General features: G+C 37.2%; 6 protein-coding genes and 2 long non-coding RNA genes across 14 annotated transcripts; 3 read left to right on the top strand and 5 right to left on the bottom strand.

Moving 5' to 3' along the window:
• Positions 1-20,191: 20,191 nt before the first annotated feature.
• On the bottom strand, positions 20,192-20,931 carry LOC131335576 (uncharacterized). The gene is made up of 3 exons (XR_009202558.1): positions 20,744-20,931; positions 20,516-20,659; positions 20,192-20,414 (listed from the first exon to the last, which is right to left on the bottom strand). It is a non-coding gene; the product is annotated as an uncharacterized LOC131335576 (long non-coding RNA).
• Positions 20,932-25,298: 4,367 nt separating this feature from the next.
• Positions 25,299-30,664, top strand: LOC131335574 (uncharacterized). 4 transcript variants are annotated; one of them, XM_058371002.1, is made up of 5 exons: positions 25,299-25,877; positions 26,924-27,009; positions 28,691-29,996; positions 30,087-30,257; positions 30,346-30,664. In XM_058371002.1, exons 3-5 carry the CDS (start codon positions 29,933-29,935, stop codon positions 30,501-30,503), a joined length of 393 nt encoding a protein of 130 aa, XP_058226985.1. In that variant the 5' UTR covers positions 25,299-25,877; positions 26,924-27,009; positions 28,691-29,932; the 3' UTR covers positions 30,504-30,664. The 4 variants fall into 4 exon arrangements, with proteins under 4 accessions (XP_058226985.1, XP_058226984.1, XP_058226986.1 ...); XM_058371001.1 differs by lacking the exon at positions 26,924-27,009; XM_058371003.1 differs by having other exon boundaries at positions 25,299-27,009.
• LOC131335575 (uncharacterized) lies at positions 30,154-31,070 on the bottom strand. The gene is made up of 2 exons (XR_009202557.1): positions 30,794-31,070; positions 30,154-30,552 (listed from the first exon to the last, which is right to left on the bottom strand). It is a non-coding gene; the product is annotated as an uncharacterized LOC131335575 (long non-coding RNA).
• Positions 31,071-31,315: 245 nt separating this feature from the next.
• On the bottom strand, positions 31,316-35,545 carry LOC131335573 (receptor-like protein kinase). Of its 2 annotated transcripts, XR_009202556.1 has the most exons (3): positions 32,033-35,545; positions 31,510-31,927; positions 31,316-31,466 (listed from the first exon to the last, which is right to left on the bottom strand). XR_009202556.1 is itself a non-coding variant. In XM_058370999.1 (2 exons), the coding sequence occupies exons 1-2, from the start codon at positions 34,938-34,940 to the stop codon at positions 31,578-31,580; spliced, it is 3,258 nt and encodes a 1,085-aa protein (XP_058226982.1). In that variant the 5' UTR covers positions 34,941-35,545; the 3' UTR covers positions 31,316-31,577. The 2 variants fall into 2 exon arrangements, 1 of the variants encoding a protein (XP_058226982.1); XM_058370999.1 differs by having other exon boundaries at positions 31,316-31,927.
• Positions 35,546-38,349: 2,804 nt separating this feature from the next.
• LOC131335572 (uncharacterized) lies at positions 38,350-45,296 on the bottom strand. The gene is made up of 8 exons (XM_058370998.1): positions 44,877-45,296; positions 44,708-44,783; positions 43,137-43,266; positions 42,733-42,865; positions 40,036-40,127; positions 39,859-39,928; positions 39,655-39,737; positions 38,350-38,811 (listed from the first exon to the last, which is right to left on the bottom strand). Exons 1-8 carry the CDS (start codon positions 45,198-45,200, stop codon positions 38,685-38,687), a joined length of 1,035 nt encoding a protein of 344 aa, XP_058226981.1. The 5' UTR covers positions 45,201-45,296; the 3' UTR covers positions 38,350-38,684.
• Positions 45,297-47,361: 2,065 nt separating this feature from the next.
• On the top strand, positions 47,362-49,643 carry LOC131335571 (uncharacterized). The gene is made up of 6 exons (XM_058370997.1): positions 47,362-47,593; positions 47,808-47,834; positions 47,946-48,008; positions 49,029-49,107; positions 49,203-49,248; positions 49,352-49,643. Exons 1-6 carry the CDS (start codon positions 47,552-47,554, stop codon positions 49,359-49,361), a joined length of 267 nt encoding a protein of 88 aa, XP_058226980.1. The 5' UTR covers positions 47,362-47,551; the 3' UTR covers positions 49,362-49,643.
• Positions 49,644-51,966: 2,323 nt separating this feature from the next.
• LOC131335570 ((R)-mandelonitrile lyase-like) lies at positions 51,967-55,771 on the bottom strand. The gene is made up of 5 exons (XM_058370996.1): positions 55,470-55,771; positions 55,019-55,372; positions 54,090-54,842; positions 52,372-52,783; positions 51,967-52,282 (listed from the first exon to the last, which is right to left on the bottom strand). Exons 1-5 carry the CDS (start codon positions 55,558-55,560, stop codon positions 52,246-52,248), a joined length of 1,647 nt encoding a protein of 548 aa, XP_058226979.1. The 5' UTR covers positions 55,561-55,771; the 3' UTR covers positions 51,967-52,245.
• Positions 55,772-64,362: 8,591 nt separating this feature from the next.
• Positions 64,363-69,802, top strand: LOC131335569 (DNA-dependent metalloprotease WSS1-like). 3 transcript variants are annotated; one of them, XM_058370993.1, is made up of 5 exons: positions 64,363-64,604; positions 65,380-65,549; positions 65,634-65,829; positions 67,547-67,984; positions 69,346-69,802. In XM_058370993.1, the coding sequence occupies exons 1-5, from the start codon at positions 64,449-64,451 to the stop codon at positions 69,535-69,537; spliced, it is 1,152 nt and encodes a 383-aa protein (XP_058226976.1). In that variant the 5' UTR covers positions 64,363-64,448; the 3' UTR covers positions 69,538-69,802. The 3 variants fall into 3 exon arrangements, with proteins under 3 accessions (XP_058226976.1, XP_058226977.1, XP_058226978.1); XM_058370994.1 differs by having other exon boundaries at positions 64,463-64,604; positions 65,344-65,549; XM_058370995.1 differs by having other exon boundaries at positions 64,464-64,604; positions 65,351-65,549.
• Positions 69,803-70,831: the final 1,029 nt, after the last annotated feature.

The following is a 70,831-nucleotide window of genomic DNA, read 5'->3' as shown; positions in this document are numbered from 1 at the left end:
GTATCGCTCTCATTTTGAATCGAATTAAGACCAATTATGCAATGATAAGTAAGGTTTTCACTCTATTAAAAGAAGATGGAAACGAACAATTAAATAGCAAGGTTTTATTTGTGTTGAAAGTTTTGGACACCCAAATTTGAATTCGAAAATATTTGAGCCCCCCTTTAGGCCAATGTCGATGATGAAGCAAATTTTCGTGGGCTTTGACGAAGTGTGGATACTCTACGAACATTGTGAAAACATTGAGCAAAGAAGAAATGCTTTAGTATTAGGAATTCGATTACCAAATGAAATATAGAATGTGTCTTAGCCTTACTGGCTTGGACGATTTTTTTAGTTGTCTGGTTTCTACCCAGTTTTCATGAACGATAAGCTAATTTTTTTATGGTTGGATTCCGCCATCTTTTAGTAATTCAAAAACAGTATTTATTGACATATAATGTGTCTTGATCCAATTTAAAATGAGAAACATACACGCGTTTTACCAAAATGAATCATATTTCGAACCATCGAGGGTAAAATGGGCACTTCTATTGATGTACAAATAGTTTTTTTATCCAAACTACTTGGGCTAGAAAGTAAATTGGATGAGCTTTCTAACGGTTCAAACCACGCGCAAATTGGAGTTCAGGAGTGTCTGAGGCAGGTCCACAAAGATTGACATATTATGCAGCACCAATGTGCCTACGGCGCAATCTTATGCGCCCAAGACGTATTTCAGTGCGCCTGGGGCGTATGCTGGACATTGCATGACATGTCCGACTTTGCGGACTTGCCCCAGATGCTACCGAACTCCAATTTGCCCGTGATTTGAACTGTTAGAAAGCTTGTCCAACCTACTTTCCTACCTAATTTGTTTTGATGGTACATATATTGTACATCAAAATACATGACCATTTTACTCTCAGTTGGTCGAAAAACAAATTATTTTTGTTAAACAATAGTATCGCTCTGCTTTTGAATCAAATTAAGACCAATTATATAATGATAAGTAAGGTTTTCGCTCTATTAAAAGATGATGAAAACGAACAACTAAATAGCAAAGTCTTATTTGTGTTGAAAGTTTTGGACACCCAAATTTGAATTTGAAAATATTTGAGCCCCGCTTTGGGCGAATGTCGACGATGAAGCAAATTTTTCTGCGCTTTGACGAAGTGTGGATACTCTATGAGCATTGTGAAACAATTAAGAAAAGAAGAAATGCCATAAAATTAGGAATTCGATTACCAAATGAAACATAGAATGTGTCTTAGCCTTACTGGCTTCGATGATTTTTTTAGTTGTCTGGTTTCTACCCAATTTTCATGAACGATAAGAAAAAAATTTTATGGTTGGATTCCGCCATCTTTTAGTACTTTAAAAACAGTATTTATTGACATATAATGGGTCTCGATCCAATTTAAAATGAGAAATATACATGCGTTTTACCAAAATGAATCATATTTCGACCCATCGAGGGTAAATTGGTCACTTCCTTTGATGTACAAATGGTTTTTATCCAAACTACTTGGGCTAGAAAGTAAACTAAACGAGCTTACTAAACGGTTCAAACAACAAGTAAATTGGAGTTCGGGAGATTCTGGAGCAAGTCAGCAAAGTTTGACAAGTTATGTAGCACCAATGTGCACAGGCGCAATCTTATGCGCCCCAGGCGCATTTCAGTGTGCCCCAGGCGCTTGCTGGACATTGCACAAAAAGTCCGACTTTGCGGACTTGCCCCGGATATTACCAAACTCCAATTTGCCCGTGGTTTGAACCGTTAGAAAGCTTGTCCAACCTACTTTCCTACCAAATTGGTTTCGATGGTACATAATTTGTACATCAAAATACATGACCATTTTACCCTCAGTTGGTCGAAAAACAAATATTTTTGTCAAACAATAGTATCGTTCTCATTTGGAATCGAATTAAGACCAATTATATAATGATAAGTAAGGTTTTCACTCTATTCAAAGATGATGGAAACGAACAATTAAATAGCAAAGTTTTATTTGTGTTGAAAGTTTTGGACACGCAAATTTGAATTTGAAAATATTTGAGTCACGCTTTGGGCGAATGTGGATGATGAAGCAAATTTTATGGCGCTTTCACGAAGTGTGGATACTCTACAAGCATTGTGAAAAAATTAAGCAAAGAAGAAATGCCTTAGAATTAGGAATTCGATTACCAAATGAAACATAGAATGTGTCTTAGCCTTACTGGCTCCGACGATTTTTTTAGTTGTCTGGTTTCTACCCAGTTTTCATGAACGATAAGCAAATTTTTTTATGGTTGGATTCCGCCTACTTTTTGTACTTTAAAAACTTTATTTGTTGACATATAATGGGTCTCGATCCAATTTAAAATGAGAAACACACACGCGTTTTACCAAAATGAATCATATTTCGACCCATCGAAGGCAAAATGGTCACTTCTTTTGATGTACAAATGGTTTTTTATCCAAACTACTTGGGCTAGAAAGTAAATTGGACGAGCTTTCTAACGGTTCAAACCACGCTCAAATTGGAGTTCAAGAGTGTCTGGGGCAAGTCCGGAAATTTTGAAAAGTTATGCAGCACCAATGCGCCTCAGGCGCAATCTTACGCACCCCAGGCTCATTTCAGTGCACCCCAGGCGCATGCTAGATATTGCACAACAAGTCCGACTTTGCGGACTTGCCCCGGGTACTATCGAACTCCAATTTGCCCGTGGTTTGAACCGTTAGAAAGCTTGTCCAACCTACTTTCCTGCCATATCAGTGTTGATGGTACATAATTTGTACATCAAAATACATGACCATTTTACCCTCAGTTGGTCGAAAAATAAATTATTTTTCTGAAACTATACTGTCACTCTCATTTTAAATCGTATTAAGACCAATTATATAATGATAAGTAAGGTTTTCACTCTAATAAAAAATGATGGAAACGAACAATTAAATTGCAAAGTTACATTTGTGTTGAAAGTTTTGGACATCCAAATGTGAATTTGAAAATATTTGAGCCCCGCTTTGTGCAAATGTCGATACTGAAGCAAATTTTCCTGCGCTTTGACGAAGTGTAGATACTCTATCAGCATTGTGAAACAATTAAGAAAAGAAGAAATGCCTTAGAATTAGGAATTCGATTACCAAATCAAATATAGAATGCGTCTTAGGTTTACTGGCTTCGACGATTTTTTTAGTTGTCTTGTTTCTACCCAGTTTTCAGGATCGATAAGAAAAAAAATTTATGGTTGGATTCCACCTAGTTTTAGTACATTAAAAACAGTAATTATTGATATATAATGGGTCTTGATCCAATTTAAAATGAGAATCATGCACACGTTTTACCAGAATGAATCATATTTCGACCCATCGAGGGTAAAATGGTCACTTCTTTTGATGTACAAATGGTTTTTTATCCAAACTACTTGGGCTAGAAAGTAAATTTGACGAGCTTTCTAACGGTTCAAACCACGCTCAAATTGGAGTTCGAGAGTGTCTGGGGCAAGTCCGGAAATTTTGAAAAGTTATGCAGCACCAATGCGCCTCAGGCGCAATCTTACGCGCCCCAGGCTCATTTCAGTGCACCCCAGGCGCATGCAGGACATTGCACAACAAGTCCGACTTTGCGGACTTGCCCTGGGTTCTATCAAACTCCAATTTGCCCGTGGTTTGAACCGTTAGAAAGCTTGTCCAACCTACTTTCCTGCCATATCAGTGTTGATGGTACATAATTTGTACATCAAAATACATGACCATTTTTCCCTCAGTTGGTCGAAAAATAAATTATTTTTCTGAAACTATACTAACACTCTCATTTTAAATCGTATTAAGACAAATTATATAATGATAAGTAAGTTTCACTCTATTAAAAGATGATGGAAACAAACAATTAAATTGCAAAGTTACATTTGTGTTGAAAGTTTTGGACACCCAAATGTGAATTTGAAAATATTTGAGCCCCGCTTTGGGCGAATGTCAATACTGAAGCAAATTTTCCTGCGCTTTGACGAAGTGTAGATACTCTATCAGCATTGTGAAACAATTAAGAAAAGAAGAAATGCCTTAGAATTAGGAATTCGATTACCAAATCAAACATAGAATGCGTCTTAGGCTTACTGGCTTCGACGATTTTTTAGTTGTCTAGTTTCTACCCAGTTTTCAGGATCGATAAGAAAAAAAAATTATGGTTGGATTCCGCCTAGTTTTAGTACATTAAAAACAGTAATTATTGACATATAATGGGTCTTGATCCAATTTAAAATGAGAATCATGCACGCGTTTTACCAGAATGAATCATATTTCGACCCATCGAGGGTAAAATGGTCACTTCTTCTGATGTACAAATGGTTTTTTATCCAAACTACTCTGGCTAGAAAGTAAATTTGACGAGCTTTCTAACGGTTCAAACCACGCTCAAATTGAAGTTCGAGAGTGTCTGGGCAAGTCCACAAAGTTTGACATGTTATGAAACACCAATGTGCCTCAGGCGCAATCTTATGCGCCCCAGGTACATGCTGGACATTGCACAACAAGTCCGACTTTGCGGACTTGTCCCGGATACTACCGAACTCCATTTTGCCCGTGGTTTGAACCATTAGAAATATTATCCAACCGAATTGTTTTCGATGGTACATAATTTGTGCATCAAAATACATGACCATTTTACCCTCGGTTGGTCAAAAAATAAATTATTTTTGTCAAACAATAGTATCGTTCTCATTTTGAATCGAATTAAGACCAATTATATAATTACAAGTAAGGTTTTCACTCTATTAAAAGATGATGGAAACGAACAATTAAATATCAAAGTTTTATTTGTGTTGAAAGTTTTGGGCACCCAAATTTAAATTTGAAAATATTTGAGCCCCGCTTTGGGAAATGTCGATGATGAAGCAAATTTTCCGGCGCTTTGACGAAGTGTTGATACTCTACGAGCATTAGGAAACAATTAAGCAAAGAAGAAATTCCTTAGAATTAAGAATTCGATTACCAAATGAAACATTGAATGTGTCTTAGCCTTACTGGCTTCGACGATTTTTTTAGTTGTTTGGTTTCTACCCACTTTTCATGAATGATAAGCTAATTTTTTTATGCTTGGATTCCGCCTACTTTCAGTACTTTAAAAACAGTATTTATTGACATATAATGGGTCTTGATCTAATTTAAAATGAGAATCATACACGCGTTTTACCAGAATGAAGCATATTTCGACCCATCGAGGTTAAAATGGTAACTTCTTTTTATGTAAAAATGGATTTTTATCCAAATTACTTGGCCTGGAAAGAAAATTGGACAAGCTTTCTAACGGTTCAAACCACGTGCAAATTGGAGTTCGAGATTGTTTGGGTCAAGTCTGCAAAATTTGACATTTTATGCAGCACCAATGCGCCTCAGGCGCAATCTCATACCCCAGGCGCATTTCAGTGCGCCCCAGGCGCATACCGGACATTGCACGACAAGTCCGACTTTGCGGACTTACCCCGGATTCTACCAAACTCCAATTTGCCCATGGTTTGCACCTTTAGAAAGCTTGTCCAACCCACTTTCCTTCCAAATTGGTTTCGATGGTACATAATTAGTACATCAAAATACATGACCATTTTACCCTAAGTTAGTCAAAAAACAAATTATTTTTGTCAAACAATAGTATTGCTATCATTTTGAATCGATTTAAGACCAATTATATAATGATAAGTAAGGTTTTCCCTCCATTCAAAGATGATGGAAATGAACAATTAAATAGCAAAGTCTTATTTGTGTTGAAAGTTTTGGACACACAAGTTTGAATTTGAAAATGTTTGAGCCCCGCTTTGGGCGAATGTCGATGATGAAGCAAATTTTCCTGCGCTTTGACGACGTGTGGATACTCTATGAGCATTTTGAAATAATTAAGCAAAGAAGAAATGCTTCAGAATTAGCAATTTGATTGCCAAATGAAACATAGAATGTGTCTTAGCCTTACTACGTTCGACGATTTTTTTAGTTGTTTTGTTTCTACCTTGTTTTCATGAATGATAAGAAAAAAAATTTATGGTTGGATTCCACCACCTTTTAGTACTTTAAAAATAGTATTTATTGACATATAATGGGTCTCTAACCAATTCGAAATGAGAAACATACACGCGTTTTACCAGAATGAATTATATTTCTACACATTGAGGGTAAAATGGTCACATCTTTTGATGTACAAATGACTTTTTATCCAAACTACATGGGCTAGAAAGTAAATTGGATAAGCTTTCTAACGGTTCAAACCACGCGCAAATTGGAGTTCTGGAGTGTCTGAAGCAAGTCCACAAAATTTGACATTTTATGCAGCACCAATGTGCCTCAGGCGCAATCTCATGCACCCCAGGCGCATGTCAGTGCGCCCCAAGCGCACGCTACACATTGCACGACAAGTCCGACTTTGTAGACTTGCCCCGGATACTACCGAACTCCAATTTGCCCGTGGTTTGAACCGTTAGAAAGCTTGTCCAACCTACTTTCCTACCAAATTGGTTTCGATGGTACATAATTTGTACATCAAATTCCATTACCATTTTACCCTCAGTTGGTCGAAAAACAAATTAAGTTTGTCAAACAATAGTATCATTCTCATTTTGAATCGATTTAAGACCAATTATACAATGACAAGTAAGGTTTTCACTCTATTAAAAGATGATGGAAACGAACAATTAAATAGCAATGTTTTGTTTGTGTTGAAAGTTTTGGACCCCTAAATTTGAATTTGAAAATATTTTAGCCCCGCTTTGGGCAAATGTCGATGACGAAGCAATTTTTCCTGAGCTTTGACGAAGTGTGGATACTCTATGAGCATTGTGAAAAAAATTAAGCAAAGAAGAAATGCCTTTGAATTAGGAATTCAATTACCAAATGAAACATTGAATGTGTCTTAGCCTTACTGGCTTCGACGATTTTTTTAGTTGTTTGGTTTCTACCCTGTTTTCATGAATGAGAAGAAAAAAAATTTATGGTTGGATTCCGCCGCCTTTTAGTACTTTAAAAACAGTATTTATTGACATATAATGGGTCTCGATCCAACTTAAAATGAGAAACATACACGCGTTTTACCAGAATGAATCATATTTCGACCCATCAAGGGGTAAAATGGTCACTTCCTTTGATGTACAAATGGTTTTTTATCCAAACTACGTGGGCTAGAAAGTAAATTGGACGAGCTTTCTAACGGTTCAAACCACGCGCAAATTGGAGTTCGGGAGTGTATGGGGCAAGCCCTCAAAATTTAACATTTTATGCAGCACCAATGCACCTTAGGCGCAATCTCATGCACCCCAGGCGCATTTCAGTGCGCCCAAGGCGCATGCTAGACAATGCACGACAAGTCCGACTTTGCAGCCTTGCCCCGGATAATACCAAACTCCAATTTGCCCTTGGTTTGAACCATTAGAAAGCTTGTCCAACCTACTTTCCTACAGAATTGGTTCCGTTGGTACATAATTTGTACATCAAAATACATACATTACCATTTTACCCTCAATTGGTCGAAAAACAAATTACTTTTGTCAAACAATTGTATCGTTCTCATTTTGAATCGAATTAAGACCAATTATATAATGACAAGTAAGGTTTTCACTCTATTAAAAGATGATGGAAACGAACAATTAAATAGCAAAGTTTTATTTGTGTTGAAAGTTTTGGACACCCAAATTTGAATTTGAAAATATTTGAGCCCAAATTTGGGCTATTGTCGATGACGAAGCAATTTTTCCTGAGGTTTGACGAAGTGTGGATACTCTATGAGCATTGTGAAAAAATTAAGCAAAGAAGAAATGCCTTAGAATTAGGAATTCGATTACCAAATGAAACATGGAATGTGTCTTAGCCTTACAAGCTTCGACGATTTTTTTAGTTGTTTGGTTTCTACCCTGTTTTCATGAATGATACGAAAAAAAATTTATGGTTGGAATGATAAACATACACGCGTTTTACCAAAATAAATCATATTTCGACCCATCAAGGGTAAAATGGTCACTTCCTTTGATGTACAAATGGTTTTTTATCCAAACTACTTGGGCTAGAAAGTAAATTGGATGAGCTTTCTAACGGTTCAAACCACGCACAAATTAAAGTTCTAGAGTGTCTGGGGCAAGTCCAAAAAATTTGACATTTTATGCAGCACCAATGTGCCTCAGGCGCAATCTCATGCAGCCCAGGCGCATTTCAGTGCACCCCAGGCGCACGCTGGACATTACACGACAAGTCCGACTTTGTAGACTTGCCCCAGATACTACCGAACTCCAATTTGCCCGTGGTTTGAACCGTTAGAAAGCTTGTCCAACCTACTTTCCTACCGAATTGGTTTCGATGGTACATAGTTTGTGTTAGGATTTATATTCACAAATATTTATTTATCACATGAATTATATAAGTACACATAAACATAAAAAAACTCAACAAGTAGATACAAGAGAATATACAAGTAATGAAAGTAGGAAAGATGTTGCCTGTGAGAATGAGAGTCGTGTAGTCACTGTCTTAAGGCTAATATTCCTCCCCTCGTGAAGGTTCCACCAGAGTGTACTAGCCCCAAGATTAAACCCAAGAGCTCACAAGCATTCCTCATCCGATGTTCACGACCACCGAGAGGTTTGAACGAGTCACGAACCGAGTTGCCCAACTCTATAGTAAATAGTTTATGAATATTCTGAAACTCTCTTTCATTTTTGTGTATACTCTCCATATGCTTTCTCTATTTTTCACAACCATCACACTTGTACGGAGTACCCATATATATAGATGTAATAGGTATTAATAGACATAATAACAATCATAAATTCCCTTAAATCTTGTAACCGATTTTGGTTTAATATAAACATAATTGTGTAACAAAAGAATAATGAGGATGATAATAGAGGAATTAATATTTAACATTTATTTTATTAAAAATATTTCAACAATCCCCCACTTTTTAATAAAAATAAATATTTTATAGTTTTACTTTTAAAATCATACGTATGACTTTGAAAATACATACTAGAAACAAAATTGGGCAACTATATACTGTGCAATAGGTGAAGGTGTCTTCCGGACTTGAACCTCACTTAGTGTTAATAGTTTACCTCTGAAGGATCATAGTGAACTATGTCTTGAACTACACCCTTTGAGTCAGAGTTCAACATATCACACACACAATACTGGTATTGGACTTTCATTCGCGGGTTAGTGCTATTAATGGCCATGCACTCGATCTTGATTCTCATGGGAATTTCTATAGGCTAGCCCAAGCCTCATAGTCGCGGCCTCACGACAACTCCCACTTAGGTGAATCCTCCGAGGGTACAGTGACGGAATGTACCTTGCGAGAAAATCCTCGCCTTGGATTCATTAAGGGTTAAAACCCATCCTCAACCTGTCACTTCTTCAGCAGTGTGCCTTAGGAATGAGCAGGAGAACAACACTATATGGTGTCTCCTAATTTTTCTTTAGTGATGGTATCAAGTCACAATATGGATTGTTTTTACCCATTGAATCTCTTTCATGGGATCTCCAGTCACAGAGATTGGGTTACCTCCCTAGGTGACTTCCTATAGGCTTTGCTCATTCCCCTCGACAATTTTTAGGATCTAGCCTTGTGCTAGTCCAGAGGCAATTACTCCTCTTGGGAGTCAATAATTCTCAATATGCCTCAAATTTCCTTTATTGTACTTTGCATGCATGCTTCAGCTTCTCAAGCCTTTTATCGGTGCAAATCTCAAACTTAGTCTTGCTAGCTTACAAAATGCACCTGTATAAATTTCAAACATAACTCGCCAACATAAAATTAGTATTATGAATTTTTCAATAAGAAATATCCAATCAAATATTTCCATAGAAATTAGAACTCCTACGTGCATTACCCATTTCCCTTAAAAGCAATAAAGCAAGGGCAAGTTAATATGACCATTCAAATTGCTTGTTAACCTATAAATAAAATTCACAGACAATCAATACTAATATGTCCCCACATAACACTAGCAGCGTATTTATAATTTTAATATCCACGTAGCATGCATATTAAAGAGAGTATTAATGTGCACCTTTAAAGAATTTGGCCAATACACAAGTATACAACACAATTTAAAGAGCTAGATATGACTCTTCTTGATATTATATAACTTGAAAGCATGTTCCCAAATCATAAAAAATGTATTATCCAAGAGAAACATATATTTTTTTTCCAAGCCTAGAAAAAATAAAGCATTTGAAACCTTTTAAGTGACGAAAACCCTTGAATTCTCTTAAACCTAAAATATTGGAAGCCTTTTCAAAGACGATCAACGATGAAAATACTTTCCTGTATTTTTCCCAAATAATAAGATAATTGAGAGATTTACACAGATTTACCAAGAATATAGAAACCATTTTTATTCATAAATAACCCCCACATTTCGATCCTTCTTTTTTTTTTCCCTTAACCATAGGCATTCAACTTAGCTTTTAGTAAAGTAAAACTTGATTACTAGTATTAACCAAGCATTATTTTCAACTTATTTAGAAAAAACAAAGTTTTACTTTTTTTTTTTTGAAAAGTTTAATATTCAATAAATTTACATGACAAGTTTGAAACTTACACAAAGTAAATATGCTTCAACATTCCCCCACAAATTTCAAAACTTCAATCAACCAATGCACAATAGAAAATACACCTTCTCATTATAGAGTCATATACTCGCAAATTACGTAGCGGGAACATTTACTATCATGGGTTACATCTCAATAATCCAATTTCAAGACATTGCAACCGAATAATAATCAACAGAAGAGCTACAAACAAGATTTAATCCTTGTGCAGTGTTTCTAATTCTTGTGGAAGTATTTTAAACTCACTTTTCCTTTACAAAGAACATTGTTTAGAAAATGATCATAGATGCTATGAGACCTAGCCAGAGCCTTTTGGAAAAACAAGTTTACAAATCTCTATCCAAACAAACACTTTACTCATGGCAACAAAAAAAAAAAAAAAAGGTCATGAAATATTAATTTCCAATCATTGTATTCTATCAATGGAAATCGTGAAAAATATTGTTTAGACGGAAGCATGACACTAAAAAGATAAAGTCCCAAAAAGTGCCACATAAATATCCAACACCCATATGCAAGATGGTTACGCTAACTTTAAACCGTGTAATTTATGTGATAATTTAGAATAAAACTTTTTGTCTTCTAACAAGGAATGCAGAATTAAGCGTCTTTTCTTTTTTTTTTCAAAACAGTTACTCCTACAATGACTCAATTGATAGATATTTGGAACATAAAGTACACAAAACTTTTTACTTACAACCACGATAACCCATGAGCCACAAAATAACCACGCTCTAGGTGATATCAAACGGTAATTCCACAGCTCCAACCTGTGAAATCAATCACAAAACACTTCCACCAACAAAAAGTAAGTCCAAATCTTGATCTAAGGAACCCCCTTTTTCCTTTTAACACAGAATACACAAACTATTTTTTTTTTCCTTTTCCCAAGAAATCCCAAACTAGTAATGTTTTCCAAATCTCGTAAAGAAGGGAGCACCAATAGAACAAAATTCCAAAGCACTGAACTCCAATTCGGGAAAATGCTAGCAGAGTGCAATGAGCAAATTCAACCATGCTATCATTACATATAAGTCTAAAATAATAGCGCTTTGCCTTCTCGAAGAGCTAAGGTTGGTAGTCAAAAGAAATATGTTATAAACCATTATTGATTAACATATCACATAAATACAATCACTTAGTATTAATCAAGCATTTTATGATCATCAATCTCAGGTCTGTACTGGCCACAATATGTGGCAAATATCACGCTCAAGCATTTATAACATATAAAGGAGGTTGTGTCGGTTACTCTTCTATTATTATATACGTCATTAATACATATCCTAATTATAACAAATTTTAGTGGACAAGAATTTTTTAAATCTGGACACCATCTTGTCTGTTTTCCAAAACTCAATCGTAAATACTGAAATCAACCGGAAAAAATGCACAACCACTAGACTATTTAACAACAATAGTCGGGGCTAAAATATATCTGTAAGCAACAACATTCTTCACACTGAATCCGATAAACACGAAACCAAATATGTCAACTATTTCCCTAGAATCAGATTACCTTTTAACATTTAGGAAAAACCTACTGTTTTCCCCAAAATCGAGCACTAATTGTCAAACTTTAACCTTGCTAATCAACAAACCACATGATAAAGTCAATAAATTCTTATTTGCCAAACCAAATAAATACAACTTATAAACATTCTTTCTCTGATCTGTGAGTTTCAAACTTTGAAAAGTCAAATGTATTCACAGCCCACATTTATTGAGTACTGCTATGCTATCAGTTACAAAATGGAAAACAACAGTTTTTTTTTTTTCCCTTTCAGTACCCAATTTATGTTAACACAATTAGTAAAGTTTATAAAACAAAACCTTATATGATATTCTAATCATTAGTAATTGGGTAGTATAGCATTCGGAAAATTTGAACAAAACGTAAATCTAATAGAGACTTCTATTCAGAATAGTGTACAAGAGGTCTATGGTACTTTGTAACCAAATGAAAGACTAAACTCTTGTTTTCTCGTAAACCACTTTCGGTCTCACAAACAGGTATGTAAATTCTCCCAGAAACTGTTTTATCAAAATTAGAAAACACCACCGTATTCACATGAAGAATTTTCCTTAAGATTGTGGGAAAACGGTGTGGAAAATTAGTAATAATGGAATTCACTATCAGTCAATGCAAACCAAATTTAATATCGGAGAACCTGTTTAATTTAATCAAAACTATTTTGAAACAAATATATGCTAAGGAAAATAAGTAAAAGCCTCATAACTTTCCTTTCTGTACCTAAAGGAGAAACAGAGTTCAACATTTGTGCACCCAATGGATTCTAGCATCAAAATACATGCTTTCTACAGTATCTCAAAAATTCTAACCAAACTGACAATTCATGAAGCTCGAATAATATATATTGAGATGCAGTAAAATTATGCAGTAGCAAGTCAAGTAACTCAACAATTTAGCATCGACTCCCAAATTTTCTTTTATCGAATACTCGAACAGAATTACTTCTGATTATGACATGTAAAGTTGCAAACTCATCATAATATGTGGAAATCATAATGCCAGATTCATCTATGAACAAAGCAAAAATAAATAAATAAAACCACATATTCTTTTCCATGGAGTAGTGGCACGGAAAAGATTTGATAAGCGCCAAATATCATGCATGGTTGATATAGAGAGAAATGATACAAATCCTCACATAGTAACAAACCAGGTTTACAACAGTACATGCCGACATAACACGTGTGCGTGTAGCAGGATACAAGATCCATGTACTAGTCACTAGCCATGCGCGCGTGTAAGAATAGAAACTGACTTTTTTCCTAGCAAGAATAAAAACATGACTTCACTGTTCCGATTTATTGAGAGATAATTATTAGCCTTAACTGTTAGGATTTATATTCACAAATATTTATTTATCACATGAATTATATAAGTACACATAAACATAAAAAAAAACTCAACAAGTAGATACAAGAGAATATACAAGTAATGAAAGTAGGAAAGATGTTGCCTGTGAGAATGAGAGTCGTGTAGTCACTGTCTTAAGGCTAATATTCCTCCCCTCGTGAAGGTTCCACCAGAGTGTACTAGCCCCAAGATTAAACCCAAGAGCTCACAAGCATTCCTCATCCGATGTTCAAGACCACCGAGAGATTTGAACGAGTCACGAACCGAGTTGCCCAACTCTATAGTAAATAGTTTATGAATATTCTGAAACTCTCTTTCATTTTTGTGTATACTCTCCATATGCTTTCTCTATTTTTCACAACCATCACACTTGTACGGAGTACCCATATATATAGATGTAATAGGTATTAATAGACATAATAACAATCATAAATTCCCTTAAATCTTGTAACCGATTTTGGTTTAATATAAACATAATTGTGTAACAAAAGAATAATGAGGATGATAATAGAGGAATTAATATTTAACATTTATTTTATTAAAAATATTCCAACAGTTTGTACATCAAAATACATGACCATTTTACCCTCACTTGGTCGAAAAACAAATTATTTTTGTCAACCAATAGTATCGTTCTCATTTTGAATCGAATTAAGACCAATTATATAATGACAAGTAAGGTTTCCACACTATTAAAAGATGATGGAAATGAGCAATTTAATAGAAAAGTTTTATTTGTGTTGAAAGTTTTGGACACCCAAATTTGAATTTGAAAATTTTGAGCCCTTTTTTGAGCGAATATCGATGATGAAGCAAATTTTTCTGTGCTTTGACGAAGAGTGGACACTCTATGAACATTGTGAAACAATTAAGCAAAGAAGAAATGCCTTAGAATTAGGAATTCGATTACCAAAAGAAACATAGAATGTGTCTTAGCCTTACTGCCTTCGACGATTTTTCCAGTTGTCTGGTTTCGACCCAGTTTTCATGAGTGATAAGCAAATTTTTTTACGGTTGGATTCCGTCATCTTTTAGTACTTTAAAAATAGTATTTATTGATATATATAATGGGTCTTTATCCAATTTAAAATGAGAAACAAACACGCGTTTTACCAGAATGAATCATATTTCGACCCATCAATGGTAAAATGGTCACTTCTTTTGTTGTACAAATGGTTTTTTATCCATACTACTTGGGCTAGAATGTAAAGTGGACGAGCTTTCTAAAAATTCAAACCACGCATAAATTGGAGTTCGGGAGTGTCTTGGCAAGTCCGCAAAGTTAAGTCCGCAAAGTTTGACATGTTATGCAGCACCAACACGCCTCAGGCGCAATCTTATGCGCCCCAGGCGCATCCTTTACATTGCACAATAAGTCCGACTTTGTGGATTTGGCCCGGATACTACCGAACTCCAATTTCCCCTGGGTTTGAACCATTAAAAAGCTTGTCAAACCTACTTCCCTACCGAATTGGTTTCGATGTTACGTAATTTGTACATCAAAATACGTGACCATTTTACCCTCAATTGGTCGAAAAACAAATTATTTATGTTAGTACTAGTATCGCTCTCATTTTTAATCGAATTAAGACCAATTATATAATGATAAGTATGGTTTCCACTCTATTAAAGGACAATGGAAACGAACTATTAAGTAGTAAAACGTTTTATTTTTCTTGAAAGTTTTACATACCCAAATTTGAATTTGAAAATATTTGAGCCCCGTTTTGGGCGAATGTCGATGATGAAGCAAATTTTCTTGTGCTTTGACGAAGTGTGCATACTCTATGAACATTGTGAAACAATTGAGCAAGGAAGAAATCCTTTAGAATTAGGAATTCAATTACGAAATGAAACATTGAATGTGTCTTAGCCTTACTGGCTTCTACGATTTTTTTAGTTGTCTAGTTTCTACCCACTTTTCATGAATGATAAGCTAATTTTTTTATGCTTGGATTCCGCCTACTTTCAATACTTTAAAAACAGTATTTATTGACATATAATGGGTCTTGATCCAATTTAAAATGAGAATCATACACGCGTTTTACCATAATGAAACATATTTCGACCCATCAAGGTTAAAATGGTAACTTCTTTTTTTATGTACAAATGGATTTTTATCCAAACTACTTGGCCTAGAAAGCAAATTGGACAAGCTTTCTAATGGTTCAAACCATGTGCAAATTGGAGTTCGAGATTGTATGGGTCAAGTCTGCAAAATTTGACATTTTATGCAGCACCAATGCGCCTCAGGCACAATCTTATGCGCCCCAGGCGCATCCTTTACATTGCACAATAAGTCCGACTTTGTGGATTTGCCCCGGATACTACCGAACTCCAATTTCCCCTGGGTTTGAACCATTAAAAAGCTTGTCAAACCTACTTCCCTACCGAATTGGTTTCGATGTTACGTAATTTGTACATCAAAATACGTGACCATTTTACCCTCAATTGGTCGAAAAACAAATTATTTATGTTAGTACTAGTATCGCTCTCATTTTTAATCGAATTAAGACCAATTATATAATGATAAGTATGGTTTCCACTCTATTAAAAGACAATGGAAACGAACTATTAAGTAGTAAAACGTTTTATTTTTCTTGAAAGTTTTATATACCCAAATTTGAATTTGAAAATATTTGAGCCCCGTTTTGGGCGAATGTCGATGAGGAAGCAAATTTTCCTGTGCTTTGACGAAGTGTGGATATTCTATGAACATTGTGAAACAATTGAGCAAGGAAGAAATCCCTTAGAATTAGGAATTCGATTACCAAATGAAACATAGAATGTTTCTAAGCCTTACTGGCTTCGACGATTTATTTAGTTGTCTGGTTTCTACTCACTTTTCATGAACGATAAGCAAATTTTTTTATGGTTGGATTTCGCCATCTTTTAGTAATTTAAAAACACTATTTATTGACATATAATGGGTCTTAATCTAATTTACAATGAGAAACATACACTCGTTTTCCCAGAATGAATCATATTTCGACCCATCGAGGGTAAAATGATCACTTCTTTTGATGTACAAATGGTTTTTTATCCAAACTACTTGGGCTAGAAATTAAATTGGACAAACTTTCTAACAGTTCAAACCACGCGCAAATTGGAGTTCAGGAATGTCTGGAGCAAGTTTACAAAGTTTGACATGTTATGCAACACCAATGCGCCTCAGGCGCAATCTTATTCGCCCCAGGCGCATCCTGAACATTGCACAACATGTTCTTTGCGGACTTGCCCCGGATACTATTGAACTCTAATTTGCCCGTGGTTTGAACCGTTAGAAAGCTTTCCAACCTACTTTCCTACCAAATCGGTTTCGATGATACATAATTTGTACATCAAAATACATGACCATTTTACCCTCAGTTGGTCAAAAAATAAATTATTTTAACTAAACCCTAGTATCGCTCTCATTTTGAATCAAATTAAGACCAATTATATAATGATAAATAAGGTTTTCACTATATTAAAAGATGATGGAAATAAACAATTATAATAATAAAGTTTTATTTGTGTTGAAAGTTTTAGACACCCAAATTTGAATTTGAAAATATTTGAGCCTCGCTTTGGGCGAATGTCGATGATGAAGCAAATTTTCCTGCGCTTTGACGAAGTGTGGATACTCTATGAACATTGTGAAACGATTAAGCAAAGAGAAATTACCTTAGAATTAGGAATTTGATTACCAAATGAAACATAGAATGTGTCTTAGCCTTACTAGCTTCGATGATTTTTTTTTTTTTGTCTGGTTTCTACCCAGTTTTCATGAATGATAAGCAAATTTTTTTATGGTTGGATTTCACCATCTTTTTGTACTTTAAAAACACTATTTATTGACGTATAATAGGCCTTGATCCAATTTAAAATGAGAAACATACACGCATTTTATCAAAATGAATCATATTTTGACCCATCGAGGGTAAAATGGTTACTTCTTTTGATGAACAAATGATTTTTTATGTAAATTACTTGGGCTAGAAAGTAAATTGGACGAGCTTTCTAACAGTTCAAACCACGCGCAAATTGGAGTTCGGGAGTGTCTGAGGCAAGTCCGCAAAATTTGACATGTTATGCAGCACTAATGCGCCTCAGGCATAATCTTATGAGTCCCGGGCGCATTTCAGTGCGCCCCAGGCGCATCTTGAACATTGCACAAGAAGTGCAACTTTGCAGACTTGCCTCGTATGCTACCAAACTCCAATTTGCTCGTGGTTTGAACCATTAGAAAGCTTGTGCAACTTACTTTCCTACCGAATTGGTTTCGATGCAAATTAATTTGTACTTCAAAATACATGACCATTTTACCCTCAATTGGTAGAGAAACAAATTATTTTAGTTAAACATAAGTATCGCTCTCATTTTGAATCAAATTACGACCAATTATATAATGATAAATAAAGTTTTCACTCTATTAAAAGATGATGGAAATGAACAATTAAAATAATAAAGTTTTATTTATGAAAAGTTGGTCAAAGGGAGACCAATTCAAAGATCATCGGAGCGATAAAGGCTAAAGTACATTTTTCGCGCCCATTTACACATTTTGAGTTCCATTCGATGCAGACATCCCTAGTTCTAGGGTACTCGTTCATTTTGTAAGAGTGTCCACAAGGTTCATATGGCTCTCCAAACTTCATTAAATAATCAGAAATCGTTCATCATTAGGATTTACCCTAGACGAGACTTGTGATGAGGGTGAGAGATAACGAGAGGGAGTCTAGCTCAGCGGGGTGCTCCTCTGAAGAATTTTTTTGAAATTTTATTGCGTATGATCCAATAATAGTTAAGTTTCTCTCAATTCGTGTGTGAGTGTTCGGTTTTGATCCTCAACGCACAACACAAGTCCACTCAATGAGCTTTAGTACAAGTTTGCTTTGATAAGTTGCTTTTCATTAAGAAAAAACAAACCAAAAAACATGGACCAAGACACAAACCAAACCAGAAAGAAGAAAGGAATTACATGGCTAAAAAGCAGAACAAAGGGGACTCAAGGGGTTGCAAAGACTTCCTGAAGCTAGAACCAACTCCGTCACATTCCAAGCTATACAGAGCTGCTTATTGAACTCATTATGGGCAGTCTTCTCCAAGAGGACATAGAGGATTTAATGTCAACATGGATTCTGCAGGTTAGGCTCTCTATATCCAGAGACTTTCCCTAGAAAATTACTTTGTTCCTCTCACACCATATGTGGTAGACGGTTGCTGAAAGAGAGAACTTGAGAAAGTATTTAGCCATGGTCAACCACCTTGCCAGGCTTTTCTTCAAAGGAATGATATTCTCCAGAATCATAAGAGAGCATCCCAAATCATTTCTCAATAATAGTTAATTTCAAACAGCTTTAGAAGTAGAACCCGCAGAATAGAAGTCTGTGATTTTCCAGTGAACCAGAGCATAGGTTACAATCTCCCTCAGCTGAGATTTCCCAAGCCATTAGTCTATCCCTACTATGTGTAATCTGCCTTGAATTGCCAGCCATGAATAAAGTACCATCTAGGAATGCGGTTCTTGTACCAGAGAAAGGAACCCCACAGCACAAGTACAAGTTGTAGCAACTACAAAAATATAAATTTCATCAGATGCTAGCACTTGATTATATCGTTAAAGTGTAATAACTTATAAGCGAAGAGAAGAAAAGAACGATATATTCATCGTTAGTTTCTTTTTACCTTCTAATATTACTGGATATCAATCGAGATTGATGAAGATACTGGTGAGGCTAGGAGTTATTATAATGATCTCATATATCAAGTTCATCATCAGGTTAGTTATGCAGTGCAATTGTTGTTTTTTAAATCCTGTTATTTTCAAACTAAAAAGCTACTGTTATTGTGACTTATAATTACCATAGGATTAGGGATATGCACGCACCACATTTTTACCACAATCTAGATGGGGTTGTTTGATGCATACAACTCAACTGGTCATGATTTGTGGCCATCTGATTGCGTAGATAGAGAATAATATGGCTGTTTACAGGCGTTTCATCACAAGACAAAGAACTTGTCGCTTGGATTTGTGATTTAAGAATTGTTGTTGCGGTAGCATTATCGTATTAATTTCAGTATATGTAGAAATTCTTGGAGAAACATATGTGTCTCTAAATCATTTCTCAGACTGACTGTTCTTTGACTGTCATCCTCTGAAATATGAGTCTATTCATGCGGAATTGAACTGACAAGGCAATTTGAATCTCTCTTTTTCTCTCTCTCTGAGGTGGAATTAGAAATACTATGATGCTACAGTAGGGGACATCTCAATCACAGCAGAAAGATCCTCGGATCCTCCTATGTGGATTTCACATTGATTTGTTGAATGGCCTATTCTTTTGAATATGATATGATAATGCAGATGCATGCAAAAAGATGAAGTGGGCTTACAAGTTGTCTTGTGCCTTTCCATCTCAGTTGTATAGGTGTGACATGTAGACAGCAGTATCAATGTGGATCACTGCGACTATTTTTCGTTTGAATGGGGTTTGGCGCCATCGGTTGTGGACACCTTCAGATGAGACATCAAAGCATCCCCCCAGGCCCCAGCATTAGACTTGACAAGTTGTGTACCATTTAGCTGTACCATATATACTGCATGTTTATGTGCAAAGCTCGGCCCACAATACATCTTCTGTTTTTTAGCTGATTAATAACTTCAAAATCAGTTGTTTTTTAGTGCTCATTTGGTTTTGCGGGCATATGCATGATGAATGTCAATTGAAACTTGCAAGGGTGCTTGTAAGATGTTCATCTACTGTGACTCGAGAAAGGAGCTAATTTTACCAATATGAATTGATGGTGTCTTGAGCAGTATTTGGAAACATATACGGGGAAAAAAATTCTCAAATACAGTCACACTCCAAAGCTTAAGGCAGTCAGTATCTACATTTTGACAGAAAGATTGCTTACCACAACCTTCTCTTGTCTCTCAAGGCCATCCTCAACGTCTATCCTTCTGTTTTAAGTTTTCGAAGCAGCTGGGTAACTCTGCAAACATCACAAGTAGATGGGCTATCCAAAAAACATGAATGTAAGAAATCAAAGAGCACCAACAACTTTAGAAGTCCAATGATGTTCCCGCAGCATACCTCCGATTCCTTCAGTTCCACTGCAGAAACAGTTTCTCTCCACCTTACAGTTGCTCTTGAAGGTACTGCGAAATGTTCAACTTCATCACTTGATTTTCCTTCTTTTGCCCTCATTTTGCTTAAAATAAGCTTTGTTGGAAGAGGCTGCAATTCAATGGGAAGATATAGTGCACTGATTTACTGAAGCAAAATTCAATAATGAGAATGAGTCATTGTCCAAGTTCATACCACGCAGTGCGCTTCTCATTCAAAGATACCTCACTCCACCTATGGGTATCGTAGCAAAAATACTTGTCAATGCGAACTGCTTAACACGTCCATGTAGAAGTCATTAATCACCAACTCCGAATCGAACAACACTCAATCAAGTGTGTGAACATGGTTTAGCTTACATGCGATACCTACAAAGAGGCCATTGTGTGCGCACCTGGATATGAGCAACAACTAAGACAGTGTGCGCCGATAGAAAAGTAATGTAGTCCCACGACGACAACCAAAATAAGGAAGGTTCTCTAGTTGTTATGAAATATGAACAATGAACTCCATTTCTTATTTAACTTAAGAATACGAAAAGAGATGTACGTCACTAATGCTTCAACAAGTAGAGACAATCTTGATGCGTGCGGCTAGCATTTTTGAACAAACTACACAGTTTTTAACTAGACAGTTAAAACCTTCTCAAATAACATGGCACTACTTGTGGTATAAAACCTTCTGAAATCACAATCGGGTTTCGTTCTGAAAGAGCCAACCACAGCCAAACATCCAACAGCTAATCGATATAGGGCAATAACACGTCCAAATTCACCTATACTTGAAACTTATTCAAACTCGAGATATTCCATTGAGGTACATCTAAAAAAAAGGATACTGGCACTTCCTCCGACCCATTTTATTTGCTTGTGATGTAAAGTGGTGTCATTTTGACCTAAAAAATAAGGTGCTTTCGACAATAATTTTCTGAATGCAGATCGGTGCAAAAAAATTAGAAAAAATTGTCTCGGGAAGCAACTTATTTTTGAGGTAAGAATGACACGATTTTCTGTAGAGAGCAAACAAAATGGGCATATGGAGTAGTTTTGGTGATAAAGACAGGCAATAACAAGAGTTGCCAAAAAAAAGCCAACCACGACAAGAAAATCGTCCTGAATGACATTAGGTAATATGAAATGATGAAATCACAAGCATAATTTCAATGAAGATTTAGTGAAATACAATTTGGATAAAACTTGAGCTTTTGCAAACCTGAAAATATAAGGCCATGATCAGTTTTCCAAAGAATTGACGGACGAAGCTATGGTACACAGGATATACCGTATGCCTAAATTATGACAATTTGTGATTTTCATTATGCCAATTTTTGGTTTTCTAAAGCATATTTATGATTCTAGTTACGCCTTGTACATTAAAATTTACCTATTGAACAGGTCATTAGCAGGTTACCCATAATTAAAAAATATTGTTATTATGTAACCATAATTATTCGTACCGAAATCCATAATACTTGTACCCTAACCAAATATATGCATACAATATCAAAAATTAAATAATGTTACCCACAAATGTTATAACAACACCATAAATTGGCATTATCTTACCACAATGAATCATACCAAATTTTTTTGACTCGGATGATATTCCGTGACAAAATCAAAATATGTCGTACCAAAATCAACAATTGTTATACCCAAGCCAAAAATATTTGTAAAATGCCACAAATTTTAGAAAATAACCACAATTATTATGACAACATCTAAAATTGTCATTTTCTTAACACAACGTGTCATATCAAAAGAAAACATATTTAAATACCACAAATTTTATAACAAACCATAATTGTTATGACAATACCATAAATTGACGTTTTCTTACCACAATGTGTCGTACCAAAGGAAATTAATTAAAATATTCCGTAATAACACATGTCTAAAAAACAACAAATTTAGTAATATAACCAAATTTGTTATGACAACACCATAAATTGACGTTTTCATATCCACAATGTGTCGTATAAAAAAATTCAATCAGAATGTTCAATTAACGGGAGTTATAATCAACAAAATATCATACCTCAAATTCAGTAATATAACCAAATTTGTTATAACAACACCATAAATTAACTTTTTCATACTTACAACGTATCGTATAAAAAAATTCAATTGAAATGCTCAGTTAACGATAGTTATTATTAGCAAAATACCATACCGCAAATTCAGTAATATAACCAAATTTGTTATGACAACACCATAAATTGGCATTTTCATACCCACAACGTGTCGTATAAAAAAAATTCAATCGGAATGTTCAGTAAACGATAGTTATAATTGACAAAATACAATACCACTAATTATTTTCAATTCCCGCCACATTATTTTTTCAAATTTTAAAATTTCCACCATATTGTCTTAATTTTCGATTCACTCTACACTAATTTTTCAAATTCTTATTTGTCCCTACACAATACCTCAATAATTTAAACTAAAAATGAAGTTTTCGCACAAAAATTTCATCCAAGAAATTCACCAAAAAGTAAGTACTATACCCAAATTTTAGAATACAACTACAATTTTCTCTCAAAATATTAGTCTAAATCAAATTCTTTTTCTACAAAATTTAATTCAAAAAATCAAAAGTCCTTTGTGGAAAAATGAGAGGTCACGAAAAAAATAATTATCCAACTGTCTCAAATGCATACACTTTCAATACTAAAATGGAGTACAAAAAAATAAGTGTGAATATCAAAAAATACAATGTGAAAATTACTCTCCTTTTTGTAATTGGTGAAATTAATTATATTAATACCCAATCTTATCAATATTTAGGGCGATGCACTTAACAATTGGCACTATATATTTAACACATGGATCGGTGTCAAACCTTCATCCTATGCGTACCAATCCAAATTTAATGGTGGTCCTTTGAACTAGGTCGTGGAAGTAAAATCTAAATAATTTTGTAAATTTATTGTCATTATACTTTCTTTCAAAAAAAATTATTATAGTCGATATTTTGATTTACACCAATGACATAGCTATAATATGATCTACAAGTGGAGGCCCATCACTAGGACAGAGGCATTTGAGGCCTCCGTCTTTTCAAATTTTTAGCCTGAAAATAACGCCCTTACATATAAGAAAATATTATATAATTAATAGCCTTTAGAATTACAAATTCTCAATTGTGTACCATAGCGATAAGGTGTTGGAGTTTGGACATTTATCTAAAAGAATCTGGGGTTCAAGTCTTAAACCCTTCGTTCCTTTTTTTTTTTAAAAGAATGTTATTATTTTTTAGAATAAATCACATAGTTAGTCTTTGAACTTTGATACTTCAACAAATCTCATCGTTCAATTTCAATACAACATTAAAATATAATAATGCACCATTTGAGCCCCACGTAAGATGTTTATTTTATTTTATTTTTTATTTTATCAAAATCGTCTATCTTTTACATAATATTAATTAGGTCATTCGTATCAAGAATGAAATTGATGGCTTATAGCTAGACACTTAATTGGATGAAAAATATCATTCTATTATTCAATTTGTGTGCCGATGATGGAGCTTCCTAAACTTGATTGAGACAAAAAATTACGTAGGTGACTTAATCAACAAACATAAAAAATTCAACGGATTTGATCGTCATTATTGTGTCACAGTCGCATGGCTACATTACATTCAACTACAATAGAGGACTAGGTTTCATACCAAATATAAATTGACTGTACAATCTAAATGTCGTTAGTGAGTGTATTTTTAAAATGATCGATCAGGACTGTTAGGATGTTAAGTTATACAATATTTAATTTGTGATATTTTAGACATGTATTTTGTTTGGGTATAATAATTATTGATTGTGCAACGATATATTTTGGTCTTGTATCTAGTATCTTTTGATCGATTTCTTTTGGTACGACACATTGTGGTAAGAAAGTGTCAATTTTTTGTATTGTCATAACAATTGTGGTTATGTTATATAATTTGTAGTATTTTACACATGAGGGAGAGGGAGAGAAAGTCAATGAAAAGAGAACAACCTGTTACCTGCTAAGCCATTTTTTTATTTTATTAATTGGTTTAATAAATGGGTGGTCCGGATTATTTACTTTGAAATCCAAGAGTTTAAAATCATGATGCGTACGGTACACCCCTTAATAAGGGGTGTGTACCATAGGACTACCCAGAATTGACACATGTTTGTGAATGATAAATGAAGTGTGTTGATATACAAGGGGAGAGAGAGGGGGGGAGGGAAATGGGTACCACGGTGAGAGAGAGAGATCGTGGGGAAATGGGTACGACGATGGTTGTTAGGTTGGCACTCATCAAAAACGGCGTTGTAACCGGGTTTCATTCAAAGCTCGCATCTTGAACACTGGAGGTTTGTCCAAAACGACGTCGTCCGTACTCATACTTCGCATTTGGAACATGAGAAGTACATTGAAAACGTGAAATTGTCAAATTGTGAACTTATTTGGGTTTATCTGGACTATCTAAATCGTTAATGTTGCAGATATTATCAAGATCATAAACTCTGTTAAAGATAATTTGAATCAAATACCAATTGACATATGATCGGAGACAATAAGTGTGTATTTGTTTTTCCGCAAATAAACAGTGCCGCACTGTATTAAACCCACTTTACGGAAAACGGCGTCGCTCGTTGACACCTCATATGTTGAGTCGGCGAGGTCCTTGGAAACGAGGACCTGCAACGTGACTTCGTCAAATTGTGATCTCATTTCGATTTTTCTTTATGATCAATACGGTTCATGTTTTAGAGCTTGCCAATGAGATAAACCTTGTTGAAGGTCATATTAATCGAACACTGATCAATACATAATCGAAGATGATTTATGTGAAATTGTTTCTATGAAACTAGATTTGGCCACACTGTATCAAATCCCTTTTTTCGAAAGAATAAATTCGAAGGGACGTCCCGGACGTAGTGGTTGTTCAGAAGAAAAGGACCTTCAGGATTTTCAATCAATTGTAACTCTTCACTTGAATTTCACCTTGATCTGTTGATGATTTTTATACGTCTAGACAAAAAAAAAAAATCTTGCTCCATTGCATGCCAAATCTGAAGTGGGTTTTTGTTCTACTATGTATCTATATTTTCATCAATAATATCCATTTAGGCAGCAGTAGCTCCAGTTTTTCTTCGGACCCAACTGCCCGGCAACGGTTGGATAGAGTTTGAGAGCTTCCTGGGCTAGCTTTCAATGTGAGTTTTGCACACTACTCTGGGTATGTCAGTATGTCACAGTCAATGAGGAATTTGGGAGGGCTTTGTTCAACTAGTTTGTTGAGGCTGTTGATGAACCTTCTTCTAAGCCTCTGGTTCTTTGGCTCAAAGGAGGTGAATCTTTCAATTGAAAATCTATCTTTTTGCTCTTGCTCTTTGACTTTAATTTGCTTTGTGGCTTTGGTTCTTGATACTCTTAAGTTGAATTAATTGGATGGTAGAATTATCCGTGGTCAATGATTCCTTATTCTGATTTTGGCTCAATGGAGGTGAATCTTTCAATTAGAAACATACCCTTTTGTTCTTGCTTTTTGACTTTAATTTGCTATGTGGCTTTGGTTCTAGATTTTCCTAAGTGGTGCTAATTCGACATAGTGTTAGTAATAGGCAATAGTTTTCGTGAAAAGTTATGATTTTGGATCAATGGAGGTAAATCTTCCAACTAGAAACAGACCCTTTTGTTTCTGCTTTGAATTTGATTTGCCAAGCGACTTCAGTTCTAGATTCTACTTCAAAGCCCTAACTAGGTTAAAAAACCACAGAAGCAGAAAGAGCAAAAGGGAGTACCTATGAACGAAGAACTGGTAACTAAACTCTTGACTAGCAGCTTGCCTTCGTTAGAAGGAAAGAAAGCTTATCCGCGCAATCAACATGGATCGCTTGACGACCTCTTTGCTCTGGACGACTTATCTAAGGTTTTGAATCCTTTGTAGGACTTGTATGAACTGGATGGTAGTATTACTTATAAAGTTTCTGATTTTAGCTCAATGGATATGAGTCTTTCAAGTAGACAAAATATCCTTTTGTTCTTGTCTTTATCGTGTTGCTTTGATTGAAGTTCGTTTTGTGGGTGCTTTTATTTTGGTTCTGAAGTTTGTGTGTTGTACTAATTGGATGACAATACATTTTCTTTTATAGCTAAAATTTGGAAGGTAATAAGAATTCGGATAAGCACACTCTTGTTATTTTGTCTATTTGATATGTGGTACTATTCTCGATAGTTCCTTACATTTGTGCAATAATTTGAAGAAGATGATATTCACTTCCGGCGTCCATTCATCCCCCTTTTTCCTCCTTGCATACGCTATTCCATCTTCATACGTATCTGTGGATAAATATGTTTGTACGGTATTGTGCATAAAATATTACATTTTGTGCAGTAATTTGAAGAAAATGATAATTACTTCCCGTGTCCTCCATCCCCCAGTTTCATGAATCCATCTTCATATCTGTCTATTGCCTATGGGTAAGTATGCTTGTACATGTAATGTTCATATAGGATTACAGTATTTTATTTCCATACCATGCAGGTTTAACTTTTTGATTCCAGTCTATGTATGTGTATCTGGCAGTGCCTGCAAATGCATTCTTTTCTGATATAGTGCCCACATGTTCATTAACTTGTATCTATTATGTCCAAACTATAAAACATCTTAGTATGTCTTTCATAACCTTTATTGATCAGATGTGTGTTGGTTTAAATTTTTTATTCTTCTCTTCCCATTCCTGATGACATATAAGACAAGAGAGTACTTTTTTGCGAAAATGGTTTGCTTATCCGATGGCTGTTTCTTTATGGCCTGGATGTTCATCAATTGCTTATGGGATGGCTGAAGAACTTGGACCTTTTCACAATCTCAATCCCATCCCAATTCCTTTCTCGCTACCGAATGTCATCAATATAGTACCTATAACGCATCAAACGAGAACGGTTCCAGGTATTTGACCCACTGCCTGCAAATCCTAGCTCAGTCCCTAGAGAGACAGGTGATGTTCTCTCATGTTGACAAATATGCATATAATGTATGGTGGGATGGATTAACTAGGTTGTAGTGCACCTTCCCGGGTAGCTTGGATTGCGATTCAAACATATTTCTGAAATCAGCAGGCACCTTTTAACGCTTGGAATTGAAAAAATGGTGAAACAAGGCTTCGTGATCTTCCATTTTCCATGTAGATTTTGTCAAAATATTTTGGTTATCTGCAATTTGCCTTTGCAATACACAACTGATATTTGTAGACTAAGTGCATATGGTGTATAGCCTAGCTTGTTTTGATCAAAATCATGTGATTCTGACGAACAAGTTTTGACGTGGAAACAACGCCAACGAAATACAGGTGGGTTTGATCCTACCCTCTTCTTCTGCTATTTTTCCTTAATCAAGAGGGATTATTCTTTGAGATTTGATTACCTTGTGCAATTATACAATAGTAACTTATAATTTTTATTCATGTGCATGAATGGCATCAAGATGGGTTGTGACTTTTTAACTCTGTTTCTTCATTCTGCGAATATAGATACTGGGAGGGGGATACCAAGAGTGCAAATACACTTTTCCATGACAAGATCGAACAATTCAGTTGTAAAATATGAGAAGAAATGTTATTGTATAAGATTGATTTCTGAGCCTAACTATGGAAGAAAATCATCATAATTTAAGATGGGATGAAATTATCCTAATTATAATCAAATCACAATCACGATATTACCATCAATATTCTTTCCTTACATATGATTATATTCTTCACAGATTCACAAACTTCAAACTTCAACCGACAAGATTTTATAGTCGTTGATATATTTGCTTTATCTAACAGTGTGGTCAATAGCCGATTAGCCAATTTACATTGGCTTATAAATCCCGGACCGGCTATTTCTATAGTTATTCTCTCTGACTACTACTTGAAATATCAGAGAGACGATGGTGAAGATTTTTGCTTGTGGACTTCTGTGCCTGCTTTTGCTCCATGTTGCCTTTGCTCTCTCTCTCTCTCTCTCTCTCTCTCTCTCTCTCTCTCTCTCTCTCTCTCTCTCTCTCAAACAATCCTTTCTCTTTGTTTACCAAATACCAACCCATGTTCTCCTGTATCGTTATAAGGTTTTTTTGTTTATAATTGGTCGTTTACGTTGGTATATTTGTGTGCAGGTGGTGAACAAGAATGTGACAAGGAGTTCAAATGCGTGTGGGGGCCGGCGTGTGAAGATTAGACGACTTGTATGGATGATTGCCAGACTATATTTGAAGATAATATTAAAGGCGCCCAACTCGTGACCGCGACTTATATACCTGTTACTAACACGTGCCGATGCCACATCATCTCAGATACTCTTTGTAATGCGGAATCTCTTGCTCCCGCTCCCACTCCTGCTCCATCCATGGGAGGAGAAGTAATGGATGATTAATTTCGGGCTCATGTCAATGACAACACTGTTTGAATATGACGGAAATTAATTATGGATTGCAAGTTTGCAACAGAAAAAAGAATGATTAGTTAGTTAAAATTCTCCAATTGAATTTCCTCCCTCACTCTCTCTGCAAAAAAGCATTGCTGTGCATGTAATTAAATCGATGCCAGGGTAGAAATCATTCGAGTAATTAAAAATGTTGCTTTGAATTCATTGCCTAAGTAAGGAAGATTGTGTTTTGATTCCCTTTGATATACTTGCTTTGCATGAAATGGCTATAAAAGTACCATTTGCTTGGGACGGATTTACTTAGAAAGTTAGTCATTCGTTTTTTATGCTATTATTATTCTAGACATATTACGACGAAATGTCTGGAAAAAATGAGGTCTTCCAAAATCACAATAAGATTTGATATGGAATATTTCAAGTACGTGTGAAGAAATGATTCATAAACAAAATGAATCACCATTGACAAATCTAAGATTGCCAAATGTTTGGACGTTTCTCTATTGAATTCTTTTTCGTCATTTTTGTCCCAGGATTCCTTGTTGCGTAACATCTTCAGTTTGAATTTTAAAAATCATTCATTTAGTAGAGCTCATCGCTCAGGAAAATGCACGGAAAACGATAACTTGATCTTGAAAATGGATTGTTTATTTTCTTGCCGGTGAACCATGACTCCATCACTTGACCACCGATATCACTTAACAAATTTTGATAACCAACAACAAAACACAGTGTTCCCCTTGCCGTGAGGGGTAGGACCGTAGGAAACCCACTAAAGATTATGGTAAGCCAAGATCACGGCAGTTAAAAAGCTCTGGAAAGGTCAGAATGCTGAACTCGGAAATACAAGGAGAGAAGCATTCAATGTGGCAGATTTGCGTAATCTCCGAGATTGAGTTCCTATAAATTTGACAGTGATTGAGTTGAATTAACTTAATAAGCCTTTTTCAAAATCTTTTAGGCATAAGTGAGCGTGATGGAGAAGAAGAACTTGGTCTGCTGTGCCTTTTTATGCTCGCTTTTCCTCAATGCAATCCACGGTATGTCTTCTCTCTCTTCCCGTTTCTCTCTCGTCATTGCAAGGGTTGGTTGACTCAATACGATTGTGTGGTGTTATGGGCGTTTGGCAGCAAAGAAATGCGAGGAAAATTGCGTGGTGAAGCATTGTCAACAAATCTTACAACAAGGAAAATGCGATGATGACAAAATGTGCTTTGCTGCATGTGAAAAGCAGTTTAACACCACGGAAATGGCTTTCTGCCTCCTCCCCGACAAACAAGCCTGCAATTGTTACTATACCTGTTGAGTATTACTCCTACAAACTTCTCCCTCTAATTATCTTTTCTGCTTGATAATAATTCTTGAAAAACATGACTCTTGTTATGACAGGTGATGAAGGACCAATCTCTGATTGCTCGGAGAAGATAAAGCTGGAGGGATGTAACAATGCAATGTGCGCCGGAGCATGCATGGATAAGGTTAAGGGAGCAGTGTCTGGGACTTGCCTCCCTGGAAATCATGCCTGTGATTGCTTTATTCCCTGCTGAAAAAGTCCAAGGTTCTTCTTAGATTTCATTTCCGGCGCATTGTTCTGCCCTGTTTACAAATAAATTGGATGGAGAGAAGTCAGATAGGCATAATAACTAAACTCATGTTCCATTTAAGTGCTTGAATAATACTATTTGCGGAACCTTTGCTTTTTGCCAAGGCTGTGTTGTATCGTGGATGTGTTGGAATATTCATGGCATGGAGAGAAAGGAAAAGCAAAGGAAATGGTAAAAGAATTTTAAAAAAGAAGAAGAAGAAGAAGGTGCTAAAGCTTCTTATAAAGTTTCACCTGAAGTCACACCCCAAGGACCACAAAAATTCCTTCGTGCATTTGGCTAATATATTACAAACTCTATGATGCTGAACGGGAGAAATAGGTTTGAATTTTGAATTTCTCCACAAAAACAGGCCTACATGAATGTTCAGAACCAATATTCTAAGACTACGAGATCATGCTACGAATCATGCATAACAGAGGATGCCATTAGTCCGTGAGAAAGAAGACTGATTCAATCGTGAATGCATACGCACGCATGAAAATATTAAGCCAGTCAAAGTCTTAACAGATAGAAGCATAGCCGATACCTTGAGGCAATACCATAGCAAGTACTTTCTTCCTGGCCCATTCAGAGTTCAAAAGATAGAGCAGCAGCTTCAGTAATCGAGTCAAACAAAAACACAATTCGCACCACTTCATGAGAAAATCGCTAGGCAACAATGCGATGCCTTGCAAGTGTAAGATCAATATTAAAGAGTATCAGTAGCCCATACCTAAATTAACTCAACTTTAGAAGTTAAAGGAAACACAATGTAGAAAAGGTAAAAGCTGTAACATGCTTTGAAGCCATATACTGGTAAAATTCGACATTAAAGCTAAAAAAGAACACAGAAGAGAAAAAATAAAATAAAACTTATACACATGATACAATGGTACTAATGAAGCCGGAGCACCAATACCAAAACTGGGGACTTCTAGACTATTATTAGGGTTACCAAAACAAAAACCGGGGGACTTCTAGACTATTATTAGGGTTACCACATCTTCCATACGAAAATCACGGAAGGTCCAAAAGTTAGTAGTGCTTGATTCTAGTTGCAACATTTGCATCTACTAGTTGCTTCACTACATCTCTCATTGTGGGTCTTTTGCTTGGCTCCTTCTCTGTGCATCTCAAAGCCACGAAAAGCACATCAAACACTCGTTCCATCACATGCGAATCCAAACATTCATCCATGAGGTTCGGATCTACGATCCTCTCAGTTTCTTCAGTATTGTTCCAGACAGACCGAACCCAACCTACAATATCAACTTCTTCGAAGAAGGATGGATCCAAGGCTTTCTTTCTGGTAATAAGCTCCAGCAAAACAACCCCGTAGCTGTACACATCAGACTCCTTGCTTTTTGTTGTTGTAAATGCATTCTCTGTCAAAAGTCATGGCAAAATGTATATATTACAAGTCAATATACTGATGTACAGATAAAGTTCCAAAATAATCATGCCAATAAAAAACATTATACAGATATTACCTGGTGCAATATATCCAATCGTGCCTAGAACAGAGCTGGATGATGTTGAAGCTGAAGACTGATCCAGAAGCTTGGCTATCCCAAAATCTGAGATATGAGGTTCCATGTCAGAATCCAAAAGTATGTTCATTGGCTTGATATCTCGGTGCACAATAGCAGGATCACAGTCGTGATGGAGATATGCCAATCCTTGGGCAGTTCCGAGTGCTATCTTGTACCGAACACTCCACTCCAAAATTGGTGGTGGTTTCAACTCATGGAGAACGTCATGAAGGCTTCCATTTTGCATGTATTTGTACAAGATCAAACCATACTCTTTCCTCAACCAAAAGTCTTCCAGTTTGATTAGATTCCTGTGTTTGACCTTTCCAACAGTCTGAATTTCTCTCACCATATTTGTGTTTCCTCCCTTGAGCCCAGCAAATACAAGCTTCTTCACAGCGTACACTTTATCAGGAATTGCAGCCTTATAAACAGTTCCATGCGCTCCTCTCCCAATAATGTACCTCTCATGTAGATTGTCAGTAGCTTCCATAATTTTGTTGATCAGTGTGGCAAATGCGCCCTCTTCTGCAGAGATTTCAACTTCCTGTCTTGGTCTTCTGTGCCAGATAAACACATAGCCTAGAACAAGGAGCAGGAAAACAACAGATAGCGATGCTCCAAGGGCTGCCATTGAAATTTCCAATTTACTACTTACCCTTTTCGGGCTGGGATTACAATTTCTGAAATCACTGGTTCTAATGCAAGTTAAGTCTCCTCTTCGAAGACAATTGACACAAAGGCCCTGATTACCCAGAAACGAAAAGGGGGATGAATTGAGAAACTTCATGAGCGTTTCTGGTATGGGCCCAGAAAAGGAATTGTGAGACACATTGACCTCAATCAAGGACTGAAGTTCACCAATATCTGCCAAAGTTCCTGTGAGATTGTTGCAAGATATGTCTAACTTCTCTAACATATCCAAGTTCGCGAGCTCCACGGGGACATGACCAGTTAGTCCATTCGCACTGAGATTCAGTGCTTTCAGATAATGCACCGCTTCAGTTGCTCCAATAGATGAGGGGATATCCCCACCTAATAAATTTTCGCCAAGCTGTATACTCCGAAGGGTTGTGGATTGAAACAAGAAAGGTGGAATGCCACCAGTGAACCGATTCCCACTTAGAGTAAGAGTGTACAACCCCTTCAAGCTTCTTAAACTAGAAGGGATGGAACCATTTAATGAATTAAAACCCACATCTAAATTCAGTAGTTCAATACAATTTGATAACTCAGATGGCAGCGAACCTTCTAAATGGTTGTGAGAAAGATCCAAACCTTGGAGGTACACAAGGCCTCCTAGCTCTGGGGGTATAGGGCCTGTAAGCTTATTCATCGCCAAGTTAATCGATGTAATATTGGTAAGATTTGAGAAGCTTGATGGAATCACACCAGTCAAGAAGTTGTTGCTAAGATCCATGAGCGAAAAAATGTTGGGATTTTTCACAAATTGTGGAAGAACTCCTGCGAGGTTATTCTGCTTGAGAATCAGTCTTGTCAGACTTGAACAACTTCCTATGTCAGAAGGTATACTACCTTCCAGATGATTCACGCCCAAAAGCAATTTCCTCAACTGCTTTCTGAAGCAAAGGTTTGGCGGTATCTGCCCTACGAATGAGTTGCTGGTGAAGTCCACCTGGGTCAAGTTACAATTCACACCAAAACTTTGAGGTATGACTCCAGAAAACTGGTTGTTGAACAAAGAAATGTTTCTCAATTGAGTAAGTTCAGTGATCTCAGGAGGTAATTCTCCAGAAAGGCTATTGTTGTACACAAGGAAATTCTCAAGGCTCTGAATCTTCCAAAGGCTTAACGGAATCTCACCTGTCAAGCGGTTGATAAATAAGAAAAGATTCTTCAGTCCACTCAAAAACCCTAACTCGCTCGGAATTTCCCCCTCAAGTTGGTTGTCATAAAGCTGCAAATCACTCAGTGATTTGCATTTTCCAAGCTCAGGAGGTATTGCACCAGACAAACGGTTTTCAGAGAGGTAAAGAACTTCCAGCTTAGTGAGTAAGCCAAAAGAAGGCGGGATAGGACCAGTTAAGCCACAATGGACAGCAGAAAGTAGAGTTAAGCTACTACAATTGCCCAACTCCGGTGGAATACCACCGGTGAATTGGTTGAAAGACAAGACCAAGGTGTCCATTTGCTTGCAGCCACCCAAACCCAAAGGAATGTTGCCCTCTAGACTGTTACTACTCACATCTAGATACAAAAGATTCTCGAGATTATTCAAACTCCCAGGTAGAGCTCCAGACAACTCATTATCAGTCAAAATTAACTCTTCTAAGGTGCTACAATTTCCTATGGAGGAAGGAATGGCACCCGACAATTGATTACTGTATAGGTAAAGAGATGTAATCTCACTCGTGTTTCCAACATTAGACGGAATAGAACCATTGAGTTTGTTCTGGTTCAGCCACAGCGTATCCAAATGTGGAATTCGAAACAGCGATTCGGGTATTGCACCCGTCAGAGAATTAGAAAACAAGCTCAAGACTCGCAGATTCTGCAAATCTCCCAACTCTGAAGGAATGGAACCGGTGAAATCATTAGTGCTGAAATCAATTGAGGTCAAGTGCCGCAGTTGAGTTATCTCCGGTCCCAATTGGCCTGAGATTTGGTAGTTAGACAGGTTTAGAGCAACCACAAAGTTGTGGTTTTTTCCACATGTGACTCCAATCCATGAACAAGGAGTGGAATCAGAAGCATTCCAGTTCGATTTGATGGAGGGAGGCACGGAAGTCCAATGCCTCATCAGTAAGAGTAAACTTATCCCATCAGAGCTCAAACCAGAAGCAGAATACATAGGTAGTATATGCCAACAGAACAAAAGCAGTAGAAAATTGAAAAAAATTCTCATGGTTATCTTCAAACTGAAGAGACAGAAAGAGCGGCAAAGGAAATGAAGAGAGAGAGAAAGCAAAAACACTAGCAGTGGCAGTGGCAATGGCAAGAGGAGGAGAATACCAGTACCGGATAAAGGAAAGTTGATAAGAGTTACCAAAAGAGAAAAGAAGGAAAGGTGGCAAAGGTGTGAAGGTAGGTAAGAGAAACTTACCCCAATTAGGAAGATTTTTTCCCAAAGAAAACACAGCAAAAGCTTAGCTTTTTGATTCCCTTTGAGCCGAGGAAGTCAAGTCCGATAGGATATGTATGCATGTCATGTAGGTATAGAGAGAGAGGGATTGAGAAGCGAACATACTCCATATGTGTACTGTAGAGAGAGAGAGAGAGAGTGAGAGTGAGAAGGGAATGAAAGCGAATTGAGTTGGGGAGAGGAGAACCTGAGAAAATATTTATGGAGATTCTTTGGACAGATGCTTCCCCTGGGCCTATATATATATATATATACTGAATGAATCGGTGGAGAAAAACGAAACAGAGAGGGTTCAACGCGTTTTCATGGTTTGGTCTTCTAGTGAGTGTGGACAGTTCACACTTCTATCTCAGCTCTCTCTGTCTGCATGTGCCACTGTCTTAATTGTCCGGGACCGTGACTGGGACCTAAAAGTAATGGGGAAACGGAAAATGAATGAAAAAGGACTAGACTTGCTTTGGACCTGAAATAAGTATGTCAATCCGGTTTCAGCCGAGGGTTAGTCCGGTTGGTTGGTGAATTTGTTCCTCACATAGTTGATAACGGGTTGATGCTTGGGGTCAGGTTGCAATAAAATAACTTCTTGCCAAGTCCCTAGTCCTAGCATGAAAGCCTTTGATCGGGCCGAAAAGGGAACTAGTTGAGTTGCGAGTAAACTAACCTGGCCACCCATATCCGTTGGAAAAGAAATGGTCAACTGGTGAAATGAATCGTCTTTAACTTCGAAAATAACTTTCTATCTAGGATTAAAAAGTACTCCCTCCGTCCCAAATTCTTTGTCCCGTCCGCAAAACTGAGGGTTAAAAATAATACAATACAATTTTTGCAAGAAAAAATCAAAAGGTTTTCAATAACTTACTAGATATCAATGAGTATTTTTAATTTGTGAAAAAAATTTAAATTTTTTCAAAAAAAAATTGCAGGGGTAAAAAACACCGTTTAATTGTTAGGTCTATGCGTAACTAATGCTCTTTTGTTTTCTCTCGAACTGTAGGATTCAAATTGCTGTAACGTACGTAAGCCTGTGTTTATCTTCAAAATTTGTCAAGAGAAATTATTACACCAAGGAATCTTTCTTTTTTTTAAAGAAAACCAAACAAAACTTTCTTTGTTAAATCCAATTTCATCCATTCAGTTCAATCCATTCCGTTACTAATTTCATGTACAGATCCAAGTTGGCAGTAGGCAGAAAGATCACAAATTGGCAAACACGGGTTGCAGGTTGTAGTTTTTTTTGGGGTCATATGATATAATATAAGAACCTATATTTGAACCCACATTCTCACAATTGTAATTACTTTCTTTTTCTTTTTTTTTTTTTTGGTAATAATACTAACAGTTGAACAGGTTGCAGTTGGAAAAGGACAGTTTGGATGCTTTCATTTTAGTAATGCGTAGAATTAGATGCAGCACTTCTCTATTATTGACAGAAGCGTTTTAATGTGTATTGACTTTGTGCATCAGTCTGGTGGTTCCTGTTCATACATAATGAAAAGGCGAAAGCAATCTTTTGGTGAGACATAAAAAATTCTAGGTTCCATTTTCCAGTCACTCCGAGGAAAAACATTTCCAATAGCCTTCTTTGAATCAGGCAAAGAAACGAGTACTCTTTCTTTTTTTTTTTGGGTCAAACGGAAATTCTTTTTTTTTGGGTCAAACAGAAATTCAGAAACGAGTACTACTAACATCAGACCAAGGTCTTGAAGCATTCCCAGCACCGGACCCATAGTAATTCTTTGCCCCGTCTTGTTTCTTACCAACCATTTGAAGACAAGCACCAGTGGTCTTTCTAACCGTACTTCGGAGGGTAAGTATGAACTTGAAAATACAAAGCACCCAACAAACTACCAGGCAACAACCACCGGAGTCGGGCAAAAGATGGGCAAAAGGAAAAGGGAACACATTTGTTAGCTAGATACCAGTCACAAAGAGAGAGCATCTATTTTCTGCACTTACAGCCAAATTTAACTCCTCCAAACCAGACAAAGCTATGGTAGTTTAAGTTTTCATATATCTTCATTTCACACTGCACCTAACTTCCCCCCGAGTCCCCACATTAACTACCAGAACCAGATCAAAACAATAATTCCAACATTGATTTTAAAAGTCAACTTGTCATTAGTCGGAGTACTTTTGGAAAAAATACCAAATAAAGTGGAACAGCCGAGGAAGAACAATAACATGAGTGAAAAGAAGGGGAGTGCGATTGGTAAAAAGGGTAGTGGTAAAATCATTTCCCTTAAAGAAGTGGGGAATGAGTGAAACTCTTGTTCTCTTTACAATTCAAAAAGAATTTTTCAAAAAATCCTCTCTAAATTCCCCTTACTTCCAACATTTCTCTCTCTATCTCTTCACTTATTACCCCTACTATTTTTCCAAAAAAAATTCAAACACCAATCCAAACATAGCAAAAACATTACAAGTGCACATCAACAACAATTTTTTTTTTTTTTTAACATTTCTTATTGCACCACAAGTCTATTCATTACACATGTTTAGATTCACAAAGAAACGCAGAATTCCTCCTCCCACAATACACCATAGAAAGTGAAAACCTGTATGCCATGACAAAGCATGGTTCAGACAGTGCTTCCACCAGGATAAAGTGTAGGTCAATTCCCCTCATCACACTTCAATCTAGCTCCAGTTGAAAACAAAAAAGAAAACACTTCCAATGGACTCCCAACTTGGGGTCTAACAATCAGATGCCTGACTAATAGTCTGGCCTAGCTAAGAGCAATATTACCCGAAATAAAATGGAGACCCTGAAAGTGAACCACCTTCAACCAAAGGAAGTATCACTCACAATTCCTGCATAATGACAGCATCACATCTTACCAAGATCCAATGGTTTATTATGCACTGAGAAGCCTGAATGCCAAAGCTTCATTGTCGGTTTGCTCAAAGGAGGGATGATTGATTTGTTTCACGTAAGCCTAGAACACAGATTGTGTAGATATTATACCAAAAGGTAATATGATCTAGATGTGATTTCCAACATAATCCAATAGATGGTGAAGATGGAGATGGTTCTAATCATGGTCTACAATGCCCGTTCCTAAATTTCCCATAACCATGATGAAGTCGTGCCATGAAATGGAAGTCAGGGTCATTTTCAGATGAGGTGCTATGATATGTAGGGTGATGTGCGCAAACCTTGAAGAGGGAAAAAGAACAATCAAAACAACATGTCAATTTAGAGAAGCATTCCTAAGGTTAATGAACAACATGACCAAGATGGATAGAAAATCATTAAAATCCAATAACACTACAAGCTCATGCACCACTTCCATAGTTATCCAAGCATTCTGAGATGCTGCAGACTGAGAACATCATGGATAAATTATATGTTAATGATAGCACTAAGTGCACTCATTCACATGCGCATATATGCTAATGCTGATGACTTGATGATGAAATGGATGCGTGCAACAGCTGCATGATGCATCCTATCATGTGGTACTTGTATTTGTTGAAGCATAGAGAACAGAGTACATCCCCTTCCAGCTACTGGTATTGTTCCAACTTGATCGGATGTTCCAATTTTATCGGAGGTGGTGGAGCTCCATTTGTACCAACAGCAGAGGCTGGGTGAATGGAATCCTTTCTTTTCCCAAATGGGTTCTTCGAGAATGTTTCTATAGGTTAAGGGAAACGTAATCTACATCTCAAACAATTAAAAAAAAAAAAAAAAAAGGAACACAATACAGACCAAATAAAAATCATCAACAACCTAGAATGAAGGTTAAATAACATGCAAGGTAAAAGGATTGGGTGACATATCATGCATCAAACAATAAATCCTACCAAACTAACTGGAAATTAGGGGTGAAAATTTAACCGACTGAACCAAACCACCGGACAAAACCAACCAAAAAAATCGTTTTGGTCATTTTTTGTACTAGGTTCGGTTCTGTTTTAATTTTTTTTTTGAACTTTTTATTTTGGTTCGTTTCGGTCTTCCTCCATTTTGGACCCCAATATTCACCAAACCAAACCGACAGCATGAAAATATTTACTACTGATAATATCAGTACCATCACGTGGGCTTCTTGTTTCGTCAGACAACTTTAAATCAGCCTCTGATTTTGACATCTTGCGAATCCTGATCTAGAAAAATCCTCATGTTGCCCTAAACTGACTACACCTATCGCACCGACCAAACCGTAGTAAATCGAATTGCCTCCGAGCCTTGATTTGAAGGTTTCACGGTTCGGTGTCGGTTTTCATTTTGGACAAACCGAGCATTTCGGTTCAGTGCAAATCAAGCTCAAAAACCAAACCGCCGCCCACCGGAACCATTTACACCCCTGTTGGAAATCACCTATGGACTCCTCCTTGGAGAAAAACCAAGGCTCGCAATCCAACCGGAAGATTGCTTGAATGGCAACGTTGCGTAATGAGGAAAGAGGGTAAGAATCAGTGAAGGAGAAAGAATCAAATAAATTAATGCTATAACAAACTGTGAGAAGGATATTGTATCCGCATGCCAATAGAACTAGAACTGGGGATGACAGCACCCTGCAAAGCATGGTGAACATTTGTTGCGCTGTTCACATCCTGCACAAGTGGCACACAAGATTTAGCTAAAACTAGAACAGCCGAACCTGAGCGCGAAAATAGGAAAACAGTGAATTGAACAATAATGAGGTATCTGAGAAATAAATGAAAGAAACCTCACCTCGAACTCAATGAAGCAAACGGTGTGCCTTTCCTGTCTCAAAACCTTCATCTGCTTAAACCCAGGTTGCCTGCAAAGGTATGAAGAGAAGTAGATCCATTCAAGAAAAGCAGGAGTGTATGGTAATGGGTGATAACAAAACAGGTCCTAAACTAGAAAAGTATCAAGGAATCATACATGATAAAAAGGCCCCTCAATTCATCCTCATTTACATTCTCCCCGAGATTGCCAATAAACAAGGTATTGCAAGGAGGGTTGTCTTTAATATTCTGCATGCAAAAGGAAATAAAATAATAAAAATGCAAGAACATTGGTCAAGTTTCCAACAAGGTTAATAATTATGACAAGTCATCATTTGGTTTCATGATTTCCTGGTAAGATTAAAAATGAAAAAAGTACGAGCAATCACTTAAAACAACTACAATCCACAACAAACAAACTCCTGCGGTTTGTTGTGTAACAAATTATCCAAAAGAATTGAAAAATATATAGATAGAAAGAGCATAAATTACCACATAAAACATAATTTGACATTTTAGACATTCGATAGGCATAGATTGTCTTTCCTAGTTGAGTTAGACTTACAGTTCAGACTCTCAGAAGATTACAATGCAGAGAGGTGAAGCATGTTGGAGAAAGAAGTAAATAGACCAGAGTCAAGGGGACAAAAACAATGGATGGATATATACCCAATCATTTGGAATAATTGAAAAGAGAGAAATCGACAAGCTTCTTTCAGGATAGAGAAGTTCGTCATTGGCTCATTGAGAAAAAACCATCAGCAGTGCTTCATTGGTCTTGTGACAAACTTGTAGTTTCCCTTAATTTGACACCACCATAAACCCACCCCCACCCACCACCCCCCCCCCCCCCCCGCGGTAGTAAGGAAGGAACGGTACTCTCTGAGTTGCATATAGTTTTCTTAAACTGGAATGTGTATCATACATAAATACAGCCAATATTCTATGAAAATATCAGATACCCTCCAGTTGAACAAAGGGAGGGTGGGGGATTTACTGGCTAGCAAACATCTCTCTGATCTATACTATAGGCAAAGGGTAAGAAACAAAGAATCCTTGACTAAACAAAAACTTGTCTAACCAATTTGGGGTGTAGCTCAATTAGACCATTTCTTGAAAGAACAAAAAGAAGCAGCCCACCCGCAGCTGCATAAATATAGTGGCCCATATTAAATCCCTTCCCCACTGACGGCAATCTAACCTCCTGGATAAAGAGCGACTGTGCAACTTTTAAGATCATAATATACACCATACCACATGCAACTTCTAAAAGATTCTTATGTAATTTCTACACTGCAAAGTGTCCAAACTGCAAGTTTAAGTCCACGATATCAAATTCCCTCAACTTCGACAAACTCAATAGTCATTACAATTTTCAAAAATCCAACCGCAGAAAGTTCTCCATGCAAAGCACGTCAATATGCATGTTCCATGAGAACTATAAGTTGTCTATTCTTCATTGTTCAAGAACCTGGAAGACTCTTCACATGAGAGTTTTAAAACCACTTCTGTGGCTGGGGTAGCGAATGCGCATATACGAATGTTGCTTGCATGCGCCTATGTGAGCGCAGCTAAGAGTATTTGCTTGTGAGAGAGAAAGAGAGAGACAGGTTGTGATCAGGCTAGGGCAAGGGGGCTGGAGAATACAGAAGTTATCAGACTAATCCCTTTGCTTGGGGAATAGTCATCTTTGAACTTTAGGAACTGACTTTCTGGAAGAGATATTGTCCTACAGATAGTCACTTGATTTTAATTCTCATTTGGCTAAGTAACTGAATAATTCTTAATGGTAAAAGAAAACGTGAATAGCTAATTCTCACGTTACAACACCAATAACTACAACTACACCCCCACGAACAAATGATCACTCATGGGGTTCTCATCGCATTGGCTTGTTGAAGCCTCCACCACAGCCCAACATGAACTGAGATAGTGTCCGAGCTCTTCCCAGCCCAACATGAACTGAGATAGTATCCGAGCTCTTCCCAGCCCAAGCCCAACTCAAGCTTTGGAAACACTTTTTTTTTGAGAATAAGTAATTAATTATATTAGAAACAAGGCATTAAGGGAATGCCGCCAAAGACAAAAAAGGCCCTATACACCACCGTGGGAATTGAAAAGCACAAACCAATCTAAAACTGATCAATAGAGGGATTACATTCCCTATACAAGCTATTCACAAAAAAAAACTTTTAAGTAACCAACGAATGTTCGATTCCCCTTCAAAACATCTCGAATTTCTCTCTCACCAAATAACCCACATCAAGCAAAGAGGAACCATGGCCCAAACACACCGTCTACTCTTCCTAACTCTAACACCTCTCCAAGCGATTAACAGTTCCATAACACTCCTCAGCAAAGCCCATCGCAACCCAAACCATGACAGCACCAAGCTTGGAAACACCAGCCTTTCCTAGGTTCACTTTGGACTAGATTGGTTCTGCTTGAGGCAATGAGCTTACCAAGTTGCAGCCCTATGATTCCTCTTAAATAATATGAATCCAAGGTTGAAACTTCAAGCGAGAGCAGCGAGCATAGGATAATCTTATGTTTGCTTTATAATTACACAGTATAAAGTTCACAAACAATTTAACTTTCTGAATGAAATGTCATTAAAGTTACACTGAACGTGTCGGTGTAGGCAAAGAGTGAATAGCAAACAAGAACACAAATTTATGGCACCCAACACTGCCATGTGCAATTGAATTGCTTACTTCAAGAAAACCACATATGTAGAATACAAGACGATTGGACTAATCAAAAAACCAAATTTACAACATTTACTGTGCCAATAATAGTAGTAACCTTCAGAAAATCAAATGCAATCCACATAAACTTCCGATATGAATACTACCTGAACAGGAACGTAACTACTAGGTGCTGCTACGGGGGCAGGAGGAGCCATTGGTACTGGAGGAACGGGATAACCTGCATACGGGTCATATGGTGGTGGTGGAGCTGCATATGATGGTGGTGGAGCCATATACCTAAGCCAGAGAACAAACGTTGTTAACAAGAGAGAATCAATTACATAGATATGCTGTAATTCTACAATAAGAGCTCCCTCTATTTTACCCCAGTCGCAAGTAACTGAAAAACTGGCTCTTCTACAAGTGCATAGCTACGACTCAAGTCAACGATCCTTTGCCTCAATAGCAATGCATGTTCACATTTTTTATTACAACATCATCCCTCTTCCATTGAAAATCAATTATGAAATTGTGGAAGTGAAACCTAGAACTATTTGTCCATTCTTACCCATGATGACCCCAGACAGGCGCCGGGGGCTGATGAAATGGAGAAGGACTTGAATAACCAGTATGTGTATAGTCACCACCAGTTCGCATACGTTTACTCTGATCATAGGCATTAGAATCAGCCACAATCCCTACAGAACAAGAAGAATTTGCATAAAGTAGTAGTAAACCCGAAAATGAACACCGGAACAAAATTGAAAACAACTAACAAACCATCCAAAATAGATGAACAAAGTGCAAGTCACAAGTATGATAAAATAAAAATAAAAAAAGTGCAAGTCATAAGATGCGTACATTTGAAATCACAATCTCAATGATGTATGAATAAATGCTTTCATACTGTGAGCATTTTTTTCCCCATAACTGAACAAAGTCCAAAAACTTGTCTCCCAAACCATGAAAACTAATGACAAGATAGACAGAATAAATATCCAAGTGGAAAATATACTATAGCCAACCTCAATATCATCCAGATCATGAAAATGCAGATCAACTCAGTAGAAGGTGCGCCCATCTTAATTACGGTTAACCTTTCAAGGTCGTGAAATATGTCATACATGACGTAGTTTCCCATAAACTACAAGGAGAGGGAGAGATAGAGAGAATGAATAGGACTACAAACTTCAAACTGCAAGAAAGCAAATTCAAAATCACTATCGGGGTTGATACTATCGCAAAGTCCAGGTTCTGACAAAGCCGGGAAAAAATCTCTTTCACAAACTGTAGCTTAGGAACATAAGTACAAACCCACAGACCTATGTCCATTAAAACAGCGGGGTGGGGAGTGGTGTGGTGTGGGGAACCTTCTAGCTGAAAAAGGTGTCTTTTGGTCAAAAATCAGTCTTGATGCCGCAAAAATGACTTCTCAAGGTGCACAAAGTTACCTCTTACAAAAATGTTTGAGGAGGGTTTGCAGGTACGCAGTAAAGTGATTTTACATGATCATCCCAGCCACAAGTCCGTGTGGTCCATGTTTGACTTTGACCAACAAGATAGTTAAACACTGGATGGAAAGCATCGTTGGATTTCACTTCCTCTGGTACATTGAGATGGCATATCCTAGTAGTGTTATAGATTTGGCCTCCCACATGCCCTTAACTGCTTAACCTCCTACAAAGGAGGAAAGGTTTGCCTGTTTTGGCCAACAGGGATAGCTCCAGTTCGTTGAAAGCATTTTTGACATTGAAGGTACATAAATATCTCTGTGCCAAATTTGAATAGCTTCTCTAGATCTGCAGTTCTACACATCTATGCCATGTTTGATACTTAAAAACTCCGTATTGATTCCAGTATTGATTTTGGAATCTATATATTTTGCGGCAATTGCGTTGAGTATTGTCCAACAAATTGTTTATCAATGACTTTCTACTTATGATCGTCACGAATAACACTAAATGAGGCCAACCCAGTCAAGAGCTAATGAACCAGCACATCAGTATAAACCCCAAAAAAAAAAAAAAACTTCAACCCGTGTCACTATAACCCTCTTTGAACCCACCAAAAATCAAGATCTTAATGTACCCACAATCTGATTCAAGTAAAGATATCTTCACGTAAAAAAAGAAAACTCACCCCTTTTGACAAAGAGATTTTTCTTTGCCATCTCAGTGTGCAACACGGACTTGGATTCAGCATCAAACACCATATCCTACACCACAAAACCATCCTCGTCAATATGTATAAAAGAGATTTGACATTTGAGTAATAGATGAATAAATAAATCCAGGATAAGTTGGTGTACCTGAAGGGCCTCTTTGGCAGCAATGGCAAACTGAGGAGTAGTAAAGAGAGCGAAGCCCATAGGGTGTTCCCCTTTGGAATTGACTTGCGAAGCCTCGTAACCAGGTAACCATCTCAGCAAGTTCTGTAATTCTCTCTCCTTCACATCCTCTGGGAGACCCGATATGAATATAGTTCGAACCTCATCGGTAGAGAGGCGATTAGGGTTTTCCATGTGCATAGGTGGAGGTTGGTAGTGGGGAACGGCGGCTGGAGCAGGAGGGGGAGGAGGAGGACCTGCCGGCGCCCACTGTTGGTGGTATGGATGGATTCCGGTACCGGCCATCAAACCGTATCTTCTCTTCCCGGATACCAACAATCAAACCCTAGAGAGAGAGAGAGAGAGAGAGCGCGCGCGAACCAATTCTCCGAGGGGTGGAGAGCTATTGAGGGGTTGTTTTGTATAGATATATTTTTTCAGGAATACCCCTCCTCAAACTTTTAATTGCAACATACACCCCTCAACAATATTTATTGAATTCCACTCGGTTTTGTGAAGTTATGTAGAAACCCGTCAAATATGACGATATAAGGCTATCCACAGTGGTATAATCAAAAAAGGATAACCAAAAGTTGACACATCAGCTTTTGATTATTCACTTAAGAGGTTGCTAAGTTTAACAATGTTAAGCTTCACTATGGTCACTTTTAGTTCATAATCAAAATATGGGGTTCACTACAATTTCACTCTCTCTCCTTCTCTGTTTCTTGTCATTCACTTCCCTCTATTTACGTTTTTTATGGGTTAAAATATATCGATTCCTTCTCTTAATTTTGAAAAAAAAATCGATGACTTTCTTCCCTCATATTATGATTTTTCCTTTTTTTTTTCTTTTTTTGGAGGGGGGGTTAGAAACAGGAAAGAAGAGTGAAACACCTTAATCCGGCGACGATGTGTTGAATTGTAGATGATCGAGAGATATGATTTTCACTTTTGAAGGAAAAAAAAAAGAAATAGTTTGTTGGCGAAGTGAAAAAGATATAAAGTAGGCGAAAAAGCTTGGCTACATAAAAATTTTATTCTTCAATTTTATTTTTTAATTAAAAAAAAGAGTATGCGAAGAAGAGAAGAAGAAAATATTAGTTGAAACACGTGTATACAAATTTTGGAACTAGTTAACATATGTGGTGTAGGATCCACAAATTTTGATTATTAAAAAAGGTTGCTAGTTTTGATTATCCAAAGCCCAAAATTTGATTATTTCTAAGGATGTTGTTAAGTTTGATTATACCATTGTGAGCAATCTTTTGCACCAATATTGTTAACTTTAAAAACAATTGGCATTTGATTATACCACTGTGGATGGCCTAAGGTCCCATTCCAGAACACCTTCTTAAAAAATAAGTATTTATTTTACATTTTCAAATTCAAAAATAATGTAAATGAAAAATAATTTTTCAATTTTTTTTGCATCGTATTAAAGATCTCAATGAGATCTATCAAACAAGATCCATATTGCATATTTTTAAATTTCAATAAGCCTATAATTTTTTAGCTTGAAATTGCCTTCTTAAAAAATAAGGACTTAAAACCCGCTCTGGAACAGGGCCTAATTTTGCTGTTAATGTTGCTCTTGAATATTTTTGTTGTTAAAATGTGGCTCTTGAATATCCCATGATGTGGAGAGTTGTTTGTGACTCTTGCTTGTTTAAATGGCTCTTGTTAATCTTACTTCTTCGCTACCTTATTTTATTTTCTTCTTTTTATTAGTTAACACTTATGCCTTGTTCGGTTGTGAGTTTGAAAAATTTTTAAGTTTGGTTTTTGGTAAATGAGTGAGGAGAGAAAATAGGGTAATAATTAGGGATAGGAATAATGAGTAGAGAGAGAAATGATATTAATAATTGGATATAGGAGTAATGAGTGGATAGAGAAATGAAGTAATAATTGAAAATATAGGTAATGAGTGGATTCGAGTTTAGAAAATTTTTCAAACCCACAACCGACGAAGGGCTTATTATCCATTAAATCTGGCTTAATTCGTAGCTTGAAATCACGAAGAATACATAATTGTTTGCACTACCAGGCACGTGTAAGGGCTTGAAGATTGTATGAACTTGAAAGCCGAATTATGGGGTTTATTTAGAGGGCTTGAGATGATCCAACAAGAAGGGATGGAAGCTACCAAAGTGAAGTTAGATTCAACCACCGCTATTGATTTGATCATTGGGGCACCTGAGAACTCCCCCCACACGGTCCTCATCCAAGAATACAAAGTTCTCATGGAAACAACAAAACGCACCTTAAGAAACACACTCAAATAGGGGAATAAAATGACGGATAGACTTGCTAATATGAGAGTTGATCAAGAGGACCGAATGGTATTGCACATCATTCCCCCAGTCGACTTAATCCCATACTTGGGGACGGATATAAGAGAAGTGGCTTTTGAGGCAGTGTAGTTGTGTTTTAATTTCTATTGTACCAAAAAAGAGAAACCCAATCTAGCCCAAATTCATAAGGCCGGACCCAAAACGGACTCTGTTGGACCGCATATTCTGCAAGGTCCGAAGTACCGCTCTACACACTGAATAGAATAGAATTGAATTCCCAAAATCTCACCAATCGCGTCTAGGGTTTTCTTTCATCAAGGTTTTCTGAAGGAGACGACTCTGTGACCGACCCAGATAGCAGCCATGGCGACCACCAAAGTACAGAGGATCATGACACAACCCATCGTACTCTCTATTCCCTCCCTCCCTAATCATATATATATATATATATATATATATATATATATATATATATATATATGTGTGTGTGTGTGTGTGTGTGTGTTTGTATATTGTGTGCTTAGGTGCCCTTTTACTGCTTGTTAAACTTTGTTCATTGTTGCCATCACTGATCCCTGACTTTTGGTTCTTTGGGTTGATGCACGGACGGTGGCTTCAGAATCTCATTTTCAGGTTCCTCCAGAGTGTAAGTCAGCTTGGGCGTGTGACTTTACTACTTATTTTGTCGCAAATCCTGTTTCTATAAGTGCTTTGCTAATTTTTTTAGTTTTTTTTTTTTTTGTATGAATCGCTACAGAAAGCTCGGATCCAGATATGGCTGTTCGAACAGAAGGACTTGAGGATTGAAGGCCGCATTATTGTATGTGTTTTTATCTCTACTTCTGCTGTGTTCTTGTTAATTCCTTGTCCATTATCTGTCTTTTCCCAAACATTTTGAACTTGTTTGAGAACTGGGTTTTCTATGAAACCAAAATCTAAATTTACTTGAATAAGGTGTTGGTTCTAGTATCTGTCTTTTCCCCTGTATCTTGATCTTGTTAGAGAACTGGGTTTTGTTTGAAACCAAAATTTTATTGAAAATTTTGGTTTAGGGCTCCCATCTTAAGTTTGGAAAGATTTCATGTGCGTTCAGATGGCATTAAATTAAATTCATTGTGCTCTTCGGGAGGTGGCGTCGTTTGGTTGAAGAAATGAGTAGAGAACTCGGGTGGTGTTTGAGTAGGTTTGTACTTAGGCTCGACTCTGTCAACTACTGCATTTTCTGGATAGGAATAAACTTCTTCAAGTTTTGGTTTCACAAATATGAGCGTCTGTTTGAAAAGTTCGATCAATGTGTTAGTGGCCCCTATAGAATCTGACTGAGCTTACAGCTTGCAGACAGATGTGTTGGTTTCGATAAACTGAAAACCCGTGTCTCGGAAAACTCCAGGACACTGGAGAATTCTCTTGGAGTTTTGAGCATTGAAACAACCTAACATGTTGCAGAAAATCTAATTTGTGAATGTTCTTTTCTATATTCTGGATAACTTCTTGTCTTTGCTATAGTAAATGCGAATAACTCTTTGATTTAGAACATCTGCTCTTGGAGAATTCTGTTTTATCGTCTCAGATAACATGTGCAAGTGAAGCCATGATATGAGTTACCACACTTGTTGAGGTGTTCCAACGCTTACTGATGGATCAGAATTAATGCCTTTGGGAATATAGTCTTTTCGTGATAGAGTAGCTATATATGATTGGTGTGTTTCTCAATGGAATCTGCGTAAAAACACAAGTAGTTATTTCACAAGTTGCATTGCAATTTACATAAAAGTTGGGATCTTTTCTTATTTAATGTAGATAAGCTAAACTGAGGTACCAAATTTTACTTTTTATTTAGGGTTTTGATGAGTATATGAATTTGGTTCTGGAGGATGCAGAGGAAGTCAATGTAAAGAAGAAGAGCAGAAAGGCTTTGGGTGGGTGATACTTCCTCTCTGTATTTTCTATAAGATTTGGTGGTTGTGCTGACTCGTGAATCATTTTTCTAATGGTGTTTTTCTCTGTTGTTTAGGGAGGATCCTTCTTAAAGGGGACAACATCACGCTTATGATGAACACGTACGCTATCCTCCTGATTCCTTATCCTATATGCTTGTTGAATGCCCTTACACCGATAAATTCGACCATCCTCCCTTTTATATTGTTTGCTGTTTTCCTACAGGGGCAAATGAAGATGGATTTTCACCGGTGCATGGGGTGGCCGCTTGGACGAAGCGGGTTATAAAGATAGTCAACATTCCTTCTGATGATTATGTACCCTAGACTAAAAGCTAGAGCTTAGTTGGATAGCTTTTTTTGGCATTGTTGTTCACCCTCCTGTATTGGGGTTTTTTTAGTGGAGGTTATGACGAACCCTTCCCGTATTGGTTTATGCTGAATTGGAGGTTGATTGTATGACATTACTGCAACTTGGCCATTTGGAAATCTGCTAATTAGTAAAGGGGATTAACGTCCTTGCGTGTATCTTTGGAATTTTTTGCTTGTTCGTGACACCTTGTTGCTGAATTTTTGGAATTAGGAATGATTCTAGATTTATGGAGAGTGAGATGTTGACTCTTAACTAGAGGTACATCTTTAAAAAAAAAAATGTACTAGAAATAATAATCATAGACATTTTCGATCAATCTATGGAACTATAAAAATTTAGACATATAATCATTGATATTTCATTATAGAAATTTAGAAATGTATAATCATTGATGCATACAATATCGTACCCCATAGCTATTTCATTATAGAAATTTAGACGTGTAATCATCGATGCATACAATATCGTACCCCATAGCAATTTCAAAAGATAAAATATTATACCTAGAATGGGCGGATGATGAATTTTCTTTTAAAAATGTTTAGCGGACGAACTAAAATAATTTTTACGTTTTTAAGACAAAATTACTGTTACGACCCTAAAGAAATTTTGAAACTTGGGTAGGGCGGGCGCCCGGTCTCATCCGCCCTTCAGTCCATCATTGAAAGCATCTATAGTCCTAAACTTCCGTTATCCTGCATTGCTAGGAGATTCAATTGGTGTATAAGTCACACCGCAGGCCCACAATCAAAATTATGCAGTACTACACTCCTTTGCCTGCAAGACATGGAAAACTCTTAAACCATTGAAATCGTTTTCCAACTTTGTTTCTCATACAAAATATGCTCTTAGCCAAGCATCTGAAAAAAAACTCAAAGGAAATGAGAAAGTCGTGATAGAAACCTAAAAATAAGCATCAACGCAGTCAAGAAGACATTCACGTAGCAACAACAAAGCTTCAATGCCATGTATCACTCATCACCCAACCATAAGTTTTACTAACTGCAATTCTAATATGCCGATATTATCTGCTGTCGTTATCAGTTTTTGTGTGGCTCAAGTGAACCCGGAAGACAAATGGAACCAACTATTCGGTTTTCATCTCAATACAACAACGTAATATCCAGAACTAATGTCAGGGAACCAACAGAAAAGAAACACCACCAGGCTCCTTGTTCACAGTTTGTTAACTTCAAACTTGAAAGTACTTACATCAGCATAATTTTCACTTGTACGAGTACTGCAACATTTTCGCTACATATTCAAGCATCCCAAGTGGTAGGTAGGGAACAGGAACACTTGAAAGTGCAAAATAACAAAAGAAATAGCTAAGGCTTACTACAAAGAACATAATCCAAATTATTACGGTTTCCTTCGAAAACTAATGCTAATATTGTCTTGGAATGTTACTTGTCACTATCCACTACTTAACATTCATGAATAGGATTGAGTGTACTCAGGGCCGGCCCCGGGGTAAGCCCCGCAAGCCTCCGGGCTTGGGCAACACCCCGGGCTGGGGGCAACCAAAAAAAAAAAATGTATGTTAGATATAAATATAAAAATGTTTCTTTAGTAACAGAAAGTAGTGCTAGGCATTGTGGTCTCTAACGCTGCCATAAGTACCCGTGGGAGGTGAGTTCAAATCCTAGTATTCTTTTTTAGGCTGCTATTTCCTTTATTTTTCTATTTTTATCTAGCTTCTCTATTTTTAACAAACAAAACAGTAACATGCAATTGATATGTTCTTACATTTTATTATAAAAAGAACTCATAATTAAAATAAATCGAGCGAGTTAACACTGGTTATTATTTATTTTACACAAATCATAGTTAAAGTATGAAGCAAACTTTCTTATTTTCTTGAAAAAATAAACTCTTTCAATATATCAGCTAAAATAAATAGGGTTCCACTAAGAGCATTTTTGGGTTATTATTATTATTATTTTTACTTTTTATGCTTTTTGAAATAGGTCATTCTCCTTGCATATATCAACTAAAAAGCCAAAACACCACAAATTAACAGAACGGATCCCAAGTTCTTGGATAAGTAAAATACGACAACTCAATTGAAGAATTTGCTTTAAAAAATGCAAAGAGAAGTTTTCTTTGAATTAGATCACGATAATCTTAAAGCATTATAACCAGGGTTCCATTTTGATGTTGATTTTTTGGATGTTATTCAAACTAAAAAGAATAATGTAACTTTGATTTTTTTTTTGTTTGTACTTGTATGTTTTTTTTTTTTTGTATGACTTGGTAGTAGGCAACAAAGCATATTGTCGGACTTGGGCAACCAAAACATTAGGGCCGGCCCTGAGTGTACTCTACCTTATTTCCTGATAGCTACAAATCCATAGTGACTGAGCAGTAAAAGAACTATACTTGCTCCACAGCTCCTGTGACACATTCATGCTGGGAGAGAGGTCTTGATCTACTACTCAAATTACAAACAAAATCTGCATAAACTCTTCAATGTTAACCCATCATATCTATGTCCAATATGCTACTAGTTCAATTACGGTACAAAGAGACAGACTTCTTGTCGTGCATTCTTTAGCTTTGCATCAAAGAATTAAAAAAAAAAGAACTATATTTCTACACAAGCCTTCACTGTATCTTTAAAAGGGAGGTATATATCAGTAAAATGGTCAAACATGGAAGCAAAATGGACAAAACATCAGTAGCAGCACATTAGCAGCACAAAAAGCTCTAAGTTTCAGCAGGCTGGATTGTGTAATTCATGGCTTCTATCTCCTCTCTCTGATAATCTGCATCCCCACGTACCTGCCAAAACAAGCAAACAATTAGCAAACCCTTCACATGACATCTCCATCTCAAAACAATGATGTACAAAAGTAATACCCAACGCTCACCGTCCAAGCATCAAAACAGTAGCCTGAGGATTGGTTCCAGGAGAGATAGAGAATGTTGAACCGTCAACAACTCGGAGAGAGCCAATACCCATTACCCGGAATTTGCAATCAACCACCTTCCCCACAAGGCAGCCACCGTGATAGTGCCAGATAGTACTAACTGTCCGACGGCAAAAGTCTCCCATCAGCCGATCATTAGACTGATCAGCAGGCAATATGGCCCCTACATATCTAAAACTTCGACCTCCTAACCGGTCGTGAAACTTGAATTCATCCATGGAGCGGCTTCTCAGCACATCACCAATCTTCCGCGTGCCATTTATACACCGCTCCAAATCTGCCAGGTCACTGAAATAGTTGAACCTGACAATGGGATTCATCCTAATATCGGTCGAAGCTAACCGGAGTGAACCTGCAGAGATGTTGAAAAGAAGTTACAGAGACCTCTCACTCAATTTCTAGGCCAGCAGCAGATTGTTTTTGGAATATGAGTAAGCATTCACTTCAAGGTGAAATCAAACCATTAGGAAGCTCTAAAATGAAATAAGAGAGTCCACGACTCCAAATCCTAACAAAAACCATGTGCCTGTCTATTCTACAGAAAATAAGCACACAAAACCCAAAGTGAATTCCAATCTACAGAAAGATAAGAAACATTGATATCCCAGTTGCATAGAAACCATAAATATGAAAGTCCAATGAGGTCAAAAAGATCTCAGTCAGTGGTTGGTTTTAAGAAACCAATTCCACGCCTCTCCTTCGAGACCAAAATAAACTGTGAAATTACAAGAGCACAATATAGCATGCTATTGCTGCTTCCTCCTCTCAAAAAATATACAAGGGAAAAAGGGGGGAAAAGGCATGGCAGTATGGCACCATTGATCAGGCCTCTTGAGAGTTCTCTTAAGCAAAAAATGAAAATCAGAAGCAGCAGCAGCAGGGCAAACCCCAAATGAAAGAACTATGTTAATGAGAACTACAAACAACAAAAACAGTATACCTTTCTTAGGACACATCTACATTGACACGAGGGCATGCGAGAAACTAGCAAAAGCCGATGAGGTATTGAGAGACCACAAAAAATAACAGGAGTTCTGCGGGTAGCTACTGCCTCAATTTTTAGTATATTGGGTCAAACTGAAGGAAATTCTGCCCAAGTTTTCTCCAATTTCCAGGATTGCAGCCACATGACGGCATTGGCAACAGTAGCCAGGACTAGGAGCGCTAAAGATTCTCCCTGAGTTAAAGACTCTCACTGCATTCTTTTCATAGAGAAAATCCTCCCGCGACAATTTATGCATTGGAAAGGCCAAACAAAAAGTCAAGGTTCGCCAATTTTCATGCAGCATTCAACTTAAGCAGATGCATGGAAAGCCACACAAGAGAAGAGATTGTGTTTAACATGTTCACTCTATATAAATACTGACACAAAAATACATAACCTAACCTGTAGATGTCAAACTGAAGTTTCAGCTTTACAAGTTTGGTATATAATAGTTAGAAGTTTGAGAGGAGGTGGTGAGGGAAGGGATATGGATACATGGAGGTTTATATCACTGAGTTGAGTGAGTATTAAAACGTCTTTGTCATTTAGATTTCAAACTCAAAGTGCATGATAATAAATTCACACAGGACATAGCTAATCTTTTTCAATATCATACACTATGCAGGAGTTAATAATCTGAAAGAAAAGCAACCAAATTAACAGGAGAGTGAACCTGCAGAAACTGGCCCGATAATCTTCTCCATGATGGAGGCAACAGTGACATACAGAAGCGAAGAAGACGGGTTACGGATGAAGACAGAGCGGGAAGGGGAAGCAAAAGGTACAACATTAGAAGCCGCTTCAAGATAAGCCCCGGAATCTGTTATCCCCACCACCTGAATGAGAGAATGCTCCAGCGGAGTAGGAGGCACAATGGAGATCCCATTTCGCGGGTTATCATAAAGAAACTGCCCCACAGAAGGCAAGTGATGGACTACAGGAATCCCTAAAGAAGAAAGGTAACCCCTTGGGCCTATCCCACTTAAAAGAAGAAGGTGAGGGCTTCCAATTGCACCAGCAGATAGAATCACTTCACCCTTTTCCCTCACCATAGCATGGTGGTAAAACCCCAGTTCATCGCGATAAATCACTCCTATAGCTGACTGTCTCGCTCCAGCATTAGCCGAATCAGAGGCTACAAGAACCCTCTCAACACTCGCGTGGACAGCAACTCTGATATTGGAATTTTTGGCATAGCTAAGGAGATCAGCCGCACTGTGGCGGCGGCCAGAGCTGTCAAAGGTGGAGCCACCAATCTTGGTACCCAATAGATGGTCCAAACTAAACCCATTATAAGGATCGACACCAGATTCCAACAACCCATCTCTTAAGGCCAACTGCCAGTTCTTGAGATCAGGGTGAAACACAATGGCTCGCTCGACCCAAAGGTATGACTGGTTCACGACGCGTAGGTTCCAGTTGATGCCTGATGAAAGCAGAAATTCAAGGTTGAGTGCAACATTACAAGAAAATTATACCAACATACAAAAGGCGACATACATTCATTCAGTCGAAATTTAAGAATACTTGTTAGAATAAGTTCTTGTTAAAGAGTTGTTACCAAGAACGTGATTATACTTACTCACTACAGGTCCGACTTACCTGAGTTCTCGTAGAAATCTTGGTCGGCTCGGCTGTAGAAGCCGGCGTTGATTGCGCTGCTGCCACCGAGAACCCTCCCTCTGGCGTTCGGGACGCCGTCTTCCGAGGTGAAGGCTTGAGCCGGCGAGGTGAGGGTGTCCACGTCGGTCAGAGTGGTGAGGAACCCTTCTTGAGTCATCAAGTTAGGGTAGTCGTAGGGAATCCCGCCCCTTTCAAGAACAAGTACTGAGAAGAACTCCGATAGTGTGGCCGCCAAGGGGCATCCGGCAGTGCCGCCGCCAACGATTATGAAGTCGTAGTAGTCTTCTGAGGGCATCTGGGTGGCGTTGAACACGAAATGGAGGTAGCTCGGACCTGTAGAGACACAAGAATCGATTGAAATCAGTTTTTTTTTAGGGTTTAGAGGTATCAGAAACCGAACAAGAATAAATGAAGAAAAGAATTGTGATACTTTGTTGGGGTTGTGCCCTGGCCATTGAATTAACTGTCAAGATCACCAAGAAATATATGAATTGAGAAGGCCAGAAGTCGGATTTCGCCATTTTCAATTTGGGAAAGTGAATCGATGACTGTGGTGAGGATGACGGGTGTCTTCTGTGTGTGTGCTTGAGAGAGAGAGAGAGAGAGAGAGAGAGAGAGAGAGAGAGAAGTACAGATAAGTTTTTGGTGGGAAAGGCAGTTGGATTATCGTTATTCGTTTTCAGAGTGAAGACATAAACGGAGCGTTCGCCGTTAAGTAATCGGTTTTCTTGATGAGTTATGTTTTTATCCCTTCAACTATCACCCTTTTAATATTTCATCGTTAAATAATTGTATGGGATACTAGTTAATATTTGTACTATCTTCGTTTGGAAGTTTATCTAAATTTTGTCACTACAGAGGCTGCTATTAATCCTAGAAGTTGTCTGGAACGGGAGAAGTTTTTTAGTGCCTGGTGGGCATGGGTCACGTGGTGCCGAGCACCATCTCGTACACTTTTTGGACAGCTCAAATATGTTTGGGTAATTTTTTAGTGTAAAATTATCAAAACTCTCCCTCAAGCCCAAACAGATCTGGGTCGTCCAATGCGTGCTCAGCACCACGTGGTCCGTGCTCGCTCAACATTGAAAAATGTACCTAGGAGCACGCTCCCTCACTCTAACGCGTGCCCCCATTCAAAATTAAAATATTTTTTTATTTTTTGTAAAAATTAGTATAATTAGTATGAAAGTGTGCTAATATATAAATATACACACTTGCGTATATCTCAAAAATACACGGATAGAATTAGTTTTATGCATAAATTTTATCATATAGTGCATTTATACTTGTTTCTTTACGAGTTGTTTGTCTATTTGGAGCTATTCTTTCTTTATTCTCTTCATTTTTAACAATCTAAGAGAAATATTTTAAAATAAAGTCATTAACAAAACTAGCTCAATCATTCTAAAATTTGTCGATGTTAATTTAAAACATAATTTAAAATTTTTGCCTGAGATTTTGTGCTCATTATTACCTAATTTAACTTAAAGTACGCTTTATAAACTTTTAAAGTTAGTAATACATGCCTTAATTTTGTATGATTTTATTGCGGTTGACTAAAATAAAAAAAAAAACTTTTACCATTATGATTAATGGGTGCCCCTATTAGGGTAGATCCTTATTATACTTGGAGAGTGGTTTCCGATGCCAAGTTTGCCAACTGCCTTTAACAGTCATAACCCACAAGGGGGTTGGGAGGAAGGGCATCTGCTTCGGTTTGTTGTCTTCAACTTCATCATGTGTTATTCAATGTTAGATAGGGGTGGGAATTTCCGACACGATATGAGAATACGACATGAAGTTAGAGGGTTAGAGTCAGCTATTTTTGACACAAAACACGAATATGACACGACACAATAACACGAAAAACTAAACAGGTCGGGTTGGGTTTGAGAGAATTTTGACACGACCACGAGATGACACGATACGAGAATTTATGAAAGGACACGATAATACGGCACGAATCCGACAAAAAGTGAAAGGTTGGGTGATTGATTCGGGTTAACCAAGCACGCCAATCAAGATGAGTTTTCCTCATACACTAGTATTGGGGAAAGAACCGAATGTGTATACGCTAAAGGCAATAGAGTCGTGCCGATTGTGGGCAAAGGAAAAGTGTCTCTCAAGCTTACTTTCGAAAAAGTTTTTTCGCTCTCCGATGTGCTCCACATTCCCTTGATGAAACACAATCTTGTGTCGGCCCAACTACTTGGAAAAGTCGGAGTCAAGAACTTGTTCGATGGTGGTATTGTGACATTATTCATACAAGACGTCTATGTTGGTAAGGGGTATCTTGACCAAGGCTTCTATATGTTGAATTTAGTTGATAATAAGAATGCGTCTCCTTTTGCTTACTTGGTTAATTGTCCTGATGTGTGGCATAGAAGGCTTGGACATGTTAATTTTGGTTATTTTTTTTGAACGGCAAAATAACATTTTATTAGGGAGAGGGAAAAGGTATCCAACCAAAAGTTGGAACCAAAGTAAAGGGACAAGCCCAATTCAACACCTGAGGGCCTAAGAAGCCCAGATATACAATAATCAGCACAGAAAACCCAAATGGCCTAAAAGCCCAAATACAACAATGAAAGTCCAACCTAAAAGAAAACCCTAAACCTAACCCAAGAGCTGCCTCCTCCCACCACTGACAGAGCAACCACCAACGCCAGATTTCACCACCGACATCCATCGCCACCACAGGCCACCCACGGTAAAGAAAACTGAAACCAGCAAACCCAAACTGCTGCGGAAGCTGCACCATGTCATTAGGCAAGAACCGGGCCGCCCAACGATGGCCACGTCGAGAGCCAACGCTGACTACTCCATCCGAACCCGAAAGGACCCTAGCCGTTAAGTGAAAGACAAAGGACCTAGCAGCACCTCTGACCTGGAACAAACGGGCCGACAAACGATCGAGAAAACGGGAGCAAAACAGCTAGGGAAAGGGGGTCGGAAAAAAATAGATTTGAAACGGCGAAGACGAGGGAATGGAGCCATACCAGACGAAACAGATCTTACCAAAACTGTTCTCCAGTGACCGAGAAACCCCAATGATGATCTGCCAGCCAAAATCAGCACACAAAAGACGAATCTGGAGATGCTCACCCGTAGACAGCCACAAGCTCTGCAAAAACCCAACAAATGACCACCACCACCACCAAAGACCACCGTCGCCGCCATCTCACTATCACACTGTTCAGTTTTGTGAATAAAAGAAAAAAGAGGGTTAAAATGAAACGGAAGGGGAGGAGGAGAAGAAGGCGGAGAGGGAGAGATAGGGTGGAAGGGAGAGAGAGAGAGAGAGAGAGAGAGAGAGAGAGAGAGAGAGAGAGAGAGAGAGAGAGAGAGAGAGAGAGAGAGAGAGAGAGAGCTCTTGACCCGGAAAAAAAAAGGCACAGAAAACATGTAGACAACCGTTAATATAAAGAAAATAAAGGTAATGGGCCTAATACTAACCGTTAGTGATAAACATGTAGACAAATGTAAAGTTTGTACCGAGACTAAATTTACTAAGACACCGTGCAAACCGGTTACAAGAGAAAGTGAACTTCTACTTTAATTCATAGTGACTTGGGGTGATTTGAAAATGACTATGACTAGAGGTGGCAAGATGTTTAATTTTAAGTAATTTTTGTGGATAACTACTCTAGGTTCAGTAAATTTTACAGTACTTGTTAAGGACTAAGGACGAGATTCTTGAAATGTTTGTTAAATACAAAACAGAAGTAGAAAACCAACTTAATAAGAAGATTAAGAGGTTAAGAAGTGATAGAGGTGGAGAATATGAATCTAATCCCTTTAGATTAATTCAAGAGTACCTCTTGGAGATTCGACCATTTTAGCTTCCACGCGGCAACCTCTTCATCTTTGTTGTTTAACTCAGCCACAAACTGAGTCCTCTCCTGCCTCTTTGCCACAATTCTATCTTGGGCCATTGCCTTTCGCACTTTGATTACCTGCTGCTCGAGTTTTGCAGTCTCGCACTTCGACAGAGCTACTTGATATTTCAGTAAGTTGATCTCCGTATTCTTCATATCTACTTGATCTTCAACTCTTACCCTCATTCCCGAGGCCTTCTTTCGAAAGGCAGAAGACCTCTCACGGTCGCTCTCAATGTCGCCAATGTCCTCACGTTGCTAAAAATTAAAAAACAAATCTTTTACTGAATTAAAGGAAAAAAACGGAAATGAAAATGAAAATTATTACGTAAACTAACCTTCTTCCTCTGTTCTGTCTTGACTTCTGACACCCTCTACCTCCTCGAAAATGAAAATTATTTCGTAAACTAACCTTCATTTTGTGTATATTTCGGGTTAGCGTATTTCATATTTGCGTCGAAATAAAATATTTCGACACTAACCAAACAAGCTTTAAACAGTGTCGTGTTCGGATTGACACTATTAAGACCATTAGGTAATGATTGATGCAGATAATGATAGTGAGGATATACGAATGGCTTTGACTTGGAAGTGATGCCTGCTGCTTTTTGGTTTACTGTGTTGGAACTATGTAAATGTACTTTTTTTTTAAAACAATAGTGTTGTGTTGAAGACTTATTTATGCATATTGTAGTTTTTAAGAAATTCGTGAGAAATCTAGGAATAATGGTGTTTGTTTCTGCTTTAGAGGGTCGATGTTTAAGTCTTCTTCCATATTGCTATCTGTTGGAAGATTGTTGACTGTGTTTTTTTGGCCACGTTTGTGTGGAGTGTTTGGAGGTGAAAGCTGAACCAGCTGTGGTTCAGGCATTTCTTCAGCAATTACTAGATTATAGAGATGACGTTTACGTTGAATGCATATTAATGGATTCCACCATTGTCATGCATCTACACTTTTAGTTCATGCTGCATCTTCTGGATTGTACATGATTTATCTTCGAAACTGTTAAATTGTTGCTGAGAACAAGTTAGACATACGCATAATATCGAAGGGACATGAATATAGTTTAGAGCGTGTAAATTTACCTATTTGTTTTGTTCCAACTGCACATTGTGTGCTGAAGTTGCTCTTATTCCTATTATTGTCTGATGCATGACCATCTCATGAGAAGTCTAAATCCACAAGTGCATCTGTTTTCCTTAATGCATATTTGAGAGAGAGAAACCTATTGCGAGACTAAATTTCGCCGCAAACTTTACCAATTCATAACGATTCGATTCTTCGAGCGAGATGAGATGAGATCAATTAGCAAACTCAGTTATCCATTAGTGAACCTACGATTTATATCTTTTAACAGGCACGAAAACCCTCGTGCTAGCACGAGGGCTACCACCTAGTATATGTGTGTGTGTAACACATGCCACATGTTAAATGGTTGGTCTGACCATAACAGGCTCTAAACAATTTTAACTGTATTTTGCTAAATCGCTTGTTGACAGTGTTGTCTTTCAGATGCATTCGGTCGGGATTTTCTTTATTAACGCTGATTAGTGAATCTTGGATGAATTGAAGGAACTCGTGGTAGGGAAGAACGAGAAGTAAACTCCTGCTGCTAGCCCGCAACTCTGAACCTGAAACATTTGTTGCAAGCGTAAATGCGACGGATCAAGCAATGAGTTTCGTCTTTTCAAGTTGCGGCTACGTGTTTGCATTTTGTTCGCTTCTTTTCGAGCTCAGACATCTTTAATCTTCTACAATGTAGGTTATTTTTCTTTTACGGATATCCTATTTGCATTCTGCATAGCAGAATTTCTTTAATTTCTTCTTAAAATATAACTTTACATTTTTCTTATTCATTGCTACGAAGCCCCACTTTCAGCGTAGTTGCTTTCTTTTCTAACTAATTTCAATCGTTCATGCGAGTTTGGAGTGCATTAATTATATTCAGATGAACAAGGAGTAAGCAATACCTAACCTGGCTGAGTTCTCTTTCATTACAAAAGTGGGCTTCTTCAGCTTAATTTCTTCAAGGCTATACAGATTTTTACCCGGGTTTGTATATTCAAACTGCCTGAGACAAAAGAATGACTTGACTCAGTAAGAGACCCTGTTCGTTTTAGGATTTTGGATTTGGATTTGTAGATAGTGAGTGCAGAGAGAAATAGAGTAATGATTGAAAATAGAGATAATGATTGTAGAGAGATAAAGAGAAATATGAAAATAATAATTTGAGAAAATATAATTAGTAGAGAGAGAAATAGGATAATAAATAAAAATTCAAAACCAAAACCCTTAAACGAACGAACTTAGAGTTATACATGTCTATGACAAGGCATGAAATGACTTGACTTTGTAATATTTGGGAGTAAATGGGTATGGAGAGGGAAATGACTTGACTGAGTGATATATGTGTTGGAAGAAATGTTTACTTTTTGTGATGAAAACCAATAATATGAACGCAATAAAATCGAAACTCAAAATCTGTGAATCAATGGAAATAAATTGGTGATCAAGACGAGTGTGACATTTTGTACTTAAGACAGATTCGTTCGTGCTAGGGTATTTACGGTTTGCATGGGCGTCTATCTCCCAACACTACATGATTAAACTCTCTACAAAAGTAGTACTCAAATCGGTGGATCTGTTGAATCTCCTTGTGTTTTATACTCTCTCAAATGTATGGACTTGAATGGAAGGAATAATCAATCACACACTTAGAATGAATGATGCAAAATATATAGACCACATGGTGACTCTACGAATAGTCACCAGGAAAAGGGACACATTTTTTCGTGAATGGCGCGTCCGTCCACAATGAACAAGTGCCAATGAATTAGAACTCACATCACAGTCCTATAGGCTGTAGCTGTACTTAAATCTCACTTGTAAATTCTAATAGTATCCGAGTAAAAAAAAAAAAAATCTAATAGTATGTCATTCTTTATATGATACACACAAAAAACAGGTCTTATATGGATATGTTGAATCAGAATTAACATCGATTCATTGGGTCAGGGCATTCGTTTGATATGTTTTTTTTTAAAATGTTTTTTGATACAAGAGATCGAAACAAACTGGAAAAAACATTATACAAAAGCTTTGATATCTATTGGTGCATGCGTCATATTGCATTTTCTATTACCAGCTGCTACTAGCATATATACAGTATATGCTAGCATATACAGTATATACCTCTGATTTGAGTGATGATATGAGCAAAAGAAAATCACTTATAATCATCAATATTTAGTTTGACGTATGTACTGTATCTTTTTCCTGCTATATATATATATAGTACTACTCCATACTAGACTCGATAGGTTGGAATCATGCTATATATGTATAAATATTAAATATCAATTACATACTCATCGTCAATGTTAGCATTGCATCCAATACTCTTATTACATATTCATCGTCAATGTTGACTTGTCTTGCCCAAAAAATAATTAAAAAACTAAATCAAAAGATGGTGTATAATTTTTTTTATTACTTTCAAGTAACAAACACATAGTTTACTACCAGTCCGATTCCGATTACAAAAAATGTACTCCGTACCTCTTTGTCGACAGTTTTGATCAGAAAGTGAAAAGAGAAAAGAGGTTCATTATTTTGAGTGTAATGACGAATTTGACCGGTGAGGGGAGGGAAAGCGATAATAGTTGTGTGGTGGGATGGTCTTGATACTTTTTAAAGGAGCGTTTTGTTTTGTTTGGTTTTTCATTAGCTTTGCTGAGATTGCTAGATTTCATTAATTTATAGGGAAGTGCTACAATACATACTCCTTATTTGGGTGTGTATCATATGCACTTTTATTAAAATACACCAAAATGTTATGAATCCCAAAATGTTACGAATCTATTGCTAAAAAGTTACGAATCATATTGTTGAAAAGTTACGAATTTTTAGTATAAAAGTTACGATACGAAATAAAATGTTATGAATGACCGGTCCTGCAAGTAATTTTTTATGAGGTGGCACAATATGAACCATACAATAGGTGCATATGGTACACACCTTAAAGGGGTGTGTATTGAAGACTTTTCCTAATTTTTTTTATAACCTCTAGATAGCAGAATGTGGTATTTGTGTATTGTCAATATCAATAAAATAATAAGGATATAAATGTTTGAGGATAAGTGCGAAAGATTCTCTATTTTGTTGTAGGGACTTAACGGAGTTCAATAATTTTTTTTCTTAAAATCGCACATGGATTGAAATAAAAAAAGTCCCAATGCAATCCAAGTGAGAACTTTGGACCTATCTAGTACAAGGAATTTTTTCTAGTGGAAATCCAAGAGAAACGCAGTCATATGCTGATCACGTGACCATACAGGATATGGAACCAGCATTGTATATTTGAAGGACAAAGCGGATAATACCGTACTAGGCGAGGACAGTCGTTAGTATTATGTTTTCTTTATTTTGCATTTGTTAAGGTGAAATTGCGGAAGGAGTTATTTGGGACTATGCGCAGAGAGAAATGTCTGAGTCCGAAGTCTCAAAACGAACATGGCTAAATGTTTTTCCATTTTGGTCCATATTTTTTCATTTTTCTTATTATTTCTCTCATCAATATAAATAACTAATATTAAAAATTATAGTAATAATATAAAAGCTAAACGAAAAATTACTCCTATGAAATATTAATATTATCGGAAAATACAAAAGATTAGGGAGAAACCTTGCTGCGATGAGAATAAATTATTTATACCGTCGGTGTAAACATTTGTTTTCTCCAAATCAATTACATCGCTTCACGTTGCAAAACAGTAGTCCTAATCATCAATAGAATATGGCGAAGTGGCGCAAGCGCAATACAATTGATTTGGAAGAAACAAATGTTTATACCGGCGGTGTAAAAAATTTAATCTCTGCTGCGATATATTCAAATAATGCGGCCACATAGTGAAACCTTGCGGCCTTCGTACCATGAACTTGCGGCCAATGACAAAAACTTGCGTCCATGCACTCACAATTTCCGGCCGCAATTTCATGTTAAATCCAGCGCAACCGTGTTACTTGCACATATGTTTTTGCACATATCTTGCACATACATTTTTGTGGGGTCCATATCGGGATCTCACAAAATGATCTGAACCGCTCATCTTCTTTTAAATATTTTTTGGAGGGTTCTTGTAAAAAATCAGCTTTAACGGATATCGATAAAGGCTTTCTTAGAATTCGTTAGGCAAAACAGAATAATTCGTCTTAAGATTTCTGAGAAAGCATTTACTAATATCCGTTAGAGCTGATTTTTTACATGAACCCTTCAAAAATTATTTTAAAAAAAATGAGCGATTCGGATCATTTTATGAAACCCCGATATAGACCTCATAAAAATGCATGTGCAAGATATGTTCCAAAACATATGTGTGAGAATCATTACTCAATATCTCAATCCCGCGAGCCCAATTTGATCCTCGAAGAAATGAGTTATTTCAGCTGTGGAACTCCTTTTGAGTGAAGAACACATCAACGGCGTCTCTCTCTCTCTCTCCCCCTCTTTCTCATCCAGGCGTCATGCGAAATGTCAATTCCCATAGGAGGGAAAATCTATCCGATTATCTTTGTGGTATTCCTTCGCTCTGAGTCCCTGATTCAGCCACCCATCTTCTACAAATATCTGAACAACAGAAAATCTGAGCGATTGAAGTCCAATTTCATCGGAAAATTCAATCTTCGGGTGCTCTCCCATTCCTTATCCGTCTTTCTCTCCCTTTGTCCATCTTAGCTTAGCATCGATGTTGAAACGAAAGCACTGAGGTTCTTTGCTTCAAAGTTCTATTCTTTATCTTCTTTGTATTGTGGGATTTTCTGCTTCGTTGATTTCTAGGAGTTTCTCTTCCGTCAAACTATTTTTTGGCTGGACCGGAATATCAAATACCTAGGTATTGACGATCAACATGATTGCAAACGCAACTATTTCTAGCATATGAAACCCTTTAACTCAAATTAGTCAAATATGGATATAGGTATGACGAGTTGCACTAGTCCTCCAGAAAGAATTCAGCTTGTGTCAATCGAAATTTGGATTCTTAATTGAGCTAATAGAACACTAGTCTGAACTGGTACCACCAAGTAGATTCGCAATTTCGCAGTCATGATTTTGTTTGCAATCTCTGTAAGAATATTAGTCATAAGATTTGTATTAGCACTAGGAATTCTAGCTTTTCACTATTCCTTTATGTAGTGAGTGCACTGAGTGGAAACAATACCAGATTTCCTCGAAGAACATCTTTCACCTTGCGAGCTTGTTTTGTTGTTGCTTCGGCTCCTCTAAGGATGTAGTTCACGATGACATCAAATTCTTTCTTGTTTTCATGGAGCATTCTATGTTCGGCACAAGAAATTTTCATCTCTGTGCTATTTAAAGCCTCATTTTCGGAATTAGAATACAAACTTACTTTGGTTGACTATTTCAGTGAACAGATTGTGGTGGTTTGTAATTTTTGGATCAGATTTTGCCCATCAAAATGGATCTCAATGATTTTAGCAAGGTCTTGGAAATCAAGACACTGAGGAAGTTTCGAGAAAGTGAGGCAAGGGAAATTCTTCAGAATATAGCAAAACAGGTGCAACCTATAATGCGCAAACGTAAATGGAAAGTCAGGATCCTTTCTGAATTCTGGTATTGATTGCTGTACTATTCCCTTCATTTCTTTATTTTTTTCCAACGACTTGTCCGTATGCTTATCAGCAATCTCATCTGCAGCCCTGGAAATCCCTCTCTTTTAGGGCTGAACATAGGAGGAGGCTCAGAGGTTAAGATCAGATTACGGAGGCCAAACAATGAGTTGGATTTCTTGCCTTACAATCAAATTCTTGATACGATGCTTCACGAGCTCTGCCACAATGAATATGGTCCTCACAATACTCAGTTCTACAACCTTTTGGATGAAATCAGAAAGGTTATTGGTTATCTTATGTTCATACCCAAGCGATTTCATATAATCGCTTCAGGTTTTATTCCCTCCTCGCACAGATAGAAGGGCCAAACAGCAAATTACCTCTCTATTCTGCAGTCTTTCTGAGAATTGCGCATTTTGGGCTTTAGATAGTTACTTCACATGAAATCTATATGTCCATCTGGGGATTCACTGCTAGCCATGTTGTGCTTAGTACATAGCAATTGACCTGAAGACAGTTCCGGATAATAAAATTAGAGATGAAAATTTATCACGAAATATAGATTTGATATATAACTATTCACAAGTAATTGGCACTCTTAAACAAAATCAACTTGCACTGAGAACAAAACTGAGTCAACTGTCTAGCACTCTCAACGTAAATAACTTGTACCATAAAGCTTTACATGAATACCACATTCCACATGATTGACTTGCTATTTTCACATAAATGACTTGCACCAGAAACGTAAATAACTGGCATCGATATAGAGATGAGTGAATATCACCTTCCACATAAGTAACTTGCTCTAAGAGGATCCGCATCAAGGCAAAACCCCTTATGCGCTACTTTAACGAGTCAAACACTGAAAAGTCAGCAGCATCAGGAACGGTTCTTTCATTGCTATTTTTTGTAAATTTTTTATATTTTCTACAGTTGCTCGCAGCTTTAGGCGAGTCACTATTCACAAGTTACATAATATTTTGCATCATTTTGTTTTGTGAACTTGTCCCCACCTTTTATTATTTTGTTTTTTTGTTTTTTCAATATAAATGCATGTTGATCAAGTATCAAACAGTATCTGATCATGATGATTTTTGGTGAGGTTGAAGTTCTCGACGAGATCAACAACATGAACAGTCCCGATCGTTGTTGTGGGCCCGAGATGGGCCCATAAATTGCAAGCTGAACAGGACTGGAGAGAGTGTAATAGGATAGGAGCCAGTTCCTTAGTAAAGTTGTTTCGGTTCCTCTTTGGGTATTAATATTAGTCATTAAGCTGAACGGGACTGAAGAGAGAGTAATAGGATTGAAGCCAGTTCCTTAGAAAACAACAAACTTAATAGCTATAGTTTATTTTAGTTCACCTCCTTCAGATCAGCAAGCATGTTAACAACGGCTGCATCAAATGGCATCCTCATTCTCCAGCCTTGATGCTCTGGCAGCAAGCAAGTGAAGCAACGCAACCATGTCTTTGTCCATTTCTTTATGAAAAACCTACAGAAGACTTTTTAATCTAGAAGTTTGACATCACAATCTCTGAGAGCAGGCCAACGTAAAAATTGAGCTCGTCTATATCAATCTCTAAGATCACAGGGTACTTAAAGAAAAGCGGTATGCATTCTCACTATAATGACATGAACTATCATGAGATCCGATGTGTAGTAGTTGACAATTGAAAATGGGAGATCTGAAAGTTCTTCAAATAAACTTAGGTTCTTATCAAGATCTTTACAGAGATGTAGCTAATTATTCTCTTTGGTTTGCTTTCAAGACTATCAGACGTGCTATCATGGGGTATCTATGGATACGACATTGACCATGTGCTTTAAAACCTACTTGTTATCCTCCCAATAGCTTCTATGTGTTAGATTTTAAACCATTTGGTTTTGTGGCTTTTGAACTTCTTTCCCCTTTATTCTGTTTTGTTGAAGTTTTTTAAGCTACTTTATGAACTCTTTCTTTGGTTAATGGAACCAATCTGCTACTTTTCTGCAGGAATGTGAGGAACTGATGGCTAAAGGGATTACAGGAACTGGGCAAGGCTTTGATCTTCCTGGGAGACGTTTGGGTGGGTTTACCTACCAACCACCTTTGTCATCACTACAACAGAATGCTCTGGCCGCTGCACAAAATCGAGCACAGCGTGGAGCGTTGTTGCCATCTGGGCCTAAGCGTATTGGTGGTGATAGCAGCATAATGTCTGCACTCAGCCCAATACAAGCTGCTGCTATGGCTGCAGAGAGGAGATTGCACGATGATGTTTGGTGTGGATCCAATTCTTCCAAGAGTGAAGGGTCTTCTACAACATTTAGAGATTCTGCATTAGGGGAGGACGGATCTGATCAAACTTCACATATTGGATCTGAGAGTAGTCCAGAAACTACAGATGTTCGCTTGATGTGGCAATGCAGTACCTGTACATTGCTCAATCAAGTAAAGCCTCTCTTCTTCCTTTAATTTTTTCTCCTTTTATTCCCTGCTGCAATGTATGTTATTCCTGGAATTACTGACATTCATTACGACCTGATAAATCTCAGTACAAGATTGATGAGACTTTTCTTAAGAGCCAAATTGTTTTAAATGCTTGTTTTGGTAATATTGCACTGTTTCGCTGAATTGGAATACAGATAGTTGAAGAAGATTTACTGATAAGTGGACAAATTTGGATGATGTCTTCCATCGATACGGTTACCTCTATTCCATATGTGCCTTTTATCCTGACATCATCTTTAAAGTTACCTTCTAGTTTATTATTCTTAATTTTTGATAAGTGTAAAGGCCAGATCAGAAGTTGCACTTGCAGAAAGTTTTTGATACATAAAGAAATTAGATATCTATGACCGACATTGATACTTGCGATTCCTAACTACTTATGAAGCTTCCAAAATGAAAATGTGAAACTGTAAGATGCTTATCCGAACTACGGATTTACAGTTTGAATAATCCAGTCTTGAGTTAATCCTTATCCCAATCCCTATTTGTCAACCTGCTGTATGTATCTTATGTTCAAGGGGAAAACTACAGGAGTTCATGTGGACACATTTGTTTTTACTTGGTGAAAGCTTTCTTGTTGTGAAACTAGTATTTACATTCCAGTTGGATATAGGATTATCATATTTGCTTTTCTTAATGTTTTTTAACCTCTGCTACATCGATTGTCTATAGTTTCTATTGGTCTTTTTTAAAAGGAAGTGCATGTACTTGGTTTGTTTCTGTGAATTCCTTAGTGGTTAAAACTGATTTTGTGACCATCACCTGAAGTAGTGAATCTCGTTTACTTAATCATACTACCATGGAGAAATGATAAGCATCACTTATTTTTGGAAATAAGTACATTATGCAGCTAAGTGATTTTCCACGAACTGCCAAGCGCCAACATATACTTCTACGTCATTCTTAGAATCACTGGAAGTTTACTTAATCATACTACCATGGAGAAATGATATGCATCACTTATTTTTGGAAATAAGTACATTATGCAGCTAAGTGATTTTCCACGAACTGCCAAGCGCCAACATATACTTCTACGTCATTCTTAGAATCACTGGAAGCTCTCTCTCTCTCTCTCGTGAATCTCGTTTACTTAATCATACTACCATGGAGAAATGATATGCATCACTTATTTTTGGAAATAAGTACATTATGCAGCTAAGTGATTTTCCACGAACTGCCAAGCGCCAACATATACTTCTACGTCATTCTTAGAATCACTGGAAGCTCTCTCTCTCTCTCTCTCTCTCTCTCTCTCTCTCCTGTTGGGCACTTTTTTTCAATACCTTTTGCTGTAATTGCAGCCGTTGGCTCTGGTGTGTGAAGCCTGTGGAACTCAAAAGCATAGGGGTCCTGGAACGAAGTCCAAGGTCTGGTCTTGCAAATTCTGTACATTAAATAACACTGCTGAGGTAGACAGATGCATAGCTTGTGGAGAGTGGAGATACTCATACGGCCCACCCGTCTCCGCTAGTGGACCCTCTCTTGGTACCTGAAATTGAAAGCGCTAAATTGTCATACAAAGGAAAGGGCCAAGACAGATGCCAGCCTCTGGGATGATGTCCAGGTTATGTAACATGTAAACCTTAGATGGATCATATAGTCACATTCAGGCACATAGTTTACTTGATGTTACCTAAATTGTAACTCTTTTGATCAAAATATTGAGTCAAATTGCTATGTATCATGTATGTTATGGAAGGGATGCCTGCACATAATGGTACTTACAAGGTTATTTAATCTAATAATAGCGTTTAACCATGCCGTTGTATGCTAATATTGTTGCATAACTAAATTGAGTGAAGTGCGTCTTTGTGGTATAAATAGGACAGAAGTTGTCACTTGAAGCAAATTGAAATGTCATAAATCAAAAGATGGAAGGAAGGAAGAAATGAAAAGATGGCAGAAAGTTGTCAGTTGCTGCCAAAATTGTGTACTACAATTCTTCTATCGTTATTCATTTTACTCATGATTTTGATGCACTGTAGTTTATTAGTACTCTATTTTTTATGTAACCATCGGTTACTTTGTGCTTGTTGGTCTTTCAGGTATGGCAACAACTACGTATTTTGATAGTATTAATGTCCATCTTAATGGGAACATCAATGAGATTAAAAAAAAAAGAACATATATCCAAATAGGTACTTCACATCAGAATACATGATAACAGTATAATATTTATTGAGAAATTGACAAATTGGGATCGTTTCTTTCATCGTATGGATATGCTTACGCCTAATGCATCGCTTCCTTTATGCTGACATTTTCTTTAAAGTCCGTGTGAAAGGTGAAATGGAGCTTTTGGAAGATATTAATGGGCTGGGCTCATTCTACGAGTTGTTTACAGTACGCTGTTCTTATCAAAATGAAGTCCCTATCAGTATTTCAACATAGTAATTGCTTTCTTTTTAAGTTTATATCGTACATGCAAGTTTGGAGTAATGCATTCAAATGAACGAGGAGTTGGAGTGAAAGCTGAGGATCTTCTCCTTTGTATAATCATGCGACACGATCTTATTTCTCCGTAGGGACATGGAAAATATGCTGGTTGTGTATCCGTCTTCATCAATTGCATTAGCTGTTAGGAGTATATTTTTTCTAGTCGCATAGTACGTCTTGTCATTCCATAAGAATCCTTGTCATTAGCTTAGTCATCCAGTTGTATCTTCCGAGACTTTATTATTAGTTGAACAATTGCATTGATTTCTCTTCTTATGTTAGAACCATCAGGTCACACTCCCCCGGACCTGGGGAGGTGTTGTGCGGCACTGTGTTGTGCACATTTGGGCT

This window comes from Rhododendron vialii, chromosome 8a (assembly GCF_030253575.1).
Source record: "Rhododendron vialii isolate Sample 1 chromosome 8a, ASM3025357v1".
Taxonomy (NCBI): domain Eukaryota; kingdom Viridiplantae; phylum Streptophyta; class Magnoliopsida; order Ericales; family Ericaceae; genus Rhododendron; species Rhododendron vialii.
The sequence above is the reverse complement of the archived record's forward strand: the minus strand, read 5'-3'. Positions and strand labels throughout refer to the sequence as shown.

Bases quoted from the DNA above. Each gene is read 5' to 3' on its own strand.
- LOC131335574 (XM_058371001.1), top strand. From the start codon at position 29,933: ATGGAGAAGAAGAACTTGGTCTGCTGTGCCTTTTTATGCTCGCTTTTC. The intron at 29,997-30,086 runs GTATGTCTTCTC...GGCGTTTGGCAG, and splicing joins TTTCCTCAATGCAATCCACG to CAAAGAAATGCGAGGAAAAT. The intron at 30,258-30,345 runs GTTGAGTATTAC...TTGTTATGACAG, and splicing joins CTGCAATTGTTACTATACCT to GTGATGAAGGACCAATCTCT.
- LOC131335573 (XM_058370999.1), bottom strand. From the start codon at position 34,940: ATGAGAATTTTTTTCAATTTTCTACTGCTTTTGTTCTGTTGGCATATA. The intron at 31,928-32,032 runs GTAATATCTGTA...GACTTTTGACAG, and splicing joins GATTGGATATATTGCACCAG to AGAATGCATTTACAACAACA.
- LOC131335572 (XM_058370998.1), bottom strand. From the start codon at position 45,200: ATGGCCGGTACCGGAATCCATCCATACCACCAACAGTGGGCGCCGGCA. The intron at 44,784-44,876 runs GTACACCAACTT...TTTGTGGTGTAG, and splicing joins CTGCCAAAGAGGCCCTTCAG to GATATGGTGTTTGATGCTGA. The intron at 39,738-39,858 runs GTGAGGTTTCTT...CCACTTGTGCAG, and splicing joins TTTGCTTCATTGAGTTCGAG to GATGTGAACAGCGCAACAAA.
- LOC131335571 (XM_058370997.1), top strand. From the start codon at position 47,552: ATGGCGACCACCAAAGTACAGAGGATCATGACACAACCCATC. The intron at 47,594-47,807 runs GTACTCTCTATT...CGGTGGCTTCAG, and splicing joins GGATCATGACACAACCCATC to AATCTCATTTTCAGGTTCCT. The intron at 47,835-47,945 runs GTAAGTCAGCTT...GAATCGCTACAG, and splicing joins TTTTCAGGTTCCTCCAGAGT to AAAGCTCGGATCCAGATATG.
- LOC131335570 (XM_058370996.1), bottom strand. From the start codon at position 55,560: ATGGCGAAATCCGACTTCTGGCCTTCTCAATTCATATATTTCTTGGTG. The intron at 52,784-54,089 runs GTTCACTCTCCT...ACATCTCTGCAG, and splicing joins TATCGGGCCAGTTTCTGCAG to GTTCACTCCGGTTAGCTTCG. The intron at 52,283-52,371 runs GTGAGCGTTGGG...TTGTTTTGGCAG, and splicing joins ACTGTTTTGATGCTTGGACG to GTACGTGGGGATGCAGATTA.
- LOC131335569 (XM_058370993.1), top strand. From the start codon at position 64,449: ATGTCAATTCCCATAGGAGGGAAAATCTATCCGATTATCTTTGTGGTA. The intron at 65,830-67,546 runs GTTATTGGTTAT...ACTTTTCTGCAG, and splicing joins TTTTGGATGAAATCAGAAAG to GAATGTGAGGAACTGATGGC. The intron at 67,985-69,345 runs GTAAAGCCTCTC...CTGTAATTGCAG, and splicing joins CCTGTACATTGCTCAATCAA to CCGTTGGCTCTGGTGTGTGA.